The 72,089-nt window shown below is 35.6% G+C and overlaps 1 protein-coding gene, 2 long non-coding RNA genes and 2 pseudogenes across 5 annotated transcripts; all 5 read left to right on the top strand.

The window, feature by feature from the left end:
- The first annotated feature begins 7,069 nt into the window (after positions 1–7,069).
- Positions 7,070–22,504, top strand: LOC107898599 (ABC transporter C family member 3-like; annotated as a pseudogene).
- A 1,369-nt stretch (positions 22,505–23,873) lies between these two features.
- On the top strand, positions 23,874–34,728 carry LOC107898597 (DUF21 domain-containing protein At1g55930, chloroplastic-like; annotated as a pseudogene).
- An 11,974-nt stretch (positions 34,729–46,702) lies between these two features.
- Positions 46,703–47,621, top strand: LOC107898051 (uncharacterized). The gene is made up of 2 exons (XR_005907709.1): positions 46,703–47,038; positions 47,335–47,621. It is a non-coding gene; the product is annotated as an uncharacterized lncRNA (long non-coding RNA).
- Positions 47,622–55,269: 7,648 nt separating this feature from the next.
- On the top strand, positions 55,270–56,489 carry LOC121212475 (uncharacterized). Its single transcript, XR_005907710.1, has 2 exons — positions 55,270–55,906; positions 56,203–56,489. It is a non-coding gene; the product is annotated as an uncharacterized lncRNA (long non-coding RNA).
- A 2,478-nt stretch (positions 56,490–58,967) lies between these two features.
- On the top strand, positions 58,968–63,370 carry LOC121212476 (uncharacterized). 3 transcript variants are annotated; one of them, XR_005907711.1, is made up of 6 exons: positions 58,968–59,180; positions 60,676–61,802; positions 61,881–62,146; positions 62,237–62,403; positions 62,494–62,738; positions 62,822–63,370. XR_005907711.1 is itself a non-coding variant. In XM_041085271.1 (6 exons), exons 3-6 carry the CDS (start codon positions 62,006–62,008, stop codon positions 63,016–63,018), a joined length of 750 nt encoding a protein of 249 aa, XP_040941205.1. In that variant the 5' UTR covers positions 58,976–59,180; positions 60,676–61,802; positions 61,881–62,005; the 3' UTR covers positions 63,019–63,370. The 3 variants fall into 3 exon arrangements, 1 of the variants encoding a protein (XP_040941205.1); XM_041085271.1 differs by having other exon boundaries at positions 58,976–59,180; XR_005907712.1 differs by lacking the exon at positions 58,968–59,180 and having other exon boundaries at positions 59,505–61,802; positions 62,822–63,347.
- The last annotated feature ends 8,719 nt before the right edge of the window (positions 63,371–72,089 follow it).

The raw sequence follows: 72,089 nt of genomic DNA on the forward strand, positions 1-72,089 counted from the left end.
TGGTGTCAAATGATGGATAGTTGTGGTGTTTTATGAGCTAATATGATTTTGCTAAAATGAAGCATGTTTTGCGCATGGAATTGGCTGGAAATTTTGGTATGAATGTTATATATTATTTCTTACAGGATTGGACTCAAAATAGGGTGGCAAATTTGGCTTAAACCAAGCCTTCTTGGTGCCACACAGTCAGGGGACACGGGTGTGCCTTGTGGCCGTGTAAGAAAAATAGTATTCTTCTAAGAACCACACGGTCTTGACACACGGACGTGTCATATGGTCGTGGGCTAAAGTCACTAGCTAGCTAAGTATCCACACGGTCATAGTACAAGGGCGTGCATATTGGCCGTGTGAAAAAGTCAGTGTAGAACCTATTTTTGGCACGGCTGGTTCACATAGGTGTGTCTAGGGCCCGTGTATGACACAGGGCCTAGTTGCACGGGAGTGTAACTTTAACAGTTTGAAAGAATTGGTTGAGTTCTGAAAGTTCTAAATTCATTCGTTTTAGTTCCGACCTTTCCTTAAATGTATGTTTTAAGTCTCATAGACCATATTAAAGGTTGAATTGTGAATGAATATCTATGTATTGATATTATATGATATCAATGATACTGTATTGTTCTGTAATATTCTGTCTGTCCGGTAATGCCTCGTAACCCTAATCTGATGTCAGTTACGAGTTAGGGGTGTTACAATAAAGTTTCCTTCCTTCATCTAAATATGGTGGGAGCCCATTAAATCCCGTAAAGTAGGTTGGCGAGATGCTAAGAAGTAGGGAGAGTACATTCCCTCAATGCTTGGGGTAGGTCCCTCTCCCATCTTTGGATAATCTCTATTGAAGAAAAAAGAGGTTGACCCACAACAAAATGGTCCCTCCAAGGTAGCAACCCTAATGCCTCAACAGATGGAAAAGAAGGTTGTATCGGTCCAGAAGTAAGAGAGGGCAGCATAAATGGGGCAAAGTGAGGAGTAAGAGTACTAGGCAGACTTTGAGCGAGGGGAGAGAGGTCCGCAGGAGTGGTTGCAGACTCATCTTGAGTCTTGTGTTGAGCCAATGGGATAGGAGGAGTAGACTCCTTCTCAAAGGCAACTAGTCTCTTGCCTATTTTGCGAAGGATCAACTTACTGCTGCTACCCTCTATACTATGAGAACTCCCATCAATCCTTAGCCTCTTATTACTGCTATCATCTACTTGCACCATCGCCTCAGTATCATCAATGGACTTTATAACCTTCTCCATGATGGAATCCATATCATGTTGTTTGAAGTCTAAGAATGAGTGGACGATTAAGCATAACTTGCTAAAAGAAAAAAAATCAAGATCAGTCATACGAAGAATAATTTTTTTATTTAGGAGACTCACTTATAACCTTTGTAGGAGGAAAGGACAAGGGGCGTTTGCGTAGCCTACAGTAAGCCTAAAAGAAATTCAAAGCTTCCTCTTTCTTCTCAACCAAAATGGTGGCTAAGTCATCAGAAGCCTTGTAGGGTCATACTATGTTTGAAAGGCATTCAACCCAAGAAATGGCCTCAAGAGTATTTACTAAATGTATGTAACCATTGGGACTATGGTTGTTTAGGCAAAAATGAAAAATGTTTATGGCAATAATATGATTCTCTAGCACAAGAGAGCGACCCAACTTCATGTGGTTAATTTGATTTACAGTGGCCTTTATTATCCAGCTGTTGTATGCAGTTGCAAACATTCTCTGAAGGAATAGATCATTAGGTCAGGAACCCAAACCCATCCCTTAACTTACACCTCACTCGAATAAACTTGTTTCTATTAAGATGAAGGTTGGAGGCCCAATTTTTAATTATGGGCTCATACCTTAGACGAACTCTAAAATGGTCCAACCCATCTGAGAAGTTACATTTAATTGGAATAATTACTGGAAAACACTAAGAAGAGGTGGCTCGCCCTTCAGGCTACAATCAATGAAATAAGCCACCAAGGTCCACCAAAAAAAGCTAGTGAGTTGCCTAGGTGTGATCCAACACTCATCAAGAGCAGAGCAGAAGAAAGAATTGAGAGGGAGATGAAATTCAGCCTCAAACAAGTGTAGTGAAAGGAGGATGTCATTGGAGGTGTCACTCAATTAACATTCAAGTAGCAAACATCCAAGTAGCGGACCATTTCCCTATGGGATGTAGTACAACAACGGGATGGTCTCCATGTGTTATATGGGCACTGGGCGCAACCCCATTAACATCATCATTACCATTACGCCCTTTCTTACTACCACTACTGCGATGATTTACCCTTTCTTGATGACTAAGTTTGATCCTAGCCATTTTGGGGATAACAAAAAGAAAGGAAAAAGAAAGCCTTAATAAATTACATGAGAAACCTGCGAGAGGTAGTCAAGGAAAGAAGGAAGCAAACTCGGATGGGGAAAAACAGAGAAGTATAAAATAAGGAAATTTTATAGTAACTTATTCGACAAGGAAGAGAGTGAAAGTTTCAAGCAATACACCTCCTTACTTCACGACTCCATTTAAATAGCCAAACGTACAAGGGAAGTTTAGTTGAAATAAATCAGATGATTTAACTTATTGAAATCAATGGGTGACACCTATAAAGTAATTGGGAAAAGCGGGAATGTCTAGAAGAGCCAAATAATTATTAAGTACCCATCAGAAGTACTGAACTCAATCTAGTGGGTTTGATGTAGAGCGTGCTAAAATACTCTGCCAGAAAGGCTGAGAAAACACTTGTCGATGGATGGCCTCTACTCGTGAAAATTTTGAATCTACCACTAGGGCGGAGTGGCTTAAAATATTGGGAATGGGCTAGACTATCTAGGTGAATGGGAATGGTAGCCTCTAAGTTGGGAGGGGATGGTTCTAAGAAGGATAATTTTATTTAGAGACTGCTTCAGATCTACCCCAACTAGAAATTTCGAGGACGAAATTTTCTTTAATGGTGGAGGAGTTATCTCATCCAAATTTCCAAATACTTGAACTCAATGAGGAGTTAGGGAGTTGATTGAATAGTAATGGAAATTTGGGGGCACTAGCGAGAAAATTGGAAAATTAAGTGGCTAGTTAGGAGAATGTTAAATTTGTAATCTGATTTGGTTAGATTAGAATATGCTAATTAAGTAGTGGGAAAAATAATAATTAGGATTGTGTGGTGGTGATGGCCTGTGAAGATCACACCATAAGGATACATATATAGATAGGAGAACGAGAGAAATGAGGATTCCTTAATCCCGTTTACATATTCTTTTTTTCAGAAATTATTATCTTCTTTAGTTGTCTTGAAGAAGAAGAGGTTATAATCATCGGAGACTCTACATGTTGCAGTAGTTGTAGGCATGAAAGTTTAAGAAGAAGAAAATAATCGAGGAAAAACTACCAGGTCTATGGAAAAAATAGCATTCGGGTTATCTATGGAGACAAGAATAAAGGAATAAGGTGAGTATTTGTACCCTACTTTTGGGTAAGTAATGAAAATATGTTGCTTACATGAACTAGAAAATATATGAATAATATTGTTGAACCATTATAAGCTGATTGTTATTGTTTTAAGATAAGTGATAATTAGATGCATGTATTGCATGATAATTGGGGATAAACCTATATGGGATAGATAAAGTTAGGATGGTAAATAGGGAGTGAACATTTAGTTACCACCTCAGGAAAAGCTCCGAACCTTGCGAAAGGAACACTACAGTGATCAAACTTCAAGAAGGTGGTGTAAAAAAGGTAATGGGAAGAGGATTCGAGAGATGAAATTATGGAAAGGTATTTACCACGATGGCAATATCAACTGGTCTTTCGGGGCGACACCGTGATAACGGTATAAGACGTAAGACTATAAATGAAAGAGGCTATGGTAGTCTGGTATGAAGTACGTAACATAAGACCATGGATGAAAGATGCCATGGTGGGATAGTACAACGTATACGATATACGGTGTAAGACCATAGATGAAAGATGCTATGACAACCAGGTATGATGAGTAAGACCATAGATGGAAGACTCCATGGCATCATGTAATAATATGCCAAGATGGTAAACCGATATAAGACCATGGATGAAAGACTCCATGACATTCACAGAGAAAGTCCATCAGAAAAGTAAATATAAGGTAAGTTTGTTGGGATAGTAAACATAGAATAGACAATTTGCTGGGACAGTAAACACAGAATAGTCAGTTCATCGAGACAACAAACACGGGGTGATCTGTCAAGACTAAGGGAGTAAGTGGCGAGAAGGGTGTAAGACCTTAGTTCGGCTAAGGTAACCAATAGAATGCAATGGTATGTAAGTGTAGACAGTCCGCCAGGATATTAAACATGGGTATTATGCTCAATCAAACCATGGTGGCATGGAATTACGACATTTCGAAAAGCCCGTTGAGACGATAAATTCTAAAGGTTCACCAAGATAAGAGATATGAGACCTTAGTAGGAAGTTCACGATTCAGAAGGTACGCCATAGGCTAAGACAGAAAGAGTAGCGTGAATAGGGTGTTAAACTATAAGTATGCATCAGCGAGATACACCCGAAGGGTGTAGATCTCTGGATTAATAAAAGGGATTTGCCAATAGTAATGCAAAATGAGACCAACAATAGGGCTATCAAGTCCGCTAAAGAAACAGTGAATTTTTTGGGAAAAGCATATACAAGGCAAAACTCTACTAGCTTAAGGCCACAAGCCTTAGGTCGATGAATGGACCACTAGCATATTGTGGAGAGAAGAGGTTGCAAATGGCTGGTCGTTAAGATTAAATCATCAACAAAATAGGAGAATTCAAACAATAAGTGATCAAGCGAAACTAGACCACAGGGATCCGCAGGTGAAGGTCTGTCGAGGCAGAATAAGTCTGTTGACAATTGAGCAGACAACAGTTTTCCAAGAATAACGAAGAACGAATAAAAATTCAAAAGTTGTAAGAGAAATAAAGAGACCACCGCAACTCTGGTAAAATCTATTATATATTAAGAGGAGACAAAGAGTTGATATCTCTGTAAAAAACTTATCTCTTAGTGTTTACTTGCCAGATTAGTTATATTATGTTGTAAAGGATATTCTCACTAAGTTCATCAGAACTTAGAGAATTTACTGCTTAATCGTAGGATAAGGTGAATAGAGCTCACTGTTATCATCTTTAGTTTCTAGCCTCTTTTGAGCATAATGTTATCATGGATTTGTGAATAGAGCTCACGCTCTAGCAAACTGAGGTTGAGATTCGTGAAGGAGATCAAGTAGTAGAAAGCATAGAAAAATCAAGTCCATCTAATCCAAAAACACATGTATAATTCAAGTAATAAGGTTTATTGATATAAATATCACAATAGTTTGGTTTTAAGAAAAAATTTAAAACTATGTTATGTTAAAATATCATTTTTCTAAACTGATTTTTCCAACATTATCAATGGTCTAACAATACATTACACTTCCAATGAGAGAATATAGGTTCGATCTTTGGAAATGACATTGTTGGGAAGCACAACGACAAACCTTGAACATGGATCATAAAACGGGTACGAAGACCAATAAGATTATAAATTAAATAATTTTCAAAAATCAAATTTCATTATTATCAAGCGACATAGTTATATTCAGTATTTAACTTTTACTAACATAACAAATAATTCTATAATATAAATTCAATACTTATAAAAATTTTGTATTAAAAATTTTATACTTAATTCTTTAGGAGTTAAATTTTCAATTTATTAAACAACCCCCAAGTAAAAAAGTATTTTTATTTAAATATATTTATAAAAATATAAAAAATAATATATTTTAAATTTTTTTATAAATTTTTAAAAATTTCACTAGCACAAATACAATATCTTCAGGAGTTAAATTTTCAATTTATTAAACAACCCCCAAGTAAAAAAGTATTTTTATTTAAATATATTTATAAAAATATAAAAAATAATTATTTTAAATTTTTTTATAAATTTTTAAAAATTTCACTAGCACAAATACAATATGGATACAAGTAAATATAGATAACCAATTACATATAAAATCTAACTAATACAACGCATTACAAATGAATAAAAAAATAAAAAAATTTACATATAAAATATACATATGAAACTGAAATCTACACATCGTAATTATAAATAATAAAATTTAAACTCGAAAAGACATTGTAATTTTGAATTGAAAATAAGCTACGCAAAATTGAAACCTAATATCGAATATCAGCCCAAAACTTCTTTGCCACGGGATGTTCACAATAAAAAGGAATCTAAACGAAAAGAAAAGGTAAAAAATTGAATCGTCCAGTCCATCCCATCCATAAACAAGTTGTACTATTGGAGCAGTTCATAGTTGACTGAAGAGCCTACTTGATGAAGAAAGCAAATGAGGCCCATTTCCTATCACTTATTATTATTGTCTTGAATTCCCGTTTTGTCCCTTTGGAAGGTAAGATTCTATTTCTGTCCAAACAACAACGACCCAAACAGAATCTCGAACTTTTGGATGAATTTTTGAGCACGCAATTCGGAGTCACGTAGGCATCCCCATTGCCTCGCTCCTCTCCTCTCCTCTCCTCCCATATATGGTTTGAAAATTCCAACGGTTTCTAGCGGACTTTCCCGGGATTTTTTTTATCTAAATTTAACCTCTTGAAACTTAAAATTTTCCATTTTTTGGATACAAGGAAATTTTTCCTTTACTATGGTCTCTTTTTTTCTCATTGTATCACTCTCAGTCTCACGTCTCTCTCAAAGATCACGCCTTTCCTGGAAATCTTAACCCTTTTTTGTCTGTCCTTTGAGGCTTAAGCATTCCCCTTCACTTAGTACTCTCCGTCTCCAAGCTTGCTTGCCCCGTATATCCCTTCCCCAAGTAATTTGCCTTGGGACTCTTTAAGACTCTTTTTAAGTCTCGTTTTTCTTAAAAGAATAGAACTCACGAAAATAGAAACTTTCTACTGCTCAACCAAACAAAATCTTGTGCAGAACCCAAAACCCATGCTTAACTTCAGTAAAAATACCAAAATAAAAGTGAATCTTTTTGGTTCCGAGTTAGCGTTACTCATGAATTTAGATACTAGTTTTGATTTTCTCCTAAAACCCATTTTTCTTCATGGGTTTTCTGCAGCACTGCACATGGTTTTGTTGCTTTTCTTTTTGGTCTCATTGGTAGTGAACAGAGTTAAAGAAGCTGGTGAGGAAGGTTCAAAGGAGACGTTAAGGCAAAGGAAGGTTTCGTGGCATAAGCAAACTTTAGGCTGTTGTTTTGCTGTTTCAGCTTTTAATATTGTCTTGTGTTTGCTAAGTTATTTTTATCAGTATGGAAATGTTTGGTCTGAGGATAAGTTAGTAACTCTTTCTGACTATGTGCTGAAAATCCTTGTTTGGGGTGCGATGTGTGTTTATTTGCATTGTCAATTCTCCAATTACGGTGAACAGAAAAGGTTCCCGTTTTTGTTGAGAATTTGGTGGGGTTTTTATTTTTCATTTTCTTGTTATAGTCTTGTTGTAGACATTGTTGATCTAAAAAAACATGCGTCTTTCCCAAGCCAGTATTTAGTATCCGATGTTTTTTCTGTTATTACTGGTTTTTTCCTAAATATAGTGGCGTTTTTTCCTAGAAATGAGGGTGAAGATGCCCTCCTTGAGGAACCCCTCTTGAGTGGAGATTCTAGTGTCAGTAATGGTGTAGAGTTGAGTAAGAAAAGAGGGGGTGATACTGTAACTCCATATTCCAATGCTGGCATTTTCAGCATTCTTACATTTTCATGGATGGGACCTTCTATTGCTACAGGCAATAAGAAAACTTTAGACCTTGAGGATGTTCCTCAGCTGGATAGCAGGGACAGTGTCGTAGGGGCATTTCCGAAATTTAGAAACAGGCTTGAGGCAACTGATGGTGAGGGAACTGAAGTTACGACACTTAAGTTGGTAAAGGCATTGTTCTTCTCAGTTTGGAAAGATATTCTTTGGACAGGTTTGTTTGTTTTTATGTACACTGTGGCTTCATATGTTGGCCCCTATCTCATTGACACTTTTGTTCAGTACTTGAATGGGCAACGGGTGTTTAAAAATGAAGGGTATCTTTTGGTTACTGCTTTCTTTGTTGCAAAGCTTGTAGAGTGTACATCTCAGAGGTGGTGGTTCTTTAAGTTGCAGCAAGTTGGAATTAGGTTGAGAGCAGTGTTGATTGCAATGATTTGTAATAAAGGTTTAACTGTTTCATGCCAGTCGAAGCAGAGCCAGACCAGCGGAGAGATCATCAATTATATGACCGTTGATGCAGAGAGGGTGGGTGACTTTAGTTGGTACATGCATGATCTATGGATGGTAGCTTTGCAAGTTACATTTGTTGGATATGGGTCCCACTACGTGGGAAACCCATATTTTTCCACAGTGTTTTGTCTTCTTTGGTTTTGTCAAAAGCCAATTTTTTGGCCTTTTAAGGTGGGAGTGGGCAGCATTTTTATTAAGAGAAAAATTCTCAATTTCATCCAGAGAAAGAAAATGAGATTAAAGCTCGTTGGAGAAAAAGAGAGAAGAGAAAAATTAGTTTTTTCAAGTTTAGTGCAGCAGTGATCAACTCTTCGATCGAAGGTTCATCCGTGGTTCGATTGAGCTGATTTTTGGACAGCAGCTAGACGATAAGGTGTTCTTGACTTTGTACGGTCGGATTTTTCATCCGAGTCTTGTAGCATCGAAAATACCCGTTTTTCAGCAGCTGCATTTTCGGTGATATTCTCTCATTTTTCTCTCTTTTGCTAAAGATTACATATTGTTAGCCTTGTTGGAGTTGAATGCTTGTTGTAGGCTTGATATTGTGATCTTGTAGTTGAACATTTGATGATAGTGGAGCTGTTGATCGGACTCTAAAGTCCCGTGGTTTTTACCCTTTATTTAGAGGGGTTTTCCACGTAAAAATACCGGTGTCTCTAATTATTTTTGTTGTGGTTGCATTAGTTGATTTGTGGTTGATTAAGTAACATATCTTGTGCTATTGTGCTTGCCATAATTTTTGACAGGAGTTATAGGGAGAGAAAGAACACCGGTTGTGCTTTCGCTCTTCCCAACAAACTGGTATCAGAGCTTGGTTATTGTGTCAGATAATTATGGAAATTAATACGAGCAAGATGATTATATTGAATGACACAAATTATCAACTTTGGCGGAATAAAATGAAGGATTTGTTGTTTGTGAAGGCTTTGCATCTTCCGGTCTTTACTACTCAAAAACCCGATTCGAAAAGTGATGAAGAATGAGAATTTGAGCATCAACAAGTGTGTGGCTTTATTCGGCAATTTGTTGAAGAAAATGTTTACAACCACATTGATCAGGAGACACATACTCGAACACTGTGGGAGAAGCTTGAAAGCTTGTATGTTTCGAGGTCGGGCAATAACAAGTTGTTTTTGCTGAAGAAAATGATAGTGCTGAAATATAAAGAAGGAATGTCTATAGCTGACCATGTTAGTTAATTTCAGAGTGTGATGAATTAGTTGCTTGGTATGGGTGTCAAATTTGATGACGAGATTTTAGGACTTTGGTTGCTTGCTACTCTACCAGACTCTTGGGAGACCTTTCGGGTCTCACTCATTAATTCTGCCCCACAGGGTATTATTACTTTGGATTTGGCTAAGAGTGGTGTGTTGAATGAAGAGGTTAAAAGAAGATCTCAGGGTTCTACATCACAATCCGAGGTGTTGGTTATCGAGAACAGAGGGAGAAATAGAGACAAAGATGGAAAGGGTAGAGATAAAAGCTGAAGCAAGTCAAGATCGAGATACAAGAATCTTGAGTGTCATTATTGTGGTAAGAAAGGTCATATCAAGAAATATTGCTTCAAGTGGAAGAAAGAGAACAAAGGTGGTGGTGATAAACACGACCGGAATGACGATGAAAAATCCAAGCGTGTTGCTACTGTTGCTCGTGAAGACCTATTAGTTATTTGTGATGAGAATTTGGTCAACCTAGCATGCGACGAGACTAGTTGGGTGATTGATACTGGTGCATCACTTCATGTCACGTCGAGGAAGGAATTCTTCACATCTTATACTCCTGCTGATTTTGGGGTATTGAAGATGGGTAATGACGGTTTGGTTTCGATTATTGGTATGGGAGATGTTAGCTTGGTGAGTAACAATGGAATAAAGTTAACTCTCAAGAATGTCATACATGCACCGGATATCCGTTTGAATTTGATTTTTGCAGGAAAGCTTGATGATGAGGGATTCTGTAACACCTTCAATGAAGGGCAGTGGAAGTTGGCTAAAGGCTCCTTGGTTGTGGCTCGAGGAAAGAAGAGCTCAAATTTGTACTTGATGCAAGCTTTGACTTCTCGAGAGACGGTGAATGTGACAGTGAATGACAACTCAACTGAGTTGTGGCATAAACGACTCAGTCACATAAGTGAGAAGGGGCTTAACTGTTTAGCGAAGAAGAATCAACTTTCGGGTTTAAAGAATGCTACACTGAAGAATTGTGCTCATTGTCTAGCAGGAAAGCAGAGAAGAGTTTCATTTAGAAGCCGTCCTCCTCATAGAAAATCAGAGTTGCTAGAGTTGATCCATTCAGATGTTTGTGGTCCGATAAAAGTAAGATCACATGGTGGTGCACTTTATTTTGTAACTTTCATTGATGATTGTTCAAGAAAGCTATGGGTTTACACTTTAAAGTCTAAAAATCAAGTCTTTGAGGTGTTTAAGCAGTTTCAAGCATCAGTTGAAAGGGAAACAGGGAAGAAGTTGAAGTGCATTCGTACTGATAATGATGTTGTGAATGATCAACAACAAGCACCTATAGCTCCACCAGCAGTTCCACTTCGAAGGTCTTCCAGAGATCGAAGATCTTCTGTCAGGTATTCTCCTGATGAATATGTTCTTTTGACTGACGGGGGAGAACCTGAATGTTATGAAGAGGCTATGGAGAGTGAATGCAAAGATCAGTGGGTTGAAGCGATGAAAGACGAACTTCAATCCTTGCATGAGAACCATACCTTTGAATTGGTGAAATTGCCTAAGGGCAAAAGAGCTTTGAAGAATCGATGGGTTTATAGGTTGAAGCAAGAAGAGAAGTCTTCATCTCCACGATACAAAGCTAGATTGGTCGTCAAGGGTTATACTCAGAAAAAGGGGGTTGATTTTGAAGAAATATTTTCTACGGTTGTGAAGATGTCTTCTATAAGAACTATACTGAGTTTGGCAGCTTGTTATGACTTAGAGGTTGAACAAATGATGTGAAAACCGCTTTTCTTCATGGTGACTTGGAAGAAAAGCTTTACATGGAGCAGCCAGAGGGTTTTGTTACACAAGGGAAAGAGGACTATGTGTGCAGATTGAATAAGAGCTTGTATGGTTTGAAGCAAGCTCCAAGGCAATGGTATAAGAAGTTTTAGTCTGTTATGGGGGAGCAAGGCTACAAGAAGACTACTTCTGATCATTGTGTGTTTGTTAAGAGATTCTCTGGTGATGATTTTATTATTTTTTTACTTTATGTTGATGATATGCTTATTGTTGGTCAGAATGCTTCTAGAATTGAGAAGTTGAAACAAGAGTTGAGTAAATCCTTTGCAATGAAGGATTTGGGGCCAGCAAAGCAAATTCTTGGCATAAGATTGACACGTGATAGAAAGGCCAAGAAATTATGGTTATCACAAGAGAGGTATATTGAGAAAGTACTTCAAAGGTTTAGTATGGACAAAGCTAAAGCGGTGAATACTCCCTTTGCTATGCACTTTAGATTGAGTGTTAAGCATGGTCCTTCCACAGAAAAGGAGAAGGAAGAGATGCAGAAAATTCCTTACTCTTCAGCCATGGGTAGTTTGATGTACGCAATGGTTTGCACGAGACCAGACTTGCTTATGCTATTGGTACAGTTAGTTTGTTTCTTTCTAATCCAGGCAGAGAGCATTGGAATGCAGTGAAATAGATTATGAGATATCTTCGTGGCACTTCCAACATGAAACTTTGTTTCGGCAATGAGAAACATGTTCTTGTTTGGTATACAGATTCAGACATGGTCGGAGACATTGACTCGAGGAGATCTACTTCAGGTTACTTAATCACTTATGCAGGGGGAGCTGTGGCATGGCAATCAAGACTGCAAAAGTCTGTTGCATTGTCCACCATGGAAATTAGAGTTTATTGCAGCAACCGAAGCGTGTAAGGAGATGTTTTGGATGAAGAAGTTTGTGCATGAGCTTGGTTTTACTCATGAGAAGTATATCCTGTATTGTGATAGCCAGAGTGCTATTCATCTTGGTAAGAACTCAACTTTTCATGCTAGATCTAAGCATATTGATGTGAGGTACCATTGGATACGAGATGTTCTTGAAGCTAAGCTATTAGAGCTTGAGAAGATACACACTAATGATAATGGTGCTGATATGTTGACGAAGACCTTACCAAGAGGAAAGTTTGAAGCATGTTGTTTGACCTCCAGCATGGAGGCATTCCCCACATAGTTGGAGGGGGAGATTTGTTGGGTATGGGTCCCACTATGTGGGAAACCCATATTTTTTGCCACAATATTTTGCCTTCTTTGGTTTTGTCAAAAGCCAATTTTTTGGCCTTTTAAGGTGGGAGTGGGCAGCATTTTTATTGAGAGAAAAACTCTCAATTTCATCCAGAGAAAGAGAATGAGATTGAAGCTCGTTGGAGAAAAAGAGAGAAGAGAAAAATCAGTTTTTTCAAGTTTGGTGCAGCAGTGATCAACTCTACAATCGAAGGTTCATCCGTGGTTCGATTGAGCTGATTTTTGGACAGCAGCTAGACGATAAGGTGTTCTTGACTTTGTACGGTCGGATTTTTCATCCGAGTCTTGTAGCGTCGAAAATACCCGTTTTTCAGCAGCTGTATTTTTGGTGATATTCTCTCATTTTTCTCTCTTTTGCTAAAGATTACATATTGTTAGCCTTGTTGGAGTTGAATGCTTGTTGTAGGCTTGATATTGTGATCTTGTAGTTGAACATTTGATGATAGTGGAGCTGTTGATCGGACTCTAAAGTCCCGTGGTTTTTACCCTTGATTTAGAGGGGTTTTCCACGTAAAAATACCGGTGTCTCTAATTATTTTTGTTGTGGTTGCATTAGTTGATTTGTGGTTGATTAAGTAATATATCTTGTGCTATTGTGCTTGCCATAATTTTTGACGGGAGTTATAGGGATAGAAAGAACACCGGTTGTGCTTTCGCTTTGTTTCAGTTGTTCGGTTTCTTCCCAACAACATTAGCCTTGTTGATCTTGTATAAAAATCTCAGGCTAGCAGCCATCGCAGCTTTTGTCACAACAATACTTGTTATGTTGGCAAACATTCCTTTGGGGAAAATGCTAGAGAAATTTCAGGACAAGTTGATGAAATCGAAAGATGAACGGATGAAGGCCACATTTGAAATTTTGAGAAACATGAGAATTTTCAAACTTCAGGGTTGGGAAATGAAGTTTTTGTCAAAGATTATCGGGCTAAGGAGCGTTGAGGAAGGATGGTTAAAAAGATTTGTTTATACTAATGCTATGACCAGCTTTCTTTTCTGGATTGCACCTTCGTTTGTATCTGTAGCCACTTTTGGTGCTTGTATACTTTTAGGCATCCCACTGGAGTCAGAGAAGATACTATCTGCACTTGCAACATTCCGGATCCTTCAAGAGCCTATTTACAATCTTCCTGACACGATTTCAATGATAGTTCAGACAAAGGTGTCTCTTGATAGAATTGCAACCTTCCTTAGGCTTGATGACTTGCAGCCTGATGCTATGGAGAAGCTCCCAAGAGGTAGTTCCAATATAGCAATTGAAATTGTTGATGGGAATTTCTCATGGGACTTGGCTTCTTCCTCTCCAACACTAAAAGACATAAATTTGAAAGTTTTCCATGGTATGAGGGTTGCTGTTTGTGGTACAGTTGGCTCTGGCAAGTCAAGTTTACTTTCCAGTATTTTGGAAGAAATACCCAAAATATCTAGAACTCTTTAAGTTCTATGGTACAAAAGCCTATGTTGCTCAGTCACCTTGGATACAAAGTGGCAAGATCGAAGAGAACATATTATTTGGTAAGGCGATGGACAGGGAAAGGTACGACCAAGTGCTTGAAGGTTGTAGCCTTAAGAAGGATCTTGAAATCCTCTAATTCGGTGATCAGACAGTTATCGGTGAGAGGGGAATTAATTTGAGCGGTGGACAAAAGCAAAGAATACAGATTGCACGTGCTCTATACCAAGATGCTGATATATATCTTTTTGATGATCCTTTTAGTACCGTCGATGCTCATACGGGCTCTTATTTATTTAAGGTAAAATCTTGTCTTTGTCTGATACTATAGCATGTATATTAAAGTTCTCATACTTTTATTTTATGCAGAAAGCTATACTGTTGTATTTGAGGTAATCAATTCAAATGCTAATATTTGCATCTTTCTTTAGTTTAAAGTAAAAAGTCAATTGATCTTTCTTCTTTTGTTGGTACGTTGCCTGATTCTATATGTTTATCTTTGAATGGCAGGAAGTTTTACTTGGCATTTTGAGTTCGAAAACACTGATATATGTAACTCATCAAGTTGAATTTTTACCAGCTGCTGATCTAATCCTGGTAAGCTATTTATAGTTTCGGTGTTTTTTTTATCCTATCCCTCAGGTTCATGAAATAATATAAATTACTGGGTTCAACTTCTACTTTTTTTTATTAGGTGATGAAAAATGGGAGGATTACACAAGCTGGAAAGTATAATGACATTCTGAATTCAAGTGCTGATTTTATGGAACTTGTGGGTGCACATAAGAAAGCATTGTCAGCCCTCGATACTGTTGAGGTAGGATCTGTTTCTGAAAAACGTGTCAGCGAAGGAGATGGTGCTTCAGGAAGTGCCAGTGGGGAAATGCTGAAAGAAGGTAACGAGAACAGTAAAGTAGATGATGATGGGCCAAAAGGACAGCTTGTCCAAGAAGAAGAGTGAGAGAAATGAAGAGTTGGGTTTTCAGTCTACTGGAAGTATATCACAACAGCTTATGGAGGAGCTCTTATACCTTTTATATTGCTGGCACAGATTCTCTTTCAGGTTTTTCAAATTGGAAGCAATTATTGGATGGCTTGGGCATCTCCTGTGTCTGCCGATGTCAAACCTCCTGTTACCAACCTTACGCTAATTATTGTCTATTTAGCTTTGGCCTTTGCAAGTGCTTTTTCTGTCTTTGCCAGATCCATGCTTCTTAATACAGCTGGATATAAAACAGCAACTCTTCTTTTCAAAAAGATGCATTTATGCATTTTTCGTGCCCCCATGTTCTTCTTTGATTCCACACCTAGTGGAAGAATCCTAAACAGAGTAAGTATCTGGTATTCATGTCCCTTTTCCGGCATGCCTCCCTTGATTCTAAAATTTTCTTTTCCCGACTCTTATAGGCCTCTACAGATCAAAGTGTAGTAGATTTGACCATGCCATTACTAGTCGGGGCATTCGCCTTTTCAGTTATCCAACTCCTTGGAATCATTGTCGTCATATCTCAGGTTGCTTGGCAGATCTTTATCATTTTTATACCCGTGATCGGTACCTGCATTTGGTATCAGGTAAATCTTGTTCTATTATGTTGTAAGCCAACTTGTGGATATTAAATACATGACCTCATTAACTTGCAACCATGTGCCAATATATTATAGTTCCCAAAGCTTGGTTTGAGAAAATATTCAACCTTGCATAATGCTTGGAGATACGAATTCTTATAAACATGTAGCCTTGCAGCAATATTACATATCTTCTGCTCGAGAGCTTGGACGGTTGGTTGGAGTATGCAAAGCTCCAGTAATACAGAGCTTTTCCGAAACAATTTTAGGGGCAACAACTATCAGGAGCTTTGATCAAGAATCAAGATTCCAGCAGAAGAACATGGAACTAATGGATGCTTATTCTCGTCCAAAATTTTATGTTGCTGGTGCAAGGGAATGGCTGTGCTTCCGCCTCGACATGTTGTCTTCTATAACTTTTGCCTTTTCTTTGTTCTTTTTGATCTCTATACCTAAGGGAATTATTGATCCAGGTAAGTGATTGCAGATTGGCATCTTAATTTTAGTTTTCTGTAAAGGAGAATGACTGAATGTATTTTTTCGCATTTAGCCATTGCGGGTTTAGCTGTGACATAGGGGCTCAATCTAAATATGTTGCAAGCTTGGGTAGTATGGAATATTTGCAGTATGGAGAATCGAATTATATCTGTTGAGAGAATTCTTCAATACAGTGGCATCCCTAGAGAGCCTGCCCTTGTAATTGTTGGAGTTTGAGAGTACTTTAACCTGGTAAAGTAAGAGTTGCAAACAGAGCACCGGCAGCAACATATTATACCCGGATAAAATATGAAGGAAAAATGCTTGGAGTTCAAACTTTTAGCTACTGTCAACAATGAAGAACAGAACTTAGAAGTTTTTAGAAGGCAAAGAAAGATGGAGCATATGGAAGAAAATCTGATGATTTCATTCATTTGAAACATTGGCTTAAAGCCATTACATATACCAGTTATTTGGCTGGTCAAAAGATTAACAAATCCTTTACCTAAACACTACCTAACTCCACTAGTTACATAGGGACTAGGTGATTTTGCTTGCAAACATAAACAAAGCTGGTGATCAGCTCTATCACCATTAAATTACATCAAACATAAACTAAACTACGTTCAAAATGAACTAGATTACAAAAGCATAGTTAAACGGTAACAAAATGTAACTGAGACGGAAAAGAAGCATCAACCCCTTCAGTTGCATGTATTTTACCCGGGTAACTTGTGTGTATGAATTCTTGCACATACTTTACCTAGATAACATAAGTGCATTAATTTTCACGTGCTTGAATCTGCATGGGCTGCATGGGAACTAACTTCAACACTCCTCCTTAGTTTCCATGCTTGTAACACCTAGCTACTTTCTCAGTTTTATAAACCTTGACACACCAAGGGCCTTTGTGAAGATATTAGCAACTTGTTCCTCTGAATTGCAATGAATCAGCTCCACCTCTCGAGCTTGTTCCATCTCCCTTATCACATGTAACTTGATGCTGAAGTGCTTCGTTCTGCCATGGAAGACAGGAGTCTTTGCAATTGCAACAGCAGACTTGTTGTCACAAAAGATCTCTGTTGCCTCCCTTTGATGTAGGTTAAGATCTAGAATTTTTCTCAGCCATATGGCTTGATTTACAGCATTTGCAACTGCAACATATTCAGCTTCTGCTGTTGATTGAGCCACAATCGATTGTTTCTTTGAGCTCCAACAAAACATGGTTGAGCCAAGGGTAAAAGCATATCCAAAGGTGCTTTTCATATCATCACTTGAACCAGCCCAGTCACTATCGGTATAGCCTTTCAACTTCAAGGTTTCAGCTTTGTTGAATAACACACCATAGTCAAGAGTGCCTTTGATGTACCTTAGCACTCTCTTTGCTGCTTGAAAGTGCTGGACATTACAGCAATGCATAAACCTTGATAACATACTTACAGCAAACAAGATATCTGGCCTAGTTGCTGTCAAATATAACAAGCAGCCAACTAGGCTCCTATAAGTAGACTCATTGACTGGTTTATGATCTCCTTGGCTTGACAGCTTCATTCCAACAGCAATAGGAGTGCTTGTTGGCTTACAATTCTCCATCGAGAACTTGGACAAAACCTTCAAGGCAAACGTTCTCTGTCCCAAGAAGATTTTTCCTTCTATTTGGCGCACCTCCATTCCCAAAAAGTATGTCATTAGCCCCAAGTCAGACATTTCAAACATGTTCATCATTTTGGCTTTGAATTCAGCCAACATATTTTGATCTCCTCCAGTCACCAAAAGGTCATCGACATAGAGGGATACAATAAGTTGTATTTCAGCTTCATTCTTCTTGACATATAGTGTTGGCTCACTAGAACTCCTTTCAAACCCCAAGCTGACCAGGTAACTGTCGATCCTGCTATACCAGGCCCTTGGTGCCTGTTTTAGGCCATACAGAGCCTTCTTCAATTTGTATACCATGTCTTCTTTGCCTGACACAACAAAGCCTTGAGGCTGATCAATGTAGATCTCTTCTTCAAGGAAGCCATTGAGAAATGCAGACTTCACATCGAGCTGGTGGATTTTCCACTGCTTCTGAGCTGCTAAGGCAATCAGCAATCTGATGGTGTCTAGCCTGGCCATTGGTGCAAATGTTTCCAGGTAGTCCAGACCATATTTCTGGCTGAATCCTTTGACTACAAGCCTGGCCTTCAGTTTGTTCAAGCTCACATCAGCATTTTGCTTGGCTCGATAGACCCACATTACTCCAATAACCTTCCTCTTGGCTGGTCTAGGAACCAATTCCCATGTCTGGTTCTTCTCAATCATGGCAATTTCATCAACCATTGCCTGTTTCCAGCCTTCATCAGCTTCAGCTTCTTCAAAACTGCATGGCTCCACTATGGCAACTTGAGCCCTTTCATAAATTTCAGCCAAAGGTCTAGTGCCTCTGACTGGCATGTCATCAATGTCCATATCAGGACTATTTTTTTCAGGCACTGTTCGATCAACCACAAGTTCTTCAGAGACAGCTTCAGGTTCATTCTTGTCCCAATTCCAACAAGCCTTCTCATCAAACACTGCATCTCTGCTCACTTGGATTTTGTTGGTTAAAGGATCCAGGATCCTATAACCCTTTTTTACCATACTATACCCGGTTAAAATACCAGGAACAGCCCTTTTGGACAACTTGTCCCTCTTAACAGCTGGTACTTGGCTGTAACATAGGCAACCAAAGACTTTCATATGAGCCAATGATGGCTTGAACCCGAACCAGGCTTCAAAAGGTGTCTTGTGAGCAAGTGCTTTGGTTGGAAGCCTATTCTGAATGTAGACAGCAGTGTTGACAGCTTCAGCCCACATGGTTTTGGGCAAATTCTTCTCAAACAATAAACATCTGGCCATATCCATCAAGCTCCTATTTTTCCTTTCACTAACCCCATTTTGTTGGGGTGTGTAGACATTGGTTAGCTAGTGTTTGATGCCAGCGTCTTTGCACAAAGCTTGGAACTGAGCTGAAGTGTATTCAGTTTCATTATCTGACCTAATGGTCTTTATCTTGCAGCTTGTTTCTGTTTCCACTGCAGCTTTGAACTTTATAAACACTTGAGCAACCTCAGACTTATGCTTCAAAAAATAAACCCAGCAGTATCTGGTAAAATCATCAATGAAGAGAATAAAGTACCTGTTGCCACTAAGTGACTCAGTTCTCATGGGGCCACAAACATCAGTGTGCACTAGTTCCAGCTTGCTTGATGCTCTCCAGGTGGTGTTTGCAGGAAATGGAAGCCTAGCTTGCTTTCCCATCTGACAGACTTCACAAACATCTTTATTTTGAACTGTCTTGGTGAAGTTTTCAACCATTTCCTTACTGACCATCCGAGCCATAGACTTATAGTTGGCATGCCCAAGCCTTTGGTGCCAAAGCTTGGAGTCTTCAGAAGAAACAGCATAGGCATTATCAAAGCCTTTATTCTAGTCCACAACAAAGCTCTTTTCTGTTATGGCTACTGACATGAGCATGGATCCACTTGGATCACTAATTTGACATTCATTTCCTTTGAACACCACTGTATAGCCTTTTTCAACTAACTGAGCTATACTTAACAGGTTTCTGTCAATTTCAGGAACTAACAAAACATTTGAAATGATTTTGTTACCTGTTGGAGTGCGAATAACCACATCTCCCTTTCCTTCTGCCTTGATAAAGTGGTCATTGCCAACTTTAACTTGTGTTTTACAGCTTCTGTCTAAAGACTTGAAGATAGCTGCATCTGGTGACATATGGTTGGTGCAGCCACTATCAAGGAGCCAACCATTTGAGTCTTTCTTCTGAGCAGCTGAGCAGGAGACTGCAAAGACCTGCTCCTCATTATCACTGCCTTCTTCAGCTACCCGAGCTTCAGCCTTATGTTGTTGGTTTTGACCAGGTCTGCCTTTTTCTTTGCAGACCCTTTCAACATGGCCTTTCTTTTTGCAGTGTTGACACACAGCATCTGGTCTGAACCAGCATCTGGCCTCTGGATGACCAGGTCTTTTGCAAAATCTGCAAAGTCGATCTCCTCCTCTTGCAGCATCAGGCTTAGGCCTATTTTTCCAGTTCTTCTTGCCCTTATAGGCAGTGGTACTTGAAGTTGCTTTAGCTTTGGCTTGAAAAGCTCCCTCCTAGTGCTCCTCTATTCTACTGGCTCTCCTTTTTTCCTAAGCATAAAGAGCATTAATGAGCTCTGTTAGAGAGATGGTTGCCAGGTCTCTCGAATCCTCCAAGGATGAGATCTTTGCCTCATATCTTTCAGGCAATGTTGAGAGCACCTTCTCCACAATTCATGTCTCACTGAACTGTTCTCCTAACAATCTTATACTGTTGACCACAGCCATTATCCTGTCTGAGTACTGCTTCACCGTCTCTTCTTCCTTCATCTTGAGATTTTCAAAATCTCTTCTCAAGTTTAAGTGCCTTGGAACTCCTCCTTGAGCTTGTCCCAGGCCTGCTTGGGAGTCTCACAAGCCATGATTCTGGTGAAAATAACATCAGAAACACAGTTCTGAATGCATGACATGGCCTTGTGCCTTTTGGTCCTCTCATCTGCATGTTGTCTGATTTGAGCCACTGTTGGATTGGCTCGAAGTGGAGCTGGCTCGACATCAGTGTTGACAACTTCCCACAGATCAAAGGCCTGTAGGTAAGTCCTCATCTTGACAACCCATATGTGGAACCCCTCACCATTAAAAACTGGTGGTGCTGCAGGAGAAAAACCTGATGAAGCCATTTAATTTTCAGCAACAGGTCCTCTAAGATGAAAGCTCTTGATACCAATTGTTGGAGTTTGAGAGTACTTTAACCGGGTAAAGTAAAAGTTGCAAACAGAGCACCGGCAGCAACGTATTATACCCGGATAAAATATGAAGGAAAAATGCTTGGAGTTCAAGCTTTTAGCTACTGTCAACAATGAAGAACAGAACTTAGAAGTTTTTAGAAGGCAAAGAAAGATGGAGCATATGGAAGAAAATCTGATGATTTCATTCATTTGAAACATTGGCTTAAAGCCATTACATATACCAGTTATTTGGCTGGTCAAAAGATTAACAAATCCTTTACCTAAACACTACCTAACTCCACTAGTTACATAGGGACTAGGTGATTTTGCTTGCAAACATAAACAAAGCTGGCGATCAGCTCTATCACCATCAAATTACATCAAACATAAACTAAACTAAGTTCAAAATGAACTAGATTACAAAAGCATAGTTAAACGGTAACAAAATGTAACTGAGACGGAAAAGAAGCATCAACCCCTTCAGTTGCATGTATTTTACCCGGGTAACTTGTGTGTATGAATTCTTGCACATACTTTACCCGGATAACATAAGTGCATTAATTTTCACGTGCTTGAATCTGCATGGGCTGCATGGGAACTAACTTTAACAGTAATAGAAACTAATAGGCCGGACCGATCTTGGCCATTTTGTGGAGAAGTTCATATTCATGATCTGCAGGTAATGCAGTTGAATGAGGTTTATGACTCTAATTTGATGTATTATTTTTGAAGTAACTGATGATGATCTATGTAGGTGAGGTACGCCTCGCACATGCCACTTGTCTTACGAGGTCTGACATGCACATTTCCTGGAGGTTTGAAAACCGGCATTGTAGGGCGAACAGGCAGTGGCAAAACAACTCTCATACAAACACTGTTCTGAATTGTTGAACCTGCAGCAGGCCAGATTATAATTGATGGTGTCAGTATCTCATCAATTGGACTGCAAGATTTGCGGTTAAGACTCAGCATCATTCCTCAGGATCCTACCATGTTTGAAGGGACTGTACGAAGCAATTTGGACCCTCTCAAAGAGTACACAGATGAACAGATTTGGGAGGTGGGTTCATATCATTTTTATTCGTACCATTTCCTTTCTAATGAATGCAATCTTTTATGATTAGTATTTGAATCCTGACATGTATCAATGGTGCCTTAAGGTGTTGGATAAGTGCCAACTAGAGTCTTCAGGTCCGATATCCTATAACATAACATACAAATTGGTTGTTTTTGCTTTTGAATGTCATACAAATTGTTTAAGATCTACTTGATTTGAGTTTTTGAATGACAGTATTATGATTTGATAACATTGCTTCAACAGTTAGCGAGAATGGAGAGAATTGGAGTATGGGGCAAAGGCAGCTGGTTTGCCTCGGGCGTGTACTGCTCAAGAAAAGTAAGATCTTAGTACTTGATGAAGCAACGGCATCGGTTGATACAGCTACTGATAATCTGATCCAGACAACCTTAAGGGAGCACTTCTGTGACTGTACGGTCATAACAATTGCCCACCGAATAACTTCGGTTGTTGATAGTGATATGGTTCTACTTCTAAGTCAGGGTTAGTATTGCAGTAAATTATGATTTGCTTGCAACACTCTTTGAAGTTGCACTCCATTTAAAACTTGTAGAATTGTTGCAGGAGTTATTGAAGAATACGATTCCCTGGCTAGATTGCTAGAGAACAAGTCATCATCTTTTGCACAGCTTGTAGCGGAGTACAGTATAAGATCAAAATGAAGTTGACTGGTCTAGATGGTGGAAAAAATCAGGTGTTAATTTTACATCTTCATGTAGAAGAGTCCAAGTGCTCATTAGGGCGAAAGCAACGCAGGATGTTTTGTACAAAACAATCCTTTCTTTTTTGCTTCCATAAACAGTTGTAGAAAATAATAAAGCATTGAGTCTTGTACGTTGTCAAAGACAGAGTTTCATGGAACGAAGTTAAAAGTGTTAGGAATCTAATAATGTTGTATAATCTCTTTTCATTTATAAAAGCTGTTTAAATATATATATATTTTAAATTTATTTAGGTAGACAAATCTTATTTAGTTAGATAAGTTTTATTAATATTTTAGAAATATTTTATTTTATCTTTTAGTAGTTTATTAGGATAAGGGATTAATAGTTTATTAAAATAACAGAATTATTTTCCCAATTATAAGTTTTATGCGGATTCACATTTCTTTCTCCAAATCTGTGATCTACATATTCTCTTGTTTAAAGCAAGATCTCCTTCTACGAAGTCAAAAGCATGCATGGGTGTAAAAGTTTCCTTCCCAGATAATGCATAAAAAAAGACAAAAAGGTATCTTATTTTAGATGATTCTTTATTTAAAGAAAAATCTCACTCAATCAAAATCTTAGCTTCACCCCGAGATATAAAAATATTCAGGGTCCTTTCCGACTGCATCAAGTAAGATTCCTTATTTTTTTATTATTTTTTGTTGTTGTTTGTTTGGACAAGTGATGAATTTTATCATCCAAAAAGAAGCATAATTCAGCTACAAAGTACATAAAAAAACCAACCAAAACAAATGAACAGATGAATAACTACCCCAAACATTATACGATCCCAGTCCCTACAAAGTTGAAAATTAACAGTATCAATCCTATCCTATTAATCAATTTCCCCCCTAAGTTGGAACCTTAGAATATCCTCTACATGCTGCAACATAAATTTGAACCTAGGAATTCACCAATTATCATGGATGTTTAGCAACGATCTCACAGGTGGTGAATAACCAAATTCCAATTTGGAAATGAATCTTTAGGATGCTTTCCTTTGACAAACTTACTTCTTCCTAGTGCACTGGACTGGTTACCAGGCATCCAAAATTGATGTCTTGCCGCCGATGTTTGAGCTATCCAAAATTTAAAAACAGTCCAAAATGCTTGAGGAAGAACATATCAAGTTGCCAACTTGGCTTACTCTTGAACTATGTTGAAAAACTTTATGCATAGTTACAAATTCTAGTTTTGGTTACTTGGCACTTGCTTCTTTGACTCACCATTATCCATTAGTACAACTGTTTTATATTCTCAGTTGTTCATATTAAAATTAATGTCATTTTCATATTCTATTCATGGTTTAATTTAATTGGATTGGAGTTCTGGATATTGCCAAATTCAAGCCATGTATGGTTTTCTACCACATATTTTCTGAAGTAGATAGAAAGCAGAGACTGGTAACTAAACTTCGGTTAGTATAGGGAGAGAGTTGTAATTGTAAAATCAATGGGGATTTTTTTTTTTTGGGGGGGGGTAAGTTTTGTGATTTTGCTTCACTCCTGCACTTACTGCAAGCAAAATCTTCCCTTTCACCAAAACCAAGCCTTCTCTGAAAGACCCCTTCTTAGAGTGATGAAGGGCCCACCCTTCCATGGGAATCCTCTTCATCCCAATAGAACACCTGAGAGTCCCTTTCTTTTTCTTTCTACTTCCATTCTTTGTTTAAACAAAATTTGATCCTTTTTTGGTTTAGAATATTATCTTATTCTTATTGATGGAAATGGCACTTGAATCTTTTTTTCTGAGCCAACCCAGTTTTATTTCTTCAACAAAGTCCTCACCTTTCAAGTTTTTTAATCGAAATTTGAAGTTCCCATCAAAGTTTTTATCCAAAATAAAGAATTGCCCAACTCCTCAATTCTCCAGCTTTCCCAATCCCCGAGTTTTCAAGTCCTTTGGATTGCCAAAAACCGGTTCTTCTGGAGATCAAACACATTTGGGGTTGTCAAGTGAAGAAAATGAACAGAAGTTGAGTTGGCTGAGAAAGGGAATTTTGGGGGCAATGGTTTGTGGTATTTTAATCCTTGGATGCAAAAGGGTGTTTGCTGTAGAAGAAGTGGTTAATGCTGGTTATGTGGTGATTGGGAAGTCCATGTTGCTGTTGAGAAATGCTTGGCCTAAGGCATCTATGATTCTGAAAGTATTCAAGGAGCAAGGTGTGGTTTTGACACTGCTTTTAGGTCTGTCTGCCTTCTTCTCAATGGCTGAGACTGCTATAACTACATTATGGCCCTGGAAGGTATTTATTTCTTTGACCCTGGATTTAATAGCTTTATACTTATTGAATGCATATTTCTGGTGAGTAATGCGGTTTCAGATTGTTGCAAGTTGGAAAGAATCTAGATGCTTCAGTCAATTTTACTGCTATCTTTTGAATATTTTCCCTTTCCTGATTGTTGTTTGATTTTCTTTGGTGACTTTTTGAATTTGGCTCAAGTTGATATAAATCAATTTTTGATTTGCTATGTCAGCTTTCCATATAAATTCCATATCGTATTATTATGGTGAATTGAGCTTCTTTAGTGATATTCATCTCTTCAAGATAGAATACAGGAAAACATTCGGAGTGTAAAGGGAGAAGAAAGGAGAGGCGGAGAGAGAACAAAGACAAGCAACTTTTTTTTTATAATCCATAGGAACAACATAAGGGCATCAGATAAATATTTTGAAAAATAGATTGCACTTTAATTTTTTAGTTAGAGAGGGCTGAAGTAGAAAATATCTGATGCAAGTTTTCTTCTTTGTATACTGGTTGTTTCTAGTTTGTCAGGTCATCAAGCCTTTAAGAAATCTATCATCCATTGATAATCTGATGTTAATCTGTCTCAGATACGTGAGCTGGCGGAAAAAGAGTCCGAAGATGGTGTGTTCAAAATGCTTCGTAGTGATGTAACTCGGTTTCTCACTACCATTCTTATAGGCACCACGTACTCCTCTTTCCTTACCATCACCTTGATATTTTCCGCTTCCATTTCTTTTCAGCTTAAGCTTCAAAGCATTTCTTATTGTAGATTGTGTTTATGTACTCAGTGCGTCCAATATTGGAGCAACCGCTTTAGTCACAGATGCTGCAACTGAAATATTTGGAGAAGCTGGTGTTAGTGCTGCAACTGGAGTAATGACTGTATGTTTCAGTATCCTGTTCTTTGATTTATTTTCATGTGTGTGTGCGGGTGGCATGCCTGCAAATCTTTGTTTCTATCTCATATCATGAATTTATGCTAAGTCAGTAAAAAAAATTACTCAGTTAACTTGTGGTTTGTTGCAAAATGACCATCCATGCAAACTGCGAATTGTGAGCTCACTAAAAAATGCGAGCTCACCCAACTTGAGAGCTTACCTGCGAGCTCTTCACACGGCAAGTTACTAGCTTGCACTGAAACAATAATAACTTTTTGATTAGACATTGTGGCAGTTGATTAGACTGAAATCAACCATGAAAAAGAAGTTTATATGAATCTAGTCACTAGATTAAGCTAAGTTGTAATTATTGTATTATTATTTTTTAGCTTATTTAAGCTTTCTTATTCCTGTAAACATTGCAATCAGTTTATAATAAAACAATAGCTAACAAGTTGATTCTTCTTAAAAAGAAATTATTCTTTTTGCCTCTGTTCCAATCTTTCCTTCATCAAATATCCAACAATTGGTATCAAGAATCACTTATCTTTGAGGGCTTATTTTCATAAAAATGTCTTCAGCAAACTTTACACCACCACCACCCCCTTATATTTACAGGAGAAAACTATCACATCTGGGTAGTAAAAATGAAAACCTATCTTCAAGCCTTTGATCTTTGGGAAGTCGCAAATGCTGAAATAAAACCACCAGTGTTGAGGCCAAATCTCAGACTTGCTCAAATGAAACAACACAGTGAGGAATGTGCCAAAAAACACAAGGCGATGTCTTGCCTATAAAACTGTGTTTCAGACGTGATAAGTTCAAGGAGGAGTTCCAAGGATCACAGAAGATAAAGCAGCAGCAGATGATCAATCTCAGACGAAATTTTGAAAACCTCAAGATGAAGGAAGCTGATACTGTGAAGCAATATGCGGATCGAATCATGGTAGTGGTGAACCAGATAAGACTAGTAGGTATTCAATTTTCGAATAGTTGAGAAGGTGATTATCACACTTTCTGAGAGATACGTATCAAATATATCCTCACTACAAGATTCAAGGGATCTATCAACGATCTTACTCTCAGAGGCAACCAATGCCCTAAATGCTATAAAACAAAGAAGGGCAAGCAGAGAAGAAGGACATGATGAAGGAGCTTTTCAAGCCAAAAATAGAGATGTGAGCTCCTTAAGTCAAAAAGATAAAAAGAGCTGGTTAGATAAGAAGGAGAAATCAAAGAAAGAAGGTGGAAAGAAAAAATATCCACCATGCTCACACTGCAAAAAGTTGGGGCATCCTGAGAAGTTTTACTGGTTCAGGCCTAACACTCAATGCAAAAATTGTAAACAATTTGACCATATAGAGAAAGTATGTAAAAAAAAGGGCATACTCAACAACAAAATGCTGAGGCACAGACAGCAGAAGTAAAAGGACTGATGTTCACAATTTCTTGCGAAGCCCAGCTCGCCACACCTTGCGAACTCTCCAGCAGAGTAAGAAATAATTGGCTAGTAGATACTGGTTGTACGAGTTTTATGACAGCAGATTCGAGCATCTTCAAGAATGTTGACAAAAGGTTCCACTCTAAGGTGAAAGTTGAAAATGACTAGTATACTGAAGCAGTTGGAAAGGGAGATGTTTCGATCAAAACTCCATCAGGTACTAAACTTGTCACAAATATTCTTTTAGTTCCTGACATAGACCAAAATTTGCTAAGTATAGGTCAACTGCTCGAGAAAAACTATTTTGTTGTATTCAAGGACAACAAATGTTTAATTCTTAATCTAAGTGGTTGCGAGCTCATATCAACAAAGATAACAGACAAAAGTTTTGCTATCAATTGGAACTTAGCAACTTCAGTAGCATATACCAACTCACTGGATGAAACAAAATTGTGGAAAAAAGAATGGGACATGTTGACTTCAAATCCTTAAATGTCCAAGATTAATTTGGTTGAAAATTTATCAAATATGGCTAATCATGATGATGTATGTAAGGTATGCCAACTTGGAAAATAGGTGAGATCTCCATTTCCTGCGAACACAGCATGGCGAGCTACTGAAAAATTACACTTAGTACATACTAACATTTGCGGACCCATGAAAACAAAGTCGCCAATGGAAGTAGGTACTTTGCGTTATTTATAGATGACAATACAAGGTTCTGTTGGGTGTACTTCATGAAGATCAAGTCCGAGGTGGCTGAAATCTTCTTTAAGTTTAAAGCCATGGTTGAAAACCAAAGTGATTACAAGCTCAAAATGGTAAGATCAGAAAATGGGGCAAAATACACCTCAGAAAAGTTTGAAAAATTCTGTAAAGAAACTAGTGTCCATCATCAACAGAGCAATGTGTACACTCCACAACAGAATGGTGTAAGTGAAAAAAAATAGAACTGTGATGAACATGGCTTACTGTTTACTATTTGAAGGTAAACTGCCAAATGATTTCTGAGTAGAAGCAGTAAATACTGCTATTTACCTGCTAAATAGACTACTTATTAAAGCGGTTGAAGGGAAGACATCATTTGAGGCCTGGTATGGTTTTAAACCTTTTGTTTCACATTTTAAAGTATTTGGTTGCACTTGTTTTGTTCATGTTCCAGAATAAAAAAAGAAGCAAGCTAGACAGTAGATCGCAGTCAGGGATATTTGTTGGATATTCTAGTGTTAAGAAAGGATACAAAATCTATAATCCTTTCACCAAGAAAGTGATCATAAGCAGAGATATGAAGTAGGATGAAAGAAAAATCTTAAATTGTACTACAACAGAGGAGATGTGTGAAGAAGGGAGTCCAAAACCTGATTTGCGAGCCACTGGGAACCAAAATGAAAATGATGTAGTTGATCAACAACCAGTATGAGGAACCAGGTCCATCACTGAAATCTATCAATAGTGTAATCTAGTGAAGCTAGAACCAGTCACTTTTGAAGAAGCTGCTCAAAAAGCTGAATGGCTATCAGTTATGAATGATGAAATCACCATGATAAAAAAAAATAAGACATGGGAGTTGGTAGATAGACCAATTGACAAGAAAGTAATTTGTGTTATATGGGTGTTCAGAACCAAAATGAATCCTGATGGATCAGTCACCATATATAAAGCAAGGTTGGTTGTGAAAGGGTTTAACCAGCAATATGGAGCGGACTTCATTGAAACCTTGGCTCCTGTTGCGAGGTTAGACACTATAAGACTGCTACTAACTCTTGTTGCTTAAAAGGGTTGGAGGATACATCAAATGGATGTAAAGTCAGACTTCCTAAATGGCTTTCTGAAGGGGTAAATTTATATCGAACAACCTTAAGGGTTTGCAATACTTGGACGCAAGGCCAAGGTGTACAAATTGCACAAAGCGCTATATGGTTTGAAGTAAGCACCAAAAGCGTAGTATGAAAAAATTGATAGTCACCTGACAAAAATGGGTTTAAAAGAAGCATTAGCAAGCCCACTTTATATGTGAAGAAAACTGATAATGAAACACTTCTCATTATTTCATTATATGTTATCATTTACTTGTGATTGGCAGCAATAACAAACTGGTGACTGTATTTAAGGATTAGATGCAAGACAAGTTTGAAATGTCAGACTTAGGTGAAATGACATACTTTGTCGGTCTAGAGGTGAATCAAGCTCATGATGCAATCTTCATAAACTAGAAGGGGTTCGCAATAAAAATCCTGCGAAGATATAGCTTGGAGAATTGTAAACTTGTGAGCACTCCTATCGTTCAAGGTGAAAAGCTCACCAGCAATGAAGATATTGAGAAGGTTGATGAAACAAGGTACAGAAGCTTGGTGAGATGTTTGCTTTACTTGACAACATCTAGATCTAACATAATGTTTATTGTAAGTTTATTGTCATGGTACATGCATTGTTGCAATATGAACCACTACAAAGCAGCAAAAAGAGTTCTACGATACATAAAAGGAACTCTAGATCATGAAGTGAAGTTTATGAGAACTGAAAAGGTCAAGCTACTTACGTATTCAAATAGTGATTTGGTTGGATCCATTGAAGACATGAATAGTACCTTAAGTTATTTCTTTACTCTAGGATCAAGTATGTTCTGTTGGAGCTCGAAAAAATAAGAATCAGTGGCGCAGTCAACTGCAGAAGCTGAGTATGTTGCAGCCACAGCAGCTATAAATCAAGCTATTTGGTTAAGGAAATTACTGAATGATTTAAATTTAAAGTAAAAAGAAGCAACAGAGATTAAGTGTGATAATCAATCTGTTGTTGCAATTACAAAAAATCCGATATTTCATGGAAGAACAAAACACTTCAAAATTAAATATCACTTTGTAAGAGAAGTGGAACAAGCCAAGGAAGTAACCTTGGTACATTACAGTTCGCAAGATCAATTGGCTGATATTTTAACAAAAGCACTTGGAAATATGATGTTTGAAAAGCTGCGTTATGATATTGGAGCTCGAAGCATGGATGTCAAAGAGGAGTGTTGTGAAATTACCATCCATTCGAACTGCGGATTGCGAGCTCACCAAAAAATGTGAGCTTACCAAGACTGCGAGCTCACCAAACTTGAGAGCTCACTTGCAAGCCCTTCACTCTGTAAGTTACCAACTTGCACTGAAACAATATCTTTTTGATTAGACTGAAATCAGGTAATGAAAAAGAAAGTTATATGAATCTAGTTACTGGATTAAACCAAATTGTAATTATTTTATTATTATTTTTAGGTTATTTAAGCTTTCTTATTCCTGTAAACATTGCAATCAGTTTTTAATGAAACAATAGTTAAAAAGCAGATTCTTGTTCAAAATTTTTTATTCTTTTTGTTTCTGTTTCAATTTTTCCTTCATCAAATATCCAACATGGTTGGCCAACACATGAATGTTGGAAAATATATTTCTCTCAAAACATTTGGAAACTGGTTAAATTTTCTTAATGGTGCTAGGTTGCCATATTGCTTCTCACTGAGATCACACCAAAGAGTGTAGCTGTTCACAATCCCACAGAAGTTGCCAGATTTGTGGTAAGCTTTTTCTGATATTCCCCCACATCTGGGTATTTAATTTCGCCACGGGCCAGATGTGTGCTAAAACAGCACTAGCTTTTTCTCTTATATTTCATTCTATATGCTTCATGGCTCTCATGGTACTTTGCGAAAGTAATCATTACCAAATCAAAACTGGCTGACTGATAATGGTTGCAATATTTCTAGGTCAGGCCAGTGGCATGGCTTTCTGTAATACTATATCCAATCGGAAGAGTTGTCACATATCTATCCATGGGAATGCTCAAAATTCTTGGTCTAAAAGGAAAAAGGTGAAGAAAACAAATACTTGCTTTTAATCTATCTGCAATTTCTAACTCATCATGATGTTTCATTTTTGTTTCTTTCCAGTGGTTTGTCAACGTATGCCATCATTGTTTTATATGCTTTTGGAATGCCTCATGGATTTTCTCTTTTTCTTTAGTGAACCTTATGTTACTGAAGATGAATTGAAGCTAATGTTATGAGGGGCAGAGTTGAGTGGAGCAATAGAGGAGGAGGAACAGGTAACCCATATACATCACTCATTTCATAAGTATTTATGCTTAACTCTTATTGAGCATTTGGTTCACACATATATTGTATTTGTAATAGATATTTTTCTATTACCTTCTTTTCTATAACCTTAGACCAGTGGGTCTTCATATGCACCCAAATAAAATTTTCTTTGCTTCCCCTTTTATATGTTTTGCTTAGATGAAAATTTGAGTGCAACATACATTATTAACTCATTGGCTCCTTGATGAGCACAATAGATCCAATGATATCTTATTTGTTGTTATAATAGTCTTTGAGGAAAACTTTATTCACCGTGGACATGTCAATCTATGGCGATTGATTCTAAGTTATCTACAATGAGTTCAAGCTCTCAATGTTCATATTACCTCCCCACCCCCCCCAAAAAAAAACAAATTGTTCCTCTTTCTTTGTTTTTTATTCCGGTGCTCTTATATATTGGAATCCTTCACAGGATATGATTGAAAATGTCTTAGAGACAAAAGATACCCATGTTAGAGAGGTGATGACACCTCTTATCGATGTTGTCGCAATTGATGCAAGCTCGACTCTTGTTGAGTTCCACAATTTGTGGTTAACTCAAGAATATTCAAGGTAAATAGTCTACATGAACTTTCTCCTAGGTTCTTTTTAATTTAAAATAACTTGTTAAAAGATTTTTGACATTTTTGCAGGGTGCCCGTTTTCGAGCAGCGTGTTGATAATATAGTTGGCATTGCATATGCTATGGATCTACTAGATTATGTTGCAAAGGTCAGACAATTTCTACTCTCTCTTTTTCCCCCTTTTATCATCATAAATTTTTGGCTTATGAAGTACGCAACAGTATCATTGTGCACAGCATTATAACTTGTTTGATTTTGAAGGGTGAACTGCTAGAAAGTATTACTGTGGGAGATATGTCTCACAAACCTGCATACTTTGTGCCTGGTAATTTTTAAGCTTGGTTTCTTCAGTTAATTCCATGCTTTGAGTTAAAATGCAGCTGAATTTTACATGTCTTACTTGGCATCTATTTGGCCAAATGGTATCTATCACTTCTATTTATTATCATTCATTAACATGTTTTTGTCTACATGTCATTATAGATTATTCTGAGAAGCTATTACAAAAAGAATTATACAATTTATTTTGCAGTTTCAATGTCGGTCTGGAATCTTCTTAGAGAGTTTCGCATTAGGAAGGTTCATATGGCTGTTGTTCTTAACGAGTATGGTGGAACTGTTGGAGTACGTGCTATACTTTAAATCATGAATTGGTTTTGGTTTTTGGATTTGTATTCTTGAATGAGTCTTACTGTCTTAGCTGTGGAAGAACCTCAAAGTAAGATGGATTCTTGTTAAAACTGTGGTTTGCAAATATTCATGTTTTATATAGAAGTGCTGACATAGCGTAGCTAATAATCTGCTCTATACCCACTTAAACTAGCATCAAATGATTTGTATGGCATAGTTTAAACTTATTAGTATGAAACTGAACACAAACATGTTTACCTGCAATTGAATTGAATGAGTTGTCAAATGTTCCAAAGTCCCTTTAACTCTTGTTAGAAAATCAGGTGAGATTGGAATCTGCAATGCTTAAATCTAGCAAACACCAACAGAAACAAATATGCATTTATACCTCCCTCCCTCTTGCACCATCATTCGGTTATGCACTATATATTCATTTATCTCTTCTTTTCTATTTTGGAGCAGATAGTCACCTTGGAAGATGTGGTTGAGGAGATTGTTGGTGAAATATTCGACGAAAATGATTCTAAAGTACGGCTTGCTACATCTTTTCCCAACTTTGCATTGATTATGTTAGCATTGCATTCACAAAGATTTGGTGGTGGAATGAGGATCAAGTAATACTTATATCAACCATGCTATTAATAAATATGTGGACTTCATTTTCAAGTTTATATGATTTTACGTTTTTCCTGCTATGACAGGAGGAGATCCAGAAGAAAACTGGCTATATTGTAATGCGAGCAGAGGGTATCTTTGATGTTGATGCTAATACTTCTATTTATCAACTTTCTGAAGATCTAAATATCAAATTGCCAAAAGTAAGCTACTTCTATTACATATTATTTATATAAATCCTCATGCATAAGCTTTCATTCTACCTGCAGATGTTTGCTAGAATAGTTCAAATGTTCATAAATATGCATTTCAATGTTAAAATCGTGATTTTCCATTCATATGGAATATCTGTATTAGAGAAAAAGGAACTCCAAGTTGGACCTCCCCTTACAGTATGAAGATCTGGATCCACAGATATAAAGTGTATGCTTGTCAAATAAATATATTTCGTTTTTGCTATCTTTTAGGAACATCAGTATGAGACAGTGTCAGGTTTTGTTTGTGAGGCCTTTGGATATATACCAAGGACAGGTGAGAGTATTAAGGTAGTCCTTGAAAAGGAGGACGAAGAAGATGATGAGGATTCCGAAGCTGGATCTGATCATCATGATTCAAAGGAAAGGCATCAAATTTATAAACTCAAGGTACGATATCCTTTTGCCACATGCATTTGTATTGCATAACATTGCTTTTGAATATTGTTCCTCAAAAAGAGCATACATACAAAATGAATGTAGTTAGAACTTATGCGTTCTGGATTACGAATAATCAGAATCTCTAAAACTAGTAAATGAAATGTAAAAAACATTTTGTCATTGGAATTATGATGAACTTTATTCATTACGATATTTTCCTTATAAATCAGTTTCTTTTTACCTTAATGGCAAACGAATCTTCCTTCTTTTGAGACGAATCATTCAAATTTTGATATTCTTCTGAGATATTGTGGGACTAATTGTTGTACTCAATCACAATGAAAGCAAACAAGAATGCTCACCTTCAAGAAAATGGTCATAGAATATATGTTACATAGTTCAGTAAAGCTATTATGAAGGAAACACTGATGAGCACTTGCCATGGCATCTCTTCTTCATGCAGGATGTAGACTAAAGCTTTTTTTTTTACATAAATACATCTTCTCTGTCAAGTTTTGTATTGATTCAAATTGTTTATAAGGCCAAAACTTAATCAACTGTATTACTAACACTTTAATGTGGGCAATTTGTGTTTGGTGCAGATATTGGCAGGAAATGCCCGAAAAGTAAGTGCCGTTAGATTTGAATGTATAAACAATGAGGAATTTCTATTAGATACCATGGAGGTAACTCCAAAGGTTCCAAAAATCATGAAGAGGAAACGAAGAAATGATGAAGACTCAAATAATGGTAACAATGGTGAATAAGATGCATTTGGAAAGAGGCAAGAGGATGACCTCTCAGATCACTATATAACTACTGATCATAATGAGAATAAAGAAAGTCCTTATGGACAGTAGTGTTGTTCCAATAGGGTCGGAAGCGTGTAAATTATTGTACTAAAAATCACACAAAGTTCAATTCTCAGGGAAGAGAGGTGGATCACATGGATCTCTTAAATACCAAGTCTTTCCTTAGACAGAATATCCCTTCTATAGTAATTTAATAGCACAATTAAATACTACTATTATACCCTCAAATATTGAAAGAAAAATAGGACAAGAAAGAACACAAGAGATTTAATGAGGTTCGGTAAATTATACCTACGTCCTCGGGTACTAACACCAGATGATAACTTTACTATCTCCAAAGTATTACAAACAAATAGAATTCCTTAAGAATTCTCAAATGGGAGAAGAGAGAAAACTAAGAGAGAAAGATTGGTTGGGATGGTTGAAATGAGAAATGGTTAGGCCTATTTATAGTTGAGGTACAGGGACTAACTTGCAAATGGCCTAAAAAATTAGGGACCAAAATTACAGTTATCCCATTCAACTTTAAACAACTTGCCTATCATTTTTTTTCTTTCGGTGCCACTTGCACCTCCCATTTTTGACTTTTCAACAATCTCCACCTTGAAGATTTGATTAGGATAATCACATCTTCACACACTTCTTTCAACTCCCCAAATTCGATAAAGCTATCTTTTGTAGTGCCTCCAAATGCGCTCTCGAGCGCCATACACCTAAAGGTGCTCAAATTTTCAGGATGTTAATCAAGTTCAAACAATGATTAAACTTGATTGTTGTTACCACCTTGGTCATCATATCTGCGGGATTATCTGCTGTCGGAATCTTCTGAAGTAGAATTTTTCCTTTTTCAAAGACTTCCCGCACAAAGTGATATCTTACGTCGATATGCTTGGTTCTTGAATGATAGACTTGATTTTTCGCTAAATGAATAGCACTCTGACTGTCACAATATAGACTAATGTGACTTTGAACAACTCCCAAGTCTTTCAATAATCCATTAAGCCAAATAGCCTCCTTAACAGCTTTTGTAACTGCCATATATTCCGCCTCTGTAGTAGACACAGCTACTGTAGACTGTAAGGTAGACTTCCAACTCACTGGGGCTTTCGCAAGAGTAAACAGATACCCCGTAGTTGAACGACGTTTATCTAAAACACCAGCAAAGTCGGAATCAACATATCCAACTACAAACTGACCAAGTGCTTCATCCTGTTCAAAAATTAAACCAACATCTACGGTTTTTCGAAGATACCGTAGAATCCATTTCACAGCTTGCCAATGTCCTTTTCCAGGATCATGCATATACCTGCTCACAACTCCAACAGCTTGTGAAATGTCAGGCGTCGTACACACCATCGCATACATCAAACTCCCAACTGCATTAGCATATAGGACTTTCGCCATATATTCTCTTTCATCTTCAGTCTTCGGAGATAATTGAGCACTAAGTTTCAAATAAGAAGCAAGTGGGGTACTTACATGTTTTGTGTTTTCATTTACACCAAAACATTGTAATACCTTTTTCAGATATTGCTTCTGATTTAAACAGAGCTTGCCTCTCGGTCTATCTCTACTTATCTCCATGCCGAGAATCTTCTTGGCCTCACCTAGATCTTTCATCTCGAACTCTTGATTCAACTGAGCCTTCAGCTTATCTATCTCATTTTGGCTCTTTGAAGCGATTAACATATCATCAACATACAAGAGTAGATAAATGAAAGATCCGTCATGCAGCTTCTGCAAATATACACAATTGTCATATTTGCTTCTTGTGTACTTCTGCCTTCTCATAAAGCTATCAAATCGCTTGTACCACTGCCTCGGGGATTGCTTCAATCCATATAGCGATTTGTTAAGCTTACAAACCCAATTTCTACCACCAGCATCTGTGTATCCTTCTGGCTGAGTCATATAGATCTCCTCTTCTAACTCACCATGCAAGAAAGTCGTCTTAACATCAAGTTGAGTTAGTTCCAAATTCAACTGTGCTACCAAGGCCAACAAAATTCTAATGGAGGAATGCTTCACAACAGGGGAAAATACATCATTGTAGTCAATTCCCTCCTTCTGAGCGTAGCCTTTAGCTACCAATCTTGCTTTGTAGCGAATATCCTTCTTGCTAGGAGATCCATCTTTCTTTGCGAATACCCACTTGCATCCGATTGCCCTTTTACCTTTCGGTAATTGCGCCAACTCCCAAGTATTGTTCTTCAGGAGAGACTGCATTTCTTCATCCATGGCGCTTTTCCATTTATCACTTTCTAAGCTTTGCATTGCTTCTCGATAAGTGATAGGAATATCATCAACAACGGGAAGGGCGTAGGCCACCATATCAGTAAATCGAGCAGGTTTACGAATTTCTCTCCGTGGCCTTGCAACTGCAACTGGTTCTGGTGTACTTAGTGGTTCTTGGGTCAGAACCTCTTCAACCTCTAATTCCTCCATTGTGGCTGGAGAATTAGACTTATTAACTGGGCAAATCCCCATCTGCTCAAACTCCACCTGTTTTGGAGTACACTCCACCTGTTTGGAGTATTGCTCGTCTGAATATCTTTATCTGCTACCTTTTTCAATGTGGCAGATTCATCAAAGGTAACATCTCTGCTACAGGTCATTTTCTTTGTGCTTAAGCACCAAAGACGAAATCCCTTCACTCCAGAAGTGATTCCCATAAAGAGAGCTTTCTTTGCCCTCGGATCTAACTTTGACTCCTTCACATGGTAATATGCAGTGGATCCAAACATATGTAAGGAATCATAATCTGTAGCCGGTTTTCCAGACCAATGAGATGAGATTTTTCTTCAAACTGGGCACGTACCGAACATCAGTCAGAACTCTGGTTAATCTATCTTAATTCTTTAATTGGATTGAACCTATCCCAACAGTTTTACAGGCATTGTCATTGCCCATATAAACAACTCCTCCATTTAGTTCTACTAAATCAGAGAACCACTCCCGGTTAGGGGACATATGATAGGTACAACCCGAATCCAATATCCACTCATCTGAATGGAACAACGATGATGATGCAACCAGTGATAGTTCAGAGTCACTAGTATCATGCTTAGCAACACAAGCATCTACAGCAGCTTTTCCCTTATTCTTCAGCTTTGGATAATTTTTCTTCCAGTGGTCTTTCTCATGACAAAAAGCACATTCATCTTTCCCGAGTCTGGACTTTGACTTTGATCTCCCCTTTTGAGTTTTCTTCCGAGTGTATGAACGACCTCGGACTACTAAAGCTTCTGTATCTCTGATTGAGTTTTTCTGTTTGTCCTTCTTTCTCTGTTCATAACTGTATAAGGCCGCACAGACTTCGCTCAGAGATATATCACTCCTGCCATGAAGTAGAGTAGTTTCTAGGAACTCAAACTCCTCAGGAAGTGACCCCAACAGCATCAAAGCCAAATCTTCATCTTTGAATGTCTCATCCATATTCAGCAAATCAGTGACTAATTGATTAAATTTGGTTATGTGATCATTCATTGTGGTACTTGGGACGTATGTGAAGCGAAACAGTCTTTTCTTCAAGTGGAGCTTATTTTGACTGTTTTTCTTCAAAAATTTTTCTTCAAGTGCCACCCACAACTTATTTGCAGAAGTCTCCTTTGAAAAAGCATACCTCTGCTCTCGAGAAAGGCATGATCGAATTGTGCCACATGCCAACCGATTGATCGCCTTCCAATCTTTCTCCTGTACATCATCTGGTTTCTCTTCATCAATGGCAATGTCTAGACCCTGCTGAAAAAGGGCATCTAGAACCTCACTTTGCCACATACCAAAATGGCCCGTGCCATCAAAGATCTCCACGGCCAATCTTGCATTTGAAATTGTCGGTCTTGTCCACATGGACGATGTTGAAGCTCCTACACCGACCGTTTTCTCCATAATCTTTCAATATACCTAAGGAAATCTTTTCTGATGTGGAAGATCAGTTTAAATTGCAACCACAGAGCATACTACGATTAACCTTCGGCTCTTGATACCACTTGTTGTTCCAATAGGGTCGGAAGCGTGTAAATTATTGTACTAAAAAATCACACAAAGTTCAATTCCCAGGGAAGAGAGGTGGATCACATGGATCTCTTAAATACCAAGTCTTTCCTTAGACAAAATATCCCTTCTATAGTAATTTAATAGCACAATTAAATACTACTATTATACCCTCAAATATTGAAAGAAAAATAGGACAAGAAAGAACACAAGAGATTTAACGAGGTTCGGTAAATTATACCTACGTCCTCGGGCACTAACACCAGATGATAACTTTACTATCTCCAAAGTATTACAAACAAATAGAATTCCTTAAGAATTCTCAAATGGGAGAAGAGAGAAAACTAAGAGAGAAAGATTGGTTGGGATGGTTGAAATGAGAAATGGTTAGGCCTATTTATAGTTGAGGTTCAGGGACTAACTTGCAAATGGCCTAAAAAATTAGGGACCAAAATTGCAATTATCCCATTCAACTTTAAACAACTTGCCTATCATTTTTTTCTTTCGGTGCCACTTGCACCTCCCATTTTTGACTTTTCAACAAGTAGTTATATATATTACACTATTTCTTTTTATCTCATTACCCCCCAAACCCCCGGAAGGCTGCCCTTTTTCCCTTACCATTTTCTTACAGGTCCATAAGAAGATGTAAAGACTCCAAAAACTGGAGAACGAAACAAAAATATGAGAATAGACTAACATTGTACAGTTGTTCACAGATGAAGTGATGTGTCAACATCTGAATCACTAAATGTAGATGTATGCAAGACCATATCTCTCTGCTGTAAGTTCGACAATATCGGAGTCTCAATAACCTGACGTCGATTTTGCATGCTAGATTCACTGTGTACAGATCCTTGGAAAGGTGGTCTAGGCTGAAGGATCAATTCGGAATGGAAAAACAATTGAGATGCTTCATTCGGTGTGCCTTGATTGATCCTCTCCACTTCAGATAGCAACCGTAAAACCTCTCTTTCCTGCCTCAATTCCTTAGCTCTCTGCAACCGTTAGAACCTCTATTGCAAGAGAGCAATGGAAGAATGAACAGCTGGTTCACTCTACCTTCCCATCAGAAAATTAAACTAGAGCCTATCAATGGTACTGAGGAGAATGCTCATAAGGTGATCTGAGGTTGCTTTATTCTTATATATATAGGATATTTATAAGCTTTAAAAGCGTTAATCTATTCAACGTAAGCCCCTTCAATTGATTTTAAATAATGTAGAAGGAAGGAAAAAAAAGTAGAATTGGCCGCTGAGATGTAAAGTGCAAGCAGGCAGAGTTATGTGGCAATATGTTGAGGTAAAAATAGATGATAGGAAGAAAAGGGTATGATAAAAAATCCAAACTGAGATGGAATGTAGCATTTGGATGTGATTCTTTTTGCAGAATAAAAGGATGGTTGATTCTCTGTCGGTTTGTTGCCAAAAGCTATTGGCCTTTCAACAAAGGTGAGTGCCCCTTTTTTGGTGGGGGATCTTCTTATATTATTTTCACCTTTCAACCTTCTATTCACTTTTGTTGATTACATTAGTTTTCGAGTTGGAATTTCAATATCTACAATCTTTTTTTTATTCGGAAAAAAATGATGACAAAGAGTTGAAATAGAGAATATATTTTGGACATTGGAGTTGGATGGTTTTCTCTATGCAAGCCCTTTCATTGAGAAAAGAGAAGCCTCTTTTTTTCTATTTCTCTCTCTATCTCTTTTTCATGTAGTGTTTTGTCATGAAGTTGTTGGATAGAAATGGGTGGAAGGAGAAATGTATAGTTATTGGATTCTTTCAATGGCCACTGCTGTTGGAACACTCTTGTCTTTAAACTTAATTGTTGGCAGAGTGGGCGCAAGCTAAAAAGCAGCCTACCCTCCCTAGATATCTCATGGAATTTGGCTAAGTATCTTTTGCCTTTTAGCCTGCCCAAAATCATGAAAAAGTTGAATTTGGGTGGTGCAACTGTTTTTTTCAACTTTCTCTTGTCTTGGACCTCAGATATAAATGGTGATATTGCTGACGAATTGTACACATTAAAATCTCATGTCTGTGTTCCATATTAGTGCAATTAATTTGTGTGACTAATTGTTGTTTCGATTCTTTATTAAGTTTGAAATGTTTGTATTTGACACGTTGAAACTTAAACATAGTATAATTCTTCAAATTATTTATTAAAGATGTTTAAATAAAAATGAACTTGTGAGATGATGATTAAAAGCATAGGTGGCAACATTATGCCAATTGAGCCAGGCTAGTGATTGTCTCATAGTGGAGAATTGAAAGATTTCAAGAGAGCTTTAAATAAAATTGTACTTCTCTTATTAATTAAAGAATTGAACTTAAATAGAGAAAAAAAAGTCCTAATCCTAATTGGGAAAATAGTTCCTTATTCTAATAAACTACTAAAACATAAAAAGAAAATAGTTCCCTTATTCTAGTAAACTACTAAAAGATAAAATAAAATATTTCTAGAATATGAATAAAACTTATCTATCCAAATAAGATTTATCTACCTAAATAAATTTAAAATATATACATGTTTCAACACCCTCCCTCAAGTTGGTGCATATGTATCAATCATGCCCAACTTGCTTACAAGAAAATCAAAGCTTGTCTTAGAGAGTCCTTTGGTGAGTATGTCAGCAATCTGTTGTTTTGAAGGAACAAACGGCATGCACACTTGGCCTTCTTCAATCTTTTCCTTGATAAAGTGTCTATCAATCTCAACATGTTTAGTTCTGTCATGTTGGACTGGGTTGTGAGCAATGCTAATGGCAGCTTTGCTATCACAGTACAACTTCATTGGTGAAGTTATTGGTTTCCTCAGCTCTTCCATAATTCTTTTTAACCAAACCATTTCACAAATTCCTTGAGCCATTGATCTAAACTCAGCCTCTGCACTACTTCTTGCTACAACAGTTTGTTTTTTGCTTCGCCAAGTCATAAGGTTTCTCCAAACAAATGTACAGTATCCTGATGTAGATCTTCTGTCTGTTATTGAGCCTGCCCAATCTGCATCTGTATAAGCTTCAATTCCTCTTTGTTCAGATTTCTTGAAGAATAAGCCATTTCCCGGTGAACTCTTCAAGTATCTTAGAATTCGAAACACTGCTTCTTCATGTTCCTCCATTGGGGAGTGCATAAATTGACTCACTAAGCTTACTGCAAAAGCTATGTCTGGCCTTGTATGTGATAAGTAAATTAACTTACCAACTAATCTTTGGTACTGCCCTTTATCAACTAATCGACCTTCTTTAATTTCAAATTTTACATTTGGATCAATTGGTGTGTCAGCTGGGTGGCAACCACTCATCCCAGCCTCTTTTAAAAGATCAATCACATATTTTTTCTGAGAGACCACAAGACCCTTCTTTGATCGAGCAACTTCCATTCCAAGAAAGTATTTCAAAGGACCCAAGTCTTTGATCTCAAACTCTAATGCTAGATGCTCCTTGAGACGTCTTATTTCATCCACATCATCTCCTGTAAGAATGATATCATCGACATAAACTATAATAACAGGTATTCTACCTTTTTGTGAATGTCGATAGAACATTGTGTGATCAGCTTGCCCTTGTGAGTAACCTTGTTTTTTAACAACTTGAGTGAATCGTTCAAACCAAGCTCGAGGAGACTGCTTCAGACCGTATAAAGATTTCTTGAGTTTACATACTCGAGTTCCAAATTTTTCTTCAAAACCTGGAGGAGGATCAATGTAAACTTCTTCTTCAAGTTTTTCATTTAGGAAAGCATTCTTCACATCTAATTGCTGTAAAGACCAATCAAGATTAACAGCAATTGATAAAAGAACTCTGACGGAATTTAATTTGGCCACTAGAGCAAATGTTCCAAGATAATCTATCTTGTATGTTTGAGTGTACCCTTTTGCTACCAACTGGGCTTTGTATCTATCTAAAGATCCATCTGGTTTGAATTTGGTTGTGAACACCCATTTACAACCCACTGTTTTTTTCCCTACAGGTAATTCCATTGTTTCCCATGTACCTGTTTTTTCAAGAGCATGCATCTCCTCTAAAATAGCCTCCTTCCACTCAGGAACCTGTAAAGCATCTTTCACATTTTTTGGTATTTGGACAGTATCGAGACACGAAACAAAGGTTGAGAATGTTGGAGATAAGGCTTTATAAGATACAAAGTTAGACATGGGATATTTGACAATATTTCTAACACCTTTTCTTTTGGCAATTGGAATATCTAAATCAGAAAATTCATTGGCTGGATTATGAGCTTTACCTGGGCTTTTGACAGGATCTTGTGGGTCGGATTCTTGGTGATGAATCTGGTGGATTCCACTTTCTTGATTTCGATTTCTTCTTGAGTAAACAATTAACTCCTTTGTTTGTTCTTTATTTTCATGATCAGACTCTACACCTTCATCCTCATTTTTATTAACATTAACATCATTAATTTTTGTGTTAATTATAAATTCTCCTTCCCCATTATTAGAATCCCTATGTTGTATATTCCTAGTCTCTTCTTGATCAATTATAGAATCTTCTTTAGTATAATTCCCTCCCTGAAGATTAGAATGAAAATAAGATTTTGTTTCAACAAATGTGACATCCATGGTAACTATAATCTTCCTATCAATTGGATCATAACATTTGTAACCCTTTTTATTAGAAGCATAACCAACAAAGACACATTTTTTTGCTCTAGGATCTAGTTTACCTTGGTTGTGAAGATGAACAAAAACACTACACCCAAAACCTCGGAGGGATAAATCTGTAATCAATTTAGAGTTAGGAAAGTTATCTTTAAAGAGACTAAAAGTAGTTCTATAATTTAGAATTTTATTGGGCATTCTATTAATAAGATACGTAGCTGTTAACAAGGCTTCACCCCAAAGATAACGTGGTACTTGACTAGTGAACATCAAGGCTCTAGTTACTTCCAAAAGATGTCGATTTTTTCTTTCTGCAATCCCATTTTGTTGTGGTGTATTTGTACAAGAACTTTGGTGGACTATTCCATGTTTGGTTAAGAAAATACCTAATTGGTCGCTAAAAAATTCCCCACCATTATCAATTCGAAATACTTCTATTTTCACACCAAATTGTGTTTTCACCATAGCATAAAAAGACTGAAACACATTTTTAACTTCGAACTTATCTTTTAATAAAAACACCAAACAAAGTCGAGTATGATCATCAATAAATGTGACAAACCAACGTTTTCCTGAAAAAGTCGAGACCCTTGAAGGTCCTCAAACATCACTATGACTTAACGAAAAAGGTTTGGAGGCTTTATATTTTTGAGGTGGAAAGAATGACCGATGATGTTTAGCCAATTCACAAAATTCACAATGATATGAAGAAGGACTTTTATTTTTAAATAGATTAGGTAACAAATATCTTAAATAATAAAAATTAGGATGTCCAAGCCTATAATGCCAAATCATAACCTTATCAAAATCAGAAACAGAATTTAAACATAAAGTAGTTGTTGGTTGACTTAGATGGTCGTCTTCAAGAAAGTAAATTCCACCAAATTCATTAGCATTGCCAACATCCTCCCTGAGACCATGTCCTGAAACTTACACATAGAGGAGTCAAATATAACATGACAATTTGAGGACTGGGATAATTTACTGACCGATATGAGATTACAAGCTAGATTTGGCACATGTAAAACATCATGTAAAACCAAGGAAGATGAAATTTTAACAGTGCCTTTCCCGGCTATTGCCGAGAAGGACCCATCTGCTACTTTGATCTTTTTGTTTCCTGCGCAAGGTGTGTAAGTTGAAAAAGAAAATGACTGCTAGTCATGTGATCACTAGCTCCAGAATCAATGATCCATGTGTTTGTTTTACAAGGCTTGACACTGAAAAAAACAGAAAAATCAGTACCTGATTGGGCAAAAGAGGAAGAAGGATTATTGGATGAGTTAGGAATAGAAGAATTCATCCGAAATTGTGGTGATTGAAAAAACTTGTGTAGATGCTCTAATTGTTCCTTAGTGAATGGAAACCCTTCCAAAGAACTTTAGCCCTCATAATTTCCATTAGTTGTTTGGAAAGCTCTGCTATCCCCTGATTGTGAACCACGACCATTGCCATTCTTTTTCCTTCCATTTGTCAGTTTCCCATGGAGCTTCCAACACGTTTCACGAGTGTGCCAATATTTTTTGCAGTGATCGCACCAAGGTTTTTTCTTTTTTTCACTATCATCATTATTTTTAATAGTTACAAGAGCAGAATTATCATCATTAGCTTTGTTGACACCATTTTTTGGATGGAAACGGGGTCGACTTGGATTTTGAAAATAAAACGAAAAATGGGAGTCGCCACCAATCTTTTTTGATGAGGTGTGATCGGGTCACCTCGTAAAACGGTTGTTTTTAATAAACGATTTAGATTTTATTAAAACAACGATTTTTGTCTACGAAATTCAGAAAAATGGGTTCGGGAGTCGGTTACGCACGAGGAAGGATTAGCACCCTCGATACGCCCAAAATTGGTACCTAGTTGATTAATCAGTGTCTTAGTGTCGAAAATTGAAAATTTGAAGAGTTTTAAAAATGTGATCCCTCCTTATATCGTGTTATTTTAAAAATACTCAAATAAATCAAAATGGAAAATGCCTCCTTATCTCGAAGTAACAAGATATTACATCCAGTAAGTTAGGACACGACACCTCGTATTTTTGAGAGTAAGCTTGCCTTTCATTTCTTTATTTAAACCTCATTTATTTTAATTTTAAAAGGATACTCGATTACTTAGAATCAACGAGAAAAATCGAAGCTCAGTAAGTTAGGGCACGATTTTCTCGAATTCTCTAAATACGGAATATTGCCTTTACTTTCGAAAAATCCTCATATCGAGGAAACCACGTGTCATATCCAACGCGTTAGGACACAACATATTGAAATCCCGATAATGAGTTTTTATTTATGTTTTTTATTAAAGAGCATTCTCGAGCATTTAGATTCAACAGAAAATTAGAACCCAGCACGTTAGGGCCCAATTCTCTCGAAGATCCCAAGTATCGAGTATTGCTTTTATTTCCAAAATTTTCCCTTTTTTACGAATTCGGGTAAAAATTGATGTGACGGAATAACAATTACGATAATGCGAGTAAAAATAATACGAGCAAAAATAACAAAAAGTAAATATATAAAAAAATCAATTATATACAATAACAAGTAAATAAACAATTTAAAATGGATATAATAATTTAAAATTTGATAATATATATATATATATATAAATTTTAAAGTAAATAGATAAACAATTTCAAATGAATAATACATAAAGCGAGTTTACAATAAATAATGTAGAAGAATTTTAAAATCTATATTATACAAAGCAAATAAAAAAATTTATATGAATAATTTTAAAATAGATAATATATATACAAATAAAAGTGTAAAATATGGAATAAGTAGAATGGGTCTAAAATAAGGTATATAAAATAATTTTAAAATAAATAATATACAATTTAATTTAAAAGTAATAAATAAGAAGTTTAAAATATATAATACGTAAAAGAATTAAAAATAGACAATATAAATATATTTTATAATGTTAATAGTTCAAAGGTAATATAAAGAGAGTTATTCGAAATACATAATATACAATAACTTAAAATATAAAATAATTTGAAATAAATATATAACGATTTTTAAAGAATTATAAATATATAAAAAAGCTTGAAATAAACTATATGTATACATATATAATAGGTAAGGAATAAAGAAATAAATAATACATATAAAATAGATTAAAGTGACATATATACATAAAGTTAGTTAAAATAAATAATAAGAATTTGAATAAATAGTACATTAAAATAAGTTAGAATAGATGTAAATAAACAACATATAAATGTTTGACATAACATATAAATGAAACATTAAAAAGGGTAATAAATGAATTAAATAGATTTAGGATATTTCCAAAAACAAATTACAATTCGGGGTATAAAAGTATAAATATTGGATAGTTAATTAGGGATCAAAACGAAAACCAAACAAGATCTGAGGGCCAAATTTAAAAAAAACAAAAGAAGATAGAAAATGGGGGTTAATTGAACGAGGTTGCGAAAGAGGAGGACTAAACGCATAAATTTCCCTTTTAGGGAAAGTGCACAGACCCCACCCTCCCAAACGTCGTCATTTGGAATGATTTAAAACAAAAAAAATTTCCTTCCTTTTCAATCTGTAGGTTCATCACTTAGTTTACAAAACTCCTCCTTCCAAAAAAAAAACAAAAATCACCCTTCCCTTCTCTTTCAGCCCATGTCCGGCCATGGGCTCCGGTTATCGGTCGTCATGCTGACCGCCGACCACCGGCGACGGCGCCACCGTACGCGGTGGTCGGAGAGTTCAAAACTTCCCCCGTTGAACCCCCTTTTCACGTAGACAAGATTTAGGACTTGAAAAACCAAAAACTAAACCCCAAACTTCTTAAAACCACAAAGATTCTTCAACCTTTGGCTTCCTCCGTCGAAGTTTTAACCGAATCTCTAGAGATCCGCCAGCTTTCGGACTAGAGAAGCGTATGCCCAGGGTACCAACGCCAAATACGGGTAAAAATCTTTCCTTTTTATATATTTGTATATAGATTCGAAATAAATACATAAAATAAATGATAAATATAGGAAAAATAAATGAAACCTTTTGAAAACGTTTCTTTGATTAATCTCTGTGTTCATAACCCTTTCTTTTTTATTTTTCTCTCTTTCAAAAGTCCCCCATTACATTCGATTCTTTCCCCCCATACATGAGCAGTGCTTGGAGTTTTTATAACTCGATTACCGATGCTTTTATCTCTATTTTGTTTTTTACATTATTTTTTCTTTGTTGTTGCGTCTACTTGTTGCAGGTGGTGGGCACAGTGGAGTAGGTGGGAGTGTCAGACGCGTGGGGCGTGGTGGCCAAGGCTGAGGCGTGCGAGTGGCGACCGGTCAGAGGCGTGCATGCGTGAGGGGAGGTGAAGCGGCGGCAGCTACAAAGCATGAGACTAGGGTTTTTTTGTTTGGTTGAAAACTAGTATAGTTTGGGCCATTCGGGCCTCTAAGGTTTTTATCATTATTGGGCATTTGGATTGGGTCTGTTTTTTGGGTTAATTTTGTTGTAATGGTCTGTTAATTCTTTATTGGTCTTGGTCTATTTGGGTTTTATGGTCTGGGCCCGGGCAAAATTTTGGGCTTTACAGCTGCCCCTCTTTGCTCGTTGTCGTGTAACGAAAACAGAGCAAAGACCAAGGAATACCAAATTTGCCCGGGCTTGCCGAACCTTGGCTTCCTTTGGTGCTTTTCTTCTTCAAGTAGCCTCGTTCTGTTCTGCTGTGTCTCGTTGCTTCAATCCACTTCACTGCGCTCCAGAGAAACAATGACTTAAATCTATTTTGCTGCAACTCCATGGGGATGAGATTTGTTGTTTTCTTCGTCTGCTCCACTATTGCTTAGGGATATAAGATTTGTACTCTTCACTCTATTCCACTGTTGAATGCAGGGAGATAGAGTTATTGGCTTCAATGTACTCCACTGTAGTCAGGGAGGTAAAATCCGCCATCGTCGATCTGCTTTCTTCGATCTACTTCACCACCAGTATGGGAAGACAGGATCTGTATCTTGGATCCATTTCCTATCAATATAGGAAGATAGGATCTGCTACCTTCGATCTACTTCACGCCAATACATGAAGACAAGATCTGCTTTCTGCGATCTACTTCACCACCAATATGGGAAGACAAGATCTGCATCTTTGATCCACTTCCTACTAATATAGGAAGGTAGGACCTGCTATCTTCGATCTACTTCACGCTAATACATGAAGACAAGATCTGCTTTCTGCGATCTACTTCGCCACCAATATGGGAAGACAAGATCTGCATCTTCGATCCACTTCCTACCAATATAGGAAGATAGGATCTGCTACCTTTGATCTACTTCACGCCAATACATGAAGACAAGATTTGCTTTTTGTGATCTACTTCGCCACCAATATGGGAAGACAAGATCTGCATCTTCGATCCACTTCCTACCAATATAGGAAGATAGGATCTGCTACCTTCGATCTACTTCACGCCAATACATGAAGACAAGATCTGCTTTCTGCGATCTACTTCGCCACCAATATGGGAAGACAAGATCTGCATCTTCGATCCATTTCCTACCAATATAGGAAGATAGGATCAGCTATCTTCGATCTACTTCACGCCAATACATGAAGACAAGATCTGCTTTCTTCGATCTACTTCGCCACCAATATGGGAAGACAAGATTTGCATCTTCGATCTATTTCCTACCAATATAAGAAGATAGAATCAGCTATCTTCGATCTACTTCTTGCTCCGGGAGATAGAACTATCAGCTTCAATGTACTCCACTGTAATCAGGGAGGTAAAATTCGCCGTCTTCAACCTGTTTTGCTGCCAAATACAGGAAGGCAAGATCTGCAATCTTCAATCTATTCTACTGCCAAATACAGGGAGATAGAGTTATCGGCTTCAATGTACTCCACTGTGGTCAGGGAGGTAAAATCTGCCATCTTTGATCTGCTTCGCTGCCAAATACAAGAAGGCAAGATCTGCAATCTTCAATCTATTCCACTGCCAAATACAGGGAGATAGAATTATCGGCTTCAGTGTACTCCACTGTGGTCAGGGAGGTAAAATCTGCCATCTTTTGATCTGCTTCGCTGCCAAATACAGGAAGGCAAGATCTGCAATCTTCAATCTATTCCACTGCCAAATACTGGGAGATAGAGTTATCGGCTTCAATGTACTCCACTGTAGTCACATGGAGGTAAAATCTGCCATCTTTGATCTTCAATCTATTCCACTGCCAAATACTGGGAGATAGAGTTATCGGCTTCAATGTACTCCACTGTAGTCACATGGAGGTAAAATCTGCCATCTTTGATCTTCAATCTATTCCACTGCCAAATACTGGGAGATAGAGTTATCGGCTTCAATGTACTCCACTGTAGTCACATGGAGGTAAAATCTGCCATCTTTGATCTTCAATCTATTCCACTGCCAAATACAGGGAGATAGAGTTATCAGCTTCAATGTACTCCACTGTAGTCAGGGAGGTAAAATCTGACATCTTTGATCTGCTTCGCTGCCAAATACAGGAAGGCAAGATCTGCCATCTTCGATCCACTTCCTACCAATATAGGAAGATAGGACCTATTTACACCTAGTGTTTAGGATAACATGATCAAAATGAATCAAATGCTCCTAACTAGATGTGTATGTATTATATTTGTAGAATGTCATGAGAATGATCCATTTTTAATGCTTAGGTTGTCATTCATCATTGTTCATCAAGGTTCTATCACTGATGCCTTCTTGTTCAGCCAGTTTGACAGAAAACCCAAAGAAATAGACGCTATTTAGACTATCATTTCTCAAATGTTTCCAACCCTTAGGTTTGGTTAGTTCTAAACAATAGTCCTGTTTCAGGTTCTCGTATTATTTAGAAACTTTTAGAGTAATATGCAGAACTCCTTCTGCGTGTGTATTGTCAGTCCATTAATCGTTATTTCAATGAAAAATGCTTGAAAAAGATTATCAAAATGGACAAAAATGAAATTTTGTTGAAAGCAAAGCTCTAAACAAACAAATCAATCAAGATAGCAAATTTTGCTGAGATACGAGATGAATAAGATGGAAAATATTATCACAATGGATAAGATGAAAATTTGTTGAGAGCAAAACTCTAAATGAACACATTAATCAGGATAGCAAATTTTGCTAGAATACAAAATGAGAATAAATTAATCAAGATGATGTATTTTGTCAAAAATACAAAAAATGAATAAAATGGGAATAGGTGCCCCAGATATCGTAGCATGAGCTTCTCTGCCCCAAACTTCTTAAGGACCCTTTTGAACTTGATATGTGTTTAGAAGTCCTAGAAGGCTTTGTTGATGCCCCAAGATGTAGCATCTCTCCTTCTTATTAATTCAGAAAGGGTAAGACTACCGCATGCCCCACCTTTGAACAAAGTTTGAACTGCCCATTCATGGGTTTTCAATTCAAAACCCTTTGGTCTCAAGGCGCCCTTTGCGGGTTTTCACCTTGGCCTCTCCTTTTTCTTTTTCTTTTTTCTTTTCTTTTTTCATTTTTTCATTTTCTTTTCGTTTTTTTTTCAAGTGAAGTATTTATTTCTTGAATCAGAATTCTCGAGATTAGGCAGGTTCTTGCCATCCATCCTGTCAATATCAACGTTTTTTCAGATAAGGCCTTCCACATAAGGTCCTTTCCAGTTCGGCATCCATTTTCTTCTGAAGTCCTTTTGTATGGCAAGAATATTCTTCGATATCAGGTCTCTGGGGCGAACTTTTTGGTGAGCTCGCGTATTTTATTTTTGGTACTTTTGACCAAGACGGATAACCTTGAATCTTTCCTCTTCAATCAAATTTAACTGATCATATCGGGTTTGGATTTGCTTCATCCAGATTCAGCTCTGACAAGACTTGAAGGGTAGAAATATCAACTTTGATGGGTAAAACTACCTCTATTCCATATACTAGTGAGAACTGAGTTGCTCCAGTAGAGGTTTTTCTTTTATTTGGTTTTTTTTTTGCTTTTTATTTTCTCGTTTTTTTTTACTTTTTTTGTCTCTTTTTTTGTCCTTTTTTTGCCTCCACTGAACTGTTCATTTTGGGCGGCATGGTGTTAATCTTGAACAGACTGCAAACTTCTGATGTCGTGCGGTTGTTCAAATTCAATGCATTGTCTAATATGATCCTTTTTGGCGTTTCATATTGACATATGATTCTTCAAGAAATTTGTTGATTGTCAGCTTTGTGATATTGGCATATGAAGCAGCTTCCACCCACCTAATGAAGTAATCGATGACTACAAAGATGACTCGAAGACCGCTAGCTTTTGGCGAGATTAGCCCAATGACCTCCATGGCCCCACATAGAGAAAGGTCATGGAAAAGTCATAACATGAATAGATGGAGGTACATGAATTTTGTCCCCGTAAATTTGGCCCTTGTGGCGTTTCTTGGTATAACTTATGCAATCCCCTTCCATGGTGGACCAGAAGTACCCATATCTCATGATTCACTTGGCCATTGCAAAACCATTAGCACGTGTTCCTCGTCCAAGATCTTCTTAACCTCAAGAGCATCCACTTGTCTAAAAAAATCTTTGAATTCTTAGAGTAACTCAATGACGTCTCGCTTTGTCTCTGCAGTGATACAGGCTCTAATCTTCACCTTTTTCTCTTCTCCTAAGCTCACAATTCCCTACTGAATTTTTTTTTATAAGGTTGGATCTATTTTTTGACTTGCCTTACCATCCTTAACAAATCAGGAGATAAACTACAGTCTTGATCATCTTCGAAGTCTTGAGGATCCTCTAGACACATATCTTGCTTGAAAGAAAGTTCTGAGTCAATAGCAGTGTCGCTCATATCATTGATATCTGGGGACCTATTCTAGGGACGAAGGAAGTCTCAAAGAGCTAACGAATCAAAGGGTAATTACCTGGTGGTATGAGTATGAATGAATTGGAAGGAACAAAAGAATATTTGCCAAAACAAGACACAAAGATGCATTTCGTTGAAATAAAGAATAGTGGACATGTGCCTTTTCACAAAAGGATTTTCTATTGCTCCCAGGCTTAGAACAATAAGAGCGTTCCAAATATTACTCTGAAATGGTCCTAAAAATTACAAGAATCTTCTCCACGGTCCAGTTGTTTAAAACGCCTCTAGGGATGTAGAAACAAATTCAAGATAGGTTTTTTTATTTTTTAGTTCTTTTTCAAAGGCATACACATCTTCACCTTTCGAACCATCGATATATTCAAAGAATTCCAATCCATCTGGTTTTGTACTAGAGTTCTAAACTCAACGTACTTTTGGATTTTAGGAAATTTATTGTATGCAATGAAATGTAATGTTGCTGCATGAACGCGTATTTTTGGATTTTAGGAAATTTATTGTATGTAATAAAATGTAATGTTAATGCATGAACGCGTATTTTTGGATTTTAGGAAATTTATTGTATGTAATGAAATGTAATGTTAATGAATGAAGAGATACGTGCAATGAAATGTAATGCAGATGTATGAATGCAAAAAGAGACATTGATTCTTGATTCAATTTTATTAGAACAACTTTACTAGAAAACAAATCTCTTTACATAAAGCGGATACATATACGGCTTTGCCCTCATATGCGGAGACATTCGATCATTTTCTTCGTTCGAGCGTTAAGATAAGTCTCACGAACTCTTCAAAAGGGACGTATCTTATATCTCCTTTTTACTCAATCCGGGCCGCGACTCGTTACTCACTCATCCTTGTGATGCTCGTTGGCTTCTCTTTAAAAAGTTTAACGGTTCTCGAATAATCTTCGTCATCTTGAGTCTTCAGGCAACGAGGCAAAGTCGTATAGTCCTCTACTGAACTATCATCCTTCTTTTGTTATATCTTCTCGGACCGTATTAGGACAACCGTTTCGTCATCCACTCTATCAAGAAACCCATTTTCTTATGACAAGCTCTCTATTTAGCAATTGAACATGAATCAACACCTCTTTTTATGATGAAAATGCAATGCAATCATAACAAAAAGAAAACATGTTAGTACAAAGCAAAAGCAAGCAAGAATAAATAGAACACCTATTTGGGTGAATACTAGGGGTTCGAAGTGGTTCTACCTAGGGTGGGCTCCTAAGGTTCACTACATGAGGTTTGGTTCTAAAGTAAGGGTACCTGAACCAGCAGATTCCTCGATCCTCACCCATTATAGGCTCATATGGACCGAGTTCAGTTCAGGGGAATACATTTCCCTATGGCCATGCGGAGATGAAAATCTCACGAAGACATAGGTACGGATGTATCCCGGAAGCGATTCACTATCCCATGCGGAGGTGAAAACCTCACGAAGGCGTAGTTTCTCACTCCTACTTAAAAGGTGTGACCAACGGTCATGCAATGCAATGTGCAGAGGTATAAAATAAAATACAGAACATGATAAAAAAATATAACTCAAAACAAAAAGAGATGCAATGAGAGGATCGTAAATTTAAATCGAATTTTCCACTTTCAACAAAAAGACAAGAAATAATCAACACGTGGCTTGACTCTCTTATAATCCCCAGCGGAGTCGCCAAGCTGTTGACACCATTTTTTGGATGGAAACGGGGTCGACTTGGATTTTGAAAATAAAACGAAAAATGGGAGTCGCCACCAATCTTTTTTGATGAGGTGTGATCGGGTCACCTCGTAAAACGGTTGTTTTTAATAAACGATTTAGATTTTATTAAAACAACGATTTTTGTCTACGAAATTCAGAAAAATGGGTTCGGGAGTCGGTTACGCACGAGGAAGGATTAGCACCCTCGATACGCCCAAAATTGGTACCTAGTTGATTAATCAGTGTCTTAGTGTCGAAAATTGAAAATTTGAAGAGTTTTAAAAATGTGATCCCTCCTTATATCGTGTTATTTTAAAAATACTCAAATAAATCAAAATGGAAAATGCCTCCTTATCTCGAAGTAACAAGATATTACATCCAGTAAGTTAGGACACGACACCTCGTATTTTTGAGAGTAAGCTTGCCTTTCATTTCTTTATTTAAACCTCATTTATTTTAATTTTAAAAGGATACTCGATCACTTAGAATCAACGAGAAAAATCGAAGCTCAGTAAGTTAGGGCACGATTTTCTCGAATTCTCTAAATACGGAATATTGCCTTTACTTTCGAAAAATCCTCATATCGAGAAAACCACGTGTCATATCCAACGCGTTAGGACACAACATATTGAAATCCCGATAATGAGTTTTTATTTATGTTTTTTATTAAAGAGCATTCTCGAGCATTTAGATTCAACAGAAAATTAGAACCCAGCACGTTAGGGCCCAATTCTCTCGAAGATCCCAAGTATCGAGTATTGCTTTTATTTCCAAAATTTTCCCTTTTTTACGAATTCGGGTAAAAATTGATGTGACGGAATAACAATTACGATAATGCGAGTAAAAATAATACGAGCAAAAATAACAAAAAGTAAATATATAAAAATCAATTATATACAATAACAAGTAAATAAACAATTTAAAATGGATATAATAATTTAAAATTTGATAATATATATATATAAATTTTAAAGTAAATAGATAAACAATTTCAAATGAATAATACATAAAGCGAGTTTACAATAAATAATGTAGAAGAATTTTAAAATCTATATTATACAAAGCAAATAAAAAATTTATATGAATAATTTTAAAATAGATAATATATATACAAATAAAAGTGTAAAATATGGAATAAGTAGAATGGGTCTAAAATAAGGTATATAAAATAATTTTAAAATAAATAATATACAATTTAATTTAAAAGTAATAAATAAGAAGTTTAAAATATATAATACGTAAAAGAATTAAAAATAGACAATATAAATATATTTTATAATGTTAATAGTTCAAAGGTAATATAAAGAGAGTTATTCGAAATACATAATATACAATAACTTAAAATATAAAATAATTTGAAATAAATATATAACGATTTTTAAAGAATTATAAATATATAAAAAAGCTTGAAATAAACTATATGTATACATATATAATAGGTAAGGAATAAAGAAATAAATAATACATATAAAATAGATTAAAGTGACATATATACATAAAGTTAGTTAAAATAAATAATAAGAATTTGAATAAATAGTACATTAAAATAAGTTAGAATAGATGTAAATAAACAACATATAAAATGTTTGACATAACATATAAATGAAACATTAAAAAGGGTAATAAATGAATTAAATAGATTTAGGATATTTCCAAAAACAAATTACAATTCGGGGTATAAAAGTATAAATATTGGATAGTTAATTAGGGATCAAAACGAAAACCAAACAAGATCTGAGGGCCAAATTTAAAAAAAACAAAAGAAGATAGAAAATGGGGGTTAATTGAACGAGGTTGCGAAAGAGGAGGACTAAACGCATAAATTTCCCTTTTAGGGAAAGTGCACAGACCCCACCCTCCCAAACGTCGTCATTTGGAATGATTTAAAACAAAAAAAAAATTTCCTTCCTTTTCAATCTGTAGGTTCATCACTTAGTTTACAAAACTCCTCCTTCCAAAAAAAAAAACAAAAATCACCCTTCCCTTCTCTTTCAGCCCATGTCCGGCCATGGGCTCCGGTTACCGGCCGTCATGCTGACCGCCGACCACCGGCGACGGCGCCACCGTACGCGGTGGTCGGAGAGTTCAAAACTTCCCCCGTTGAACCCCCTTTTCACGTAGACAAGATTTAGGACTTGAAAAACCAAAAACTAAACCCCAAACTTCTTAAAACCACAAAGATTCTTCAACCTTTGGCTTCCTCCGTCGAAGTTTTAACCGAATCTCTAGAGATCCGCCGGCTTTCGGACTAGAGAAGCGTATGCCCAGGGTACCAACGCCAAATACGGGTAAAAATCTTTCCTTTTTATATATTTGTATATAGATTCGAAATAAATACATAAAATAAATGATAAATATAGGAAAAATAAATGAAACCTTTTGAAAACGTTTCTTTGATTAATCTCTGTGTTCATAACCCTTTCTTTTTTATTTTTCTCTCTTTCAAAAGTCCCCCATTACATTCGATTCTTTCCCCCCATACATGAGCAGTGCTTGGGGTTTTTATAACCCGATTACCAATGCTTTTATCTCTATTTTGTTTTTTACATTATTTTTTCTTTGTTGTTGCGTCTACTTGTTGCAGGTGGTGGGCACAGTGGAGTAGGTGGGAGTGTCAGACGCGTGGGGCGTGGTGGCCAAGGCTGAGGCGTGCGAGTGGCGACCGGTCAGAGGCGTACATGCGTGAGGGGAGGTGAAGCGGCGGCAGCTACAAAGCATGAGACTAGGGTTTTTTTGTTTGGTTGAAAACTAGTATAGTTTGGGCCATTCGGGCCTCTAAGGTTTTTATCATTATTGGGCATTTGGATTGGGTCTGTTTTTTGGGTTAATTTTGTTGTAATGGTCTGTTAATTCTTTATTGGTCTTGGTCTATTTGGGTTTTATGGTCTGGGCCCGGGCAAAATTTTGGGCTTTACAAGCTTCAAACCCTGGCTTTAACATTACTTTTCTCCTTGTCTCCTCTCTTCTAACCTCAGAAAAAATCTCACGAAGTTTTGGAAGTGGTTTTTTCCCTAGGATCCGAGATCTCACTTTATTAAATTCTTTATTTAAACCAGCCAGAAACAAATAAGCTCTTTCATTCTCTTCTTTTTTTTATAGCTTTTACACCATCTCCGGGACACTCCCATTCATCATTATAACACTGATCCAGTTCTTGCCAAAGAGACATCATCTCATTATAATAAAGAGTAACTTCTTTTTCCCCTTGCCAAGCTTTCCACAGTTTTATTTTTAACTCAAAAATCTGTGAAGCGTTTTCTAAATCTGAATAGGTGTCTTTCACAGCGTCCCAAACATCTTTAGCAGTTGGGAGAAAAAGAAAAGGTTTACCTATGGAAGCTTCCATGTAATTAATAAGCCACGCAATTACCATAGAATTTTCTGACCTCCACTTGCTCATCTTTGGATCACCCACCTGTGGTTGCTCAACTTCTCCATTTAAATGACCTAGCTTGCCGCGCCCATCAATTGCTAATTTTACGGACTGCGACCATTCCAGATAATTCTTGCCATTCAACTTGTGAGATGTCAGTTGAAAAGAAAGGTGAGATGCCTCTGTCCCTTGAGTCATTGTACTCTCGGTAGTTGTTTCAACTGTAGAACTTTTTTCCTCTGTTTGATTGCTGGATCTCTTATCTCCAGTGAAGGCTGTTTTAACCATGATGTTACTAGAGATTTTAACCTAGCTCAGATGCCATAAAAGATTTCAAGAGAGCTTTGAATAAAATTGTACTTCTCTTATTAACTAAAGAATTGAACTTAAATAGAGAAAAAAAGTCCTAATCCTAATTGGGAAAATAGTTCCTTTATTCTAATAAACTACTAAAACATAAAAAGAAAATAATTCCCTTATTCTAGTAAACTACTAAAAAATAAAATAAAAATATTTCTAGAATATGAATAAAACTTATCTATCCAAATAAGATTTATCTACCTAAATAAATTTAAAATATATACATATTTCAACAAGAATTACTAGCACAAACAAGTTCTTGATTTTTGGATTTAGTCTATGTTGTCATTATAGAAAATTTAAATAAAATGTTTTGACAATGAATGGGTCTATCTAAAAATAGAATTATTAGATGAATTCAGCTTATGATTTTCAACACAAGTTTTATAGATTTGAATAAGCTTAATATTTACTCATATTTTTTATTATATATAAAAAAAATCTTTTTTATTTAAATTTAATTATAAGCAACATTTAAACATAAATATAATTTTTCAATATTATTTTGAAATAAAATTAATTTTTCTATCTACTCAACCAAGGTTTCAGACAGGTGGTTGAAATAGTCAAATCATCGATTCTTGATTCAACCGGTTTAATTAAGTTATCCAATTCAATTAAATAAATTATTAAATACTTTAAAAATATTTAAAAAAAAAACAGTTCAATCAAGTTAACTAGTTCAGCCTTTTATTTGGTATTGGTTTTTAACTTAGCTCGTCTAATACAATTCCAAAATCAGTAAACTCAATTAAAGAAGAGTTTTGGGATGAACTTTTTAGAGTAAGCTTCCATAAACTCCAATTACACAAAACATTTATTGGTTTATACATATTATTACAATCCTTTTAATGTTTTTTTAATTATATAAAATATTTTCTAATTATACAAATTATTATAACCATTGTAATATTTCTTTATAATTACACAAGGCATTATACAACTATACAAATTATTATGGATCTCATTTTTGTGTAACACTAATTATACAAAGCATTATTCAATTACACAAACTATTATAACTTCTGCAATATTTTATGTAATAGAAACTCATTCTAAAGAACTTTGCTTAGGCAAGGAAATAAAAGCACAGACTCCAATACATAAATATCTTTATATTAAAGATTGAGAACATTTTTAAGATTAATTAATATTAGGGTAAACTACAAAAATAGTCACTTTTGTTTACCTCATGTTACGTTTTAGTCACTTATGTTTAAAATGTTACGTTTTAGTCACTTATGTTATTATTTTGTTACGAAGTGATCACTCTTCCGTTAAGTTCTGTTATATTCTAACGGTAATCCTATGTGGCAGTCCAACTAGATATTAAGTGCCAACTTGGATTTCCAAATGGGATGTAAATAGATTTTTAATTAAATAAATTTAATTAATTAAAAATTTTAGACCCTAAATCTTAATAGAAAAAACCGTTCATCTCCTCTATTTTTTTTAGCTTTCTTTTTCATTTGACTAAAAAAATCTATTATTATCAAAAAAATTTATTCACTTACAATAACAAAAGAGGATTCAATGGAGAGTCCAAGTATGTCTTTTCAATCCGATTTTTGTTTATTTGTTTGTTTGTTCTAAGACAAATTTATGTCTTCTTCACATTCTTGAATAATTGGTTTCTTCACATTGAGGCATTTTATGTTTTGTGTTTTTGCCCATGTGGGTACTTTTAGAGATGATCGAAGGAGTATGTTTCATCATGCTTAAATTGTTTGTATCTAGTTCTTTGGGGTTTACCTTCCTGTTGGTTGCTAAAAAAAGAAGTTTAATTCTTTACATGTAGCTGACATTTAAGATCTTCGATATTGGAACAGGTAATTTTATTTATTTTTTGATTTTTCTAACCAATTTTCCCTCATTTAGGGTTTCATTTTCTTTTTGTTTGTCGCTGAAATAGAATTTTTGCGGAAAGGAATGAACATTTTCTCGAGAAACAAACAGATTTTTTTGTTTAAATTCACAGTACTGTGTCGGATAAGATAGTATGGGAGCTTAATTTGCTGATTTTCAGCTTTGGATATTCTTCCATGAGAAATATGTGTCACTGATTTTCAGTTCCTTTGCAGCGAATGCAGCCTCTGGGTTTATAAGTTTCATTTTTGTTTTTACTCAGATGAAAGCCATATCCTTAAAAAGTTTGTCTTTTTCTTTCAAAAAGTGAAAACAATTTCTTAATCTTTGAAGCCCAAACCATCATTCCCGGTGAATTATTGTATCAAAGCCTGCGATAAAACTGGGTTTTTCTATTCAGCTATAATTGCAGCTAACAATAAGCTTCACCTTCATTTCTCAATTGAAAACATGCAAAATTTTGTGGTTGTTCTTGTATTAAAGCCTGCTGTAAAACTAGTTTCTTCCTGAATTTCATTTGTGCTTGTTCTTGTAAATTTACATATCTTTATTGTGTTCGTATAAATGCATGAATATAATTACATAAATTTTTATGGATTTAAATTTAAATTTAATATGTGTGTGTCTGTTTACATTGTTGACATAGGTCATATTATGTTATTTGCAATGCAATACTAGTTCAGGCTAAGATTATGAAACAGAAAAATACATGGTTTACTTAATTACATGTTACTGCTAGTGAAAAGAGCCTTCCTTTTTATTTTTCTGGCAATGATCATCTTATTTTTAATATAATTTATATAGCTTGAACTTAATCATTTATAGATACTGTGGTTGCTTAATTTTTGTAATAAATTGTGATTGCTCAATTTTTGTCGCTGTCCTAGCAAAACAAGCCTTATTTTTTGTCAGTCCTTTATGCTTATGTTTCATCTTTTCATTTTGACTCAGGTGTAGTTTGATGCAAGTATATAAAAAATAATTGATTTAAATATGTATATAATGTTAGTTTGATGCAAGTGTATAAAAAACAATTGATTTAAATATGTATATAATGTTAACTTCACTCTAATTGTCGAAGTAAAGATTGAAGTTTCCCAATTTTGCCACAATGTGTTAACAATTTGCACTTGTATCTTAATGTGTTAACTTCACTCTAATGTGCATATTTATGCTGTTCAAATGTAACTTACAGCTGCTGTCACAATGTATCTTAATGCTCATATTTATGTTGTCAAAATGTGAATAATGACTATTGTTTTCATGTTCTAGATTGTGTATTTTAATGCTGTCTAAATGTGAATATTGACTGCTGTCCGAACGTCCTAAAATGTTCATGAATTCATTAGTGGTGTGCTTTGAAATTGAACTGAAGTTGATATAATATTTTTTCAGGTTTGAATTGTTGTGCAATTTGTTGATACTAATATAATGTTTTATTTTCCTTTTTTGGTTTAGGGTTTGATGTTGAACAAAATACTTTAGGGGGAGATTTTGGAGGACAAGCGTCTGACTTAGATGATAGTTCATATAAAGCTTATGAGTCAGGTACTTCTTATTCTGATTCATTTGAGTCTGATGGTGATAGGGTAGACGAACCAGAGGTTGAACTAGTAGCTGAAATGATACAGAAGGAGTTAAACCACTTACTTGGTTCAAGTTGTTGGGGTTTAGAAGATGATTTTGATAGTAACAGTGATGATGATTTGAATAAAGATGTGGATTATGATAAATATGGGAATAAAAAGTACCTTCTATTCAATCCTCAAACTGATATGAGGAACCCTATATTGATAAAGGGTTTGGTTTTCCCTAGTACAGACATTTTAAAATATGCAATTAAACAGCATGGGAGGATAAATAGGGTAGTAACCAAACTAACTAGGAATGACAAGCTTAAGGTGAAAGCAGTCTGTGTACCTAGTTGTCCATGGACGTTGTGGGCATCCAAATTAAATCCCAAGGATCCAACAGATGGGAGTTGGCAAATTAAGACATTAGTCAACCACCATAAGTGTGGCAAGGCAATGAAAAATAAAAATATTACTTCAAAGTGGATGGCTAGACATTATTTACACAAATTTCAAGTTGATCCCAATTATTCCTTAACATCTTTACAAAATGATATTAGGGTAGATTTTGGAACAATAGTGTCTCGGACTAAATGTATGAGGGCTAAGATTAGGGCTCTGGAACTAGTTCAAGGGAATCACAAAGCCCAATATGCCAATATATACGATTATTTACTTGAGTTAAGGAGAAGCAACCCTGGTACAACAACCATCTGTAAATTAGACTATAGGCTATTTCAGAGGCTTTATATATGCCTTGAAGCGTGCAAGTCAGGTTGGTTAACTGGTTGTAAGAGAATTATAGGGTTAGATGGGTGTTGGCTTAAAGGATATTATGGTGGACATTTACTTGCTGCTGTTGGGGTTGATGCCAATAATTGTATATATCCAGTGGCTTTTGCTGCAGTTGAGAGTGAAAACAAACAATCATGGTTTTGGTTCCTCGAGTTGTTACAGAGGGATTTGGAGATCGACAACTCTTACAATATATGCTTCATATCTGACAAACAAAAGGTACTATAAAGTCATAGTATACGCTAAATTGTTTATATAAAAATGATTGCTTATCATGTTGTTTTAATTGTTTTACAGGGTTTAATAGAAGCGATATCTTTGTTGTTCCCTAATGCTGAAGCAAGAAATTGTGCCAGACATCTTTACAACAATTTTAAAAACATAGAAGGATTTAGAGGCCAAGTTATGCGTCTCACTTAGCAATGTCTGAAATGAGGTCACTGTCAGAATCTGCTGAGGGTTGGCTGCGTGACAAGGATCCAAGGACTTGGTCAAGAGCCCACTTCTCAACTAAATGCAAATCTGATCTACTACTGAACAACAACAACGAATGTTTCAACAAGGTTAAAATTTATTTTTTAAATCTGACTATTTATCACTTCATGTTGTATAATTATTGTTGAAGTTATTTAAGGACTTTCCTCTCATTGCAGATCATTTTAGAAGCTAGAGATAAACCTATCCTAACGATGTTGGAAATAATTAGAAGAAAAGTCATGACTAGGTTGGTTTCTATGAGAGAGGCTGCTGAGAAGTATCCTGGACCTTTATGTCCAAGGATACAGAAGAAGTTGTTTGAAATTGTTAGTCAGTCTAATAAGTAAGTGTTGCTAACTTTTTTTTTACTAAGCTTGAATTCTGTTACTTGGATAGAAAAATTTTTAACTTTAAAATGTTACTTTGTTTGTAGTATATGGCCGGTATATGCTGGAAACGAGAAGTATGAGGTAGACTGTGGATTAGGTAACAAGCATGTGGTTGACCTCCTCAACTCCTCCTGTTCATGCAGAAAATGGGACTTGTCAGGAATCCCATGTAAACATGCTGTTTCTTGCATGCAATTACTTGCTGTGAGCCCTGAAACTTACGTCAATACATGTTATACTGTCACTACCCAGTTGAATATTTATAGCCACTTGATTAACCCTGTAAAAGGTAATAGCCTTAAAACTCTAAACCTTTATGAAAAATTACTTATTTATAAAATGTGTTTGACATCTTTAAATTTTTGTGTATAGGTCCTATACAATGGGAACATGTGAGGGACATGGAACCCATTCTTCCTCCCATAATTAGAAAGCCCCCCGGAAGACCCAAACAAACAAGGAGGAAGGAAGTAGGTGAAGAAAGAAAGAGTGGACCAAAATTAAGCAAGATAGGACAGCAAGCCAACTGCACCAAATGTGGCAAACCAGGCCATAATACAAGGACTTGAAAAGGGATTGTTGGGGGTAACCAAATGGCAAGCCAATCATCGAGCCTACAAATTTCGAACCAAGCCACTTCAATGGATAACACATCAAGCCAACCACCCTTAACCCAACAAAGCTCAAACCTTACAGCAATTTTTAGGGCCAAATTACCTTTCAAAAGGAAATCTGTTTTGTGAATAAAGAATATATCTTTTTGAAAGGGTTGTTGAATCATGTTAACAATAGTTAGATTATACATTTTGTCTTAATTGAGGGTTAGAAACAATTTTTTTTAAACTACTGGACAATTACTTAAGAAATGTTAGATTATACATATTCTCTCAAAGGGGAGTAAAATAGTTCAACTCTTCTTACATCTTTTAAGGATATCATCTATATGCCATTTTTTGCCTCACTATGCATTATGTTCAACTCTTTTAAGGATCTCATTTGCATATCTCATAAGTTTATTTTCATCCTCACACTAATATATATAGATAAACTAAAATATATATCTTATAGAGCAAACTTATAGAGTAAAATTTTCATAAACTATACGTGAGGTATTCATGGTAAAGACAATCACATGTGAAATTAAAATGGAATACTTTCATTTTGTAGACCAAATCAACAACCAGTTGAAGTAAAAAATATATATAAATATAGGATCAAAGTAATGTAGTGCCTGTTTATTTCTTTCTCTCCTTTTTACAATGCTAATTAAGTAAAAATAATTGTTAACTACGAGACAAAAAATTCTGATTTTTCTAGCATGAAATTGCTCATATTATTTGGTAATTAATTTCAAATTTACATGTCTGTTTCATATTTTATTTACACCCATGATTTCTTCCTCGTCCTCTTCGACCATGTTAGCTTATCCTAACCAGCTCTTAGTAGGAGTGGATCGACAATGCATAAGCATAAAAAGTATTTTTAGGTGGGACTGCAGCAGCTTGATCATCAACAAACGTAAATTCTCAATCTTAAATCTGAGCTCTCCTTCAGGAAGCTATTTTCTACAGTGCCATCCAACGCAAAACAAACGTAATTAGACTTAGGGGAAACAAGGAAGCTTGAATGAAACTATGACACAATGGTTAAGAAATATTCATAGGGGTGAACAAATTAAAAATGGAGCTATCAAAACAGCGTAAATTGTCATCATTACAAGAGAAAGTACAAACATAAATGCCCAAAGATAGATAGCTAAATAAGGACCTCCACTCTGTAATCACAAAATAAAGATTCACCATAGTCATAGAAGGATAACAATAATAGCAAAAAGACTAGAGAGTAATTAAGACCATAAAATCTCATTGTTAAGCTAACAATTGTCTGATTATAATAGAAAGGACCAGTAATATTTGACCAGAGAGACCAAATGCTAGAAATGTACACAATTTTACTTGTACTATAACAATAATAGCAGAAACAATGGGTGGACCAAGTACAATAGCAAGACATATTCCTTTGATAAGGTCCTTAAAGAATAACCATATTGTTTGCTGCTAAACATATGATAAAATAATTAGGAACAGCAAGATAAGTGTGATCTTAAAATTTAAAAGAACAAGTTCCAAAAATAGCAGTAAACAAAGAAACAAGAAAGAGATTTAACGATTAAGAATACAAACTTTATTGAAACCATGCCGGGCCTTGATTACAAAAGTTGAATAAAGAGAAAAGGGTAGGTCAGTGATCTGCAACATAAAACCACAAATAAATGGTCTGCGTTAACTTACACAAAATGATAATTGTATTAAGGGATGCAGAAGACAAAGAAAATATCATGAACTAACTTGTGGCCATATCATAACACCAGCCAAAAATCAAAGGGTGTGCAATATTTCATTCTCTTCATTTAGACCAAGAAAAAGGCAAGAAAATTCCTGATTTATGCGATAAATAACAATTAATTTACAAGATAGTGACAATCAACAAAAGGGATGATTCATTTATTAAACAAAAAACAACTCACATTCCAAAACCAAGACAATATGCCAAAGAACAAAATTGTAGAATCTATTAGGATCGTCACAAACTCATGAACAAAATGGAAGTGGCTGCGAAATAAGAGAGATGCATCAAGGATTATGTCAAATCAAGTTAAAAGGAAGCTTGATTATTCCCTAATGTAACAATGTAATCTAGTAAATGATCAATAAAAACAACAAACCAACCTCTTATAGAGACTATAGGCTCGGAACTTTTCAAATTTCTCTTGGCTGATTACTCCTTCCAATGTTTTTGGAAGAGTTGTCAATTTGAGAGTAGCATGTTGCCGTAAGTCCAAATAAGTTTCAAATAAGTACATTAATATCATAAAACCTGTAAATAACAGAGGGTAAGTTGGGAGAGAAAAAGAACAGAGCACTTACAAACTCATAAATAACCATCAAATTAGTACAAGAATGAAAAAAAACTTCTTTAAGAACATAAGTAACCGAGTGATTAACAAGTCCCACAACTTGTGTCATGTACTTTGCACAACACATTCCTGAATAAGCAGAAAAAAAAAACTAAAAGCCAAAGAGGTTGAAATGCAAAAGATAAAACTAATAAACAGGCTAAAATTATTTTACAAATCATTGGACCCTCAAAATCAATAAGGTATATTCAGTTCAATCAACAGTTTACAGCAACAAGAACTATCTAAATATTTGGAATTATCCTTTTACTTATGTTTCTAGTGTTTTTTTAGCAACCAACAGGAAGATAAACCCCAAAGAACTAGATACAAACAATTTAAGCATGATGAAACATACTCTTTCGATCATATCTAAAAGTACCCACATGGGCAAAAACACAAAACATAAAACGCCTCAACGTGGCATAAATGCAAGTACATGTTTTGGTACTTTCGAGTGAAAATTTTCATTATCATGATTGCCCAATTTCCTGCAACTTGTAAGCTACTTAATTAGTAAATCAACCCCCGTCCTCTTCCAAAAATCACTAAATAGGACACTTGAAAAATATGGAATCCCCACAAAAGGATTGTGAACAAACAAGCCGATTCAAATAAAAAAAACGGATTGAGAAACTAATTATTCAAGAACGTGAAGAAGACATAAATTTGTCTTAGAACAAACAAACAAACAAAAAAAATCGGATTGAACAAACAAGCCACTTGATTTTAAGTCTTAGAACGTAAATTTATTGGTAAAGAAGATATACCGGAACCTCCATTGAATCCTCTTTTGTTTTTGTACATGTAAAAAATTCTGATGGTAATAGAATTTTTTTAGTCAACTGAAAAAGAAAGCTAAAAAAAATAGGGGAGATGAACGGTTTTTTCTACTAAAATTTTGAGTTTAAAATTTTTAATTAATTAATTTTTTTAATTAAAAATATATTTACATCCCATTTGGAAATCCAAGTTGGCACTTAATATCTAGTTGGACTGTCACATAGGATTACCGTTAGGGAGATAACAGAACTTAACGGAAGAGTGATCACTTCGTAACAAAATAATAACATAAGTGACTAAAACGTAACATTTCAAACATAAGTGACTAAAACGTAATATGAGGCAAACAAAAGTGACTATTTTTGTAGTTTACCCTTAATATTATTTCTAGTAATAACATAAAATGTGAAAATGAATAATAAAAATGATCCTAACAAGAAAATAGTTGAGTGATTAATTTTTTTGTTTGTATTCCAAATACTAGGATTAAAGTTTTATTATGCTCATCCCCTCCTTAATTTGTATATACAAAAAAAAAAAAAGCTGCTGGTAGAATTAGCTAAACTTAAACCAAAGAGTAGAGTACAACCAACAAAAAAAAAAAAAAAGGAAGCAAGGAAAGGTGACTAAGCAAGGCCTGAGGAGTAGTCCTGATTATTGCGTTTCCATGACTATTTTAATTTGGAACACATTGGGTCTAATCCTTTAAAGCAAAATGGGGTTATTAAGAGGGTAAATAAGTTAAAAGTTGAAATTCTTTGTCTACAGGAAACAGCCATGAGAGGAAATTTAAAGGTTGGAAAGTTGTAAATAACTATGAACAAGCACCAAATGAGAGAATTTGGGTACCTTGGAAGGGAGATTGGCAAATTGATGTGGTCATTACTCGTTCTGTCACTTTAGGTGAGCAGCAATTTTATCGATCAGCTGTTTATGGTAGTAATAATAGTATTGAGAGGAGAATTTTATGGGAAAAATAAAAGTTGTTGCTAATTGTTAATAGTCCTCATGAGAGCTTTGATTTCACTAGAAATCAACCTGTTATAAAGGAAATGTAGGATTTTTGGAACTGTCAGAATGCTCTGGAAATTTTGGACCATACATTGACTGGCCCGATCTCGTATAACGATAGAAATAATGAGCCTCTTTCTAGAAAACTGGATACAAAGTCCTTGTTTACTTTGAATGACACTCTCTTTACCCTACCTCTATCATAGAGTTTTTATCTGTATCATTGCTAGGGTACGAGGACTTAACAAACTAGACACAAAAATCATAAACAAGTAGATTTGTCACTAATTAATTAAGTTAGTTTGGTTAGTCATCTACAGCTTGAAGTTCCAGGATTAAAATCTAAAATAAATCTAGGAATAAAGCTTAAAATGATGGCTTAGTCTCATTACCAGATAAGGATTTAAGAGTACGGCTACATGTAAAGAAGATTATAGTACTTTTACGACGTCTATCTAAAGTCAGTCTTACAAAATCGGTGATTAAAATTTTCTGACTTAATAAATTCTAAAGTGACTTAAAAGTCAACAAATCTAAAATTTAAAATTCAATAATTATAATGAAGAGGTCGAAAAACGGTGTTAAAACTAAAAGAAATTGAAAGGAAAAACCTAAATGAACAAAAAATAATAACTTATTTAAAAAAAAACTTAATACTAACCATATACATATATATATATATATATTTCTAACCTGATATCCAAAATCTAGTTTCAAAAATGTAATATATATATATATAAGAAAAGGAAAATCTAATCTAATGCCTAATACTAAAAATCTAAAATTTTATAAGCTTTGAAATCTAACCATCTAAAAATCTTGAAATCTAGTTCAAAGACCTAATATATAAAGTTTTAAATAAAAAATCTAAGCAAATATAAAAAAGAATAAATAAAATGGAATGAAATGAGACCCTACAAAATAAAATTATGTTAAATATCCTTCATTTTCTCTGTTTCAAAAAAACAAAACAAAACAAAAGGCTAAGGATTTTTCCTCTTTCTTAATTGAATAGGAAGTAATTAAATTCAATATTTGAGTTAAATATTTAAATTATTTTTTAGTAGACTCATTCTATGGACCATTCCCACCACCTCATATATGTCTTACTCAATTATTTTATGTTACATTAACAAATTTTTTTAACTAAATTAAAAGGATTAAAACAATTTCCACATCATATTAAAAGGATTTAGGGTTTTGATGATTTTATTTATTTTTTCTTTTCTTCAAAATCTCTTCACTGTTGAAAAAAAAAGATTTAGGGTTTTGGGCAATTCAAAATCAATAATAGAAGGATTATAGGCTAAGCAAAAAAAAAGAAAGGATTACAGAATCAGATTCACTCCTATTTCTAGTAATTAAAATAAATAGTTTTTAATCTTTTCATGCAACTATAAAATAGTTACTGAATTTAGTTCATAATATTTTTTTTATTTATTAGAAAAAATAAAAAGAAAAATTAATTGAAGTAAAAATGTGAAGAGTAATCCTTTTGAAATTTCTATCAATACATATGCAGTGGGCAAGTGATCCCTTCTTGTATCTCAAGTCTTTTCTCTCTGAAACTCCATTGTTTTAGTTTAAAGATAGCCAACATAATCACAGCCTTTGTCCGAAACAAGTTCAGGGGATACAAATGGAAATAACAGTAATCAAGGTATTGATATGTACATTGATGCTTGTCTGGTCTGTGAAGTTCAGCTCATTTTACTAAAAGCTGGGACTATCAAGAGTTAATTGACAAATGAATTAGCAGGAACTGTTGTTGGTGCAGGCATTCCTCATAATCATGTAGGGCAGATCTTGCACAGTGTGGTTCTTGGGACCTTTAATGTTGGAGATCAAGGTGAAGGCATTATTCCAGACCTTATTAGGGTAAGTATTTTCTTTTTCTTTTTTAAAATTTTTGGAGCATTTCAGTTCAAGTTAAGTGTGTTTCATTCTTTAATTGACATGTGAAATCAGTGATATTCTTTATTACTTTATAGGTTATTGGGGTTGTTTTAAATTCTTTTGGAGTTGGAAGCCAGCCTTCTGCTACTAGTAGTATCACTAGGCAGTCTTCAACCTCTGCGAATAATGCTTGATTTCAACATTTGACATTGGGTGGCTTAGAAAAGGCATGATTTCCTTTCACTCAGTGCATATTTCCCCCTCTCTTTCCTGTTTTCACAATTGCTTCAGCTTGAAGAATTTCAATTATTTTACTGTTAACTCTAAAGTACATGCCAATGATTTATATAAATGCAGTCAAAAGTCAAAACTCCATTTTTTTTTAATTGTTGAAAGAAAATAGGGGAAATACTAGTACTAAATTTATTAGTGGCATTTTCTCACTGAACCCATATATTTTTTCCATCACTTTCCCTAGATTTTTTAAGTACTCAACAATAAAGAAATACCCAAAAAGCCTACATAGCCAGAAGGTCAGTTAACATCCTATTTATTTTGTCTTTTAAGTTTTGGTTTATACCCATATCGATATAGGTTTAAATTTTCTTTTACCTTTTTACTTGGAATTTGTTTTATTTAGGAATTAGGTGTTTGGATCATTTGATCAAAATTTTAGTTTCTGTTTGGTTTATTAGAAAGTGAAAAAATAGAAAGAAAATGTAAATTCTTTTTCGAGTTTGAGGTGAACAAGAAATTTTTTTTATAGTTGTGAGCTAGAATTTGCGGCGATTAATTATTCATTTTGGAAAAAAAAAGAAGTTAACTCTTTTGAGTTTATCTCTACTACACAAGATGAAACTAGTGTACACAACTATTCGATCTGATTTAAAAAACTGCTCATAGAGTTGATTTAAAAATCTTCCAGTGTACACAACTATTCGATCTGGACTAAGCCATGTTCCTACCTTTTCATGCATGCTTGAGCCCGTTTCTTCCACAAGATCAAACACTCAAAGGCCAACATGTAACACCCATAACCCATATTTGTTACCAAAATAGATTACGAAGTATTACCAAACCAAATCACAGCTATCATACATTCACATAATCATATAGGTCATTTTCGTACTTATATAAATATACAAGTGATTAACTAATTTACAAATCGAACTTGCATCATTAATCATCTTGTATACACATCCAAACCAAAAATTTCAAATTTATCTTACCGAGCATAAAATATAATATATATAGTTTTAGCAAGATAGAACATGGTAAAACAAATTTATAATTTCATCTAAATAATTAAATGTTTGACTTCTAACTCACATAGCATTTTAATATGGTCAATTCTTTCTTGCATAAAAATGAGTGCCATTTTACCTATTTATTTAATAATAACCAACCTATTATTTTCTTAACATATCATTTGCGCATAAGTGTAAAACAAATGAATCTTTAAAACCAATTCAAAAGACCTACATAGTTCTCACTCAAATTCATCATTCAAGCGTACATATATGCATTTCTAAATCCATTCAACTTAATCAAGATATACATAACACATACGACTATAGTCTATCATTTATACAATTATTATACCAAATCACATTAGTCATTTCATTTTGCATATATCAAATACTCCACATATATATAAATTATGCATATATCAAATAACATCCATTACTTACCTTATGTTGAATGCAGATAACCAAGCTTTTTCCAACACATACCAAGTATACAACATATTATATACATTGACCGAATCATCAAAACTAAATATATATATATAGAACCACAAGTTAAACATAGCATGAAACCGAAATTAACTTCATAAACTAGCCATTTTCGCATGGCTTTTAGTTATATACATGCTTCAAATTTTAACATACACATATTATCCTATACATGCCATATATTTGAGGTTTAATTTTTTTTTAAAAAGTACCAAAAGTGAACGATAGTATGGATGACTTCAGCGACGATCCTCGAGCACATAACGACCTCCAAAAATTAAAAAAAAAAACAATTATATAAAAAAACATTTACAAAGTAAGCTAACTTAGCTTAGTAAGCCTTAAGCAAATTAAACAATTAATGTATAATAACATCTCAATTACTAAATCATTTCAATTAAATAAATCAACTTATGCATTTGTAATCACATATAATTTCAAGCTTTTAATTCCATACATTAATAGCATATACTTTTATAGAACAATTTCTCCTTGGCCGAATATACATGTATACCTTATCAATATATTCTCAAATTTCCAAACCATATTGTCTTATATAATCGAATATACATATATATTTATAGACATATATTCATCACTCAAACTTTAACATTACATTCATATTCAACTATATTCAACTATTAGGCCAAATATATTTCTCATATTAACACATATACTACAACAACTTAATGTATCCTTTTTCATCACATATCAAGAAATCAATTCATCCTATTTTCAAATAGGTAACCAACTATCACGTACCTGATTGTTTTAGCTCGTTTAACGTATTCAATTACCACATCAGCATAAAGTCTTTTAGGCATAAACTTATAATAATTCACCGGCATAGAGCCTGCTAGGCCTAAGCTTGTATCACACACCGGCACAAGGCCTGCTAAACTCAAAGCCTTTACCTGTTTTGCTTATTCCATATGGAAATAGACACAACGAGGTTTAATTTCATATCTTATTCACCATCAACCCATGTCTCTACAATTTCTTGTGATTTTTCAAAATCTCGTTATTTCTGATACTTGAATCTGTTTTTAAGTTACTTTCACATTTTTCTTAGTTTTCATGTGATAGTTACTACTTAATCATACATACTATTAAACATGTATATCATCAGCCACTCTATTAGCTAATCACTAGCAAGTATTTACACATCATTCATTGATCATATCATATCAAAAGAAACCAAGTTCCTATACATGCCATACACAAAACGAAACGTCTAACTATACCAATGTGATTTCTT

The sequence above is a fragment of the Gossypium hirsutum genome, chromosome A13, assembly GCF_007990345.1.
Source record: "Gossypium hirsutum isolate 1008001.06 chromosome A13, Gossypium_hirsutum_v2.1, whole genome shotgun sequence".
Taxonomy (NCBI): Eukaryota; Viridiplantae; Streptophyta; class Magnoliopsida; order Malvales; family Malvaceae; genus Gossypium; species Gossypium hirsutum.

Coding starts and splice junctions, on each gene's coding strand:
- LOC121212476 (XM_041085271.1), top strand. CDS start 62,006: ATGTCTGAAATGAGGTCACTGTCAGAATCTGCTGAGGGTTGGCTGCGT. Junction 62,147..62,236: donor ACAACGAATGTTTCAACAAG/GTTAAAATTTAT, acceptor CTCTCATTGCAG/ATCATTTTAGAAGCTAGAGA. Junction 62,739..62,821: donor CTTGATTAACCCTGTAAAAG/GTAATAGCCTTA, acceptor TTTTGTGTATAG/GTCCTATACAATGGGAACAT.